Here is a 54,188-nt window from a genome sequence, read left to right as displayed (position 1 = left end):
CCACCTTGCAATGAAAGGCACAGAGGCACCACCCCTGCAGACCAGGATCCCACAAGCCGTGGGCCCCAAGCCCATAAGCCACAACTAGAGAGCAGCTCCCGGGCTGCAGCTAAGACCCAGGGCAGCAATCAACAAACAGATCAATCTCAACAGTAGACCCAAGACAAGTGCTAAGACTATGGAACTCTTAAAAGAAAACATAGGTGTAAGTCTTCACCACCTTGGGTTTGGCAAAGGATTCTTAGATATGACACAAAAAGCAAAGCAATAGAAAAAAATGGATAAATTGGACTTTATCAAATTAAAAACATTTGTGCTTCAAATAATATCACTATGAAAGTGAAAAGACAACACAGATTGGAAAAAAAATGTTTGCAAATTATGTATCTAAAATGGGCCTTTATGTGATCTATAAGAAAAGAAAGCTGAGTGGTGAAGAATTGATGCTTTTGAACTGTGGTGTTGGAGAAGACTCTTGAGAGTCCCTTGGACTGCAAGGAGATCCAACCAGTCCATCCTAACGGAGATCAGTCCTGGGTGTTCATTGGAAGGAGTGATGCTGAAGCTGAAACTCCAGTACTTTGGCCACCTGATGTGAAGAACTGACTCATTGGAAAAGACCCTGTTGTTGAGAAAGATTGAAGGCAGGAAGAGAAGGGGATGGCAGAGGATGAGATGGTTGGATAGCATCACTGACTCAATGAACATGCGTTTGAGTAAACTCTGGGAGTCGGTGATGGACGGGGAGTCCTGGCGTGCTGCAGCCCATGGAGTCGCAAAGAGTCGGACACGACTGAGCAACTGAACCGTATACAAACTTCACTCTGTCTGACGGTGATTGCCAATGATTTCCTCTTAGGAAATTCGAAATAGAAACCTTCCTCAAACTGATAAAGAACACCTACAGAAAACCTACAGGTAATATCATACCTAACGGTAAGAAACTCAAAGCTTTCCCACTAAGATCAGAAACAAGGCAAAAACGCACCCCTCTCACCACTGCTTTCCAGCACCACGCTGGAAGCCCCAGCTAACGCACGAAGACATGAAAAGGAAATAAAAGGCATACAGACTGGGAAGGAAGAAATAAAACTGTCCTTGCTCACAGGTGACATGATCGTATGTGGAGAAAATCCAAAATCATCAGGAACAACAACTCCCAGGGACAGACCTCCCACCCATGTTCCCCGCCTCTTGTTTGCAGAAAAGGTCTAGCCTCCGAGGCCTTCCCTGAGTTCCAAAGGGTAAATCAGAGAAGCAAAAAAAAAGCAGAAGCAAAGGAAAACAGTCAAGCAAGACATAGTAGTAATAGTTTAGCCATAAACTACTTCCTCCTCAGCAGCTGTAGATCATCTCCTGAGCCACATCCTGGGGCTGCTTTGCAGATACTGAAACCCCCACCAGCTGGAAGAAGTTAACTGCAGGCTGCCCACAAGCACAGCTGGAACCAGAAGGGCGATGACTGAGGCTCTTGAAACATCACCCTATTACCTCACCCTACGACCTCTCTGAGAGCTGGGCGCGAGCTAGTCACCCACCCTGTGACCCTCTCCCTCACACTGTCTTTAAAGACCTTCCCCGGGGAAATTCCGGCAGTCCAAGGGTGAGGACTCCATGGTTTCACTGCTGAGGGCGTGGGTTCAATCCCTACTCGGAGAACTAAGATCCTGCAAGCCATGGCCATAAATAAATAAATGTAATTCGGAAAGAAAAAAAAAAGCCCCTTCTCTGAGACCATGGGGGAGTTCAGGTCTTCTGAACTTGAGCTTCGAATTCTCCTTGCTTGATGCCTGCAGCAGACACGGCACTTCTTTCCGGCAGCCTGTGTCAGCACACTGGCTTTGCTGTGTTGGGCAAGCCGGCTCACGTTTGGTTTTGTAACACCTTCTTGGGACAGTAGAAGTACAAAGGCACCTGCAGATAAGTGGGGGTCTGGGCTTTCTTTGGGGCCCCATAGACAGAGTCGCACACACCTATGAATGGCAGATACTGCATTCTAGAAAAGTCCAGGAAAGCTACGAATTCTGGAAAGTTCTTTCCATTAATAAGTGCAAAACAAAATGGCAAGAGACCAAATTTAGAAACATGAGAGAGGAGATGGTGGACAGAGCCAGTGAGAGGCCAGGGACAGGAAGTGTGTGCACAAACACACACACACTCTCACTCGTGTGCCCTGGAGAAGTGGCACAAACAGGAAGTACTAACAGGAAGTCAGTATATGATCTACCTGTCCTGGCAGGTATATAAAGGCTCCTGGCCCAGGAGACCCCACACCTGAGCACCTTCTCTCTCTCCACCTGCTCCTCTGACCTACTCCACCCTCAACCCACCAGAACCATGGGCTGCTCTGGCTGTTCCGGAGGCTGCGGCTCCAGCTGCTGCGTGCCCGTCTGCCGCTGTGTGCCAGCCTGCTCCTGCTCCAGCTGTGGCAAAGGGGGCTGTGGCTCCTGTGGGGGCTCCAAGGGGGGCTGTGGCTCATGTGGGGGCTCCAAGGGGGGCTGTGGCTCCAGCTGCTGTGTGCCCGTCTGCTCCTGCTCCAGCTGCGGCAAAGGGGGCTGCGGCTCGTGTGAGGGCTCCAAGGGGGGCTGTGGCTCGTGTGGGGGCTGCGGCTCCAGCTGCTGTGTGCCCGTCTGCTGCTGTGTGCCAGCCTGCTCCTGCTCCGGCTGTGGCCAAGGGGGCTATGGCTCGTGTGGCTGCTCCCAGTCCAGCTGCTGCAAGCCCTGTTGCTCCCAGTCCAGCTGCTGTGTCCCTGCTTGCTGCTCCCAGTCCAGCTGCTGCAAACCTTGTTGCTCCCAGTCCAGCTGCTGCAAACCTTGTTGCTCCCAGTCCAGCTGCTGCAAACCTTGTTACTCCCAGTCCAGCTGCTGCAGACCCTGCTGCTCCCAGTCCAGCTGCTGTGTCCCCGTTTGCTGTCAGTGCAAGATCTGAAGCTGTAACCTTGAACCCCCGACAAGTGTCCCCAGTCTGAGCTCCCATGGCCCGTGAGACAGCCGGTACCCTCAGAACGCAGAACCTCGTGCATCTTCATCAGGAAAGGCACCACCTGAGACTCTGGGTCCTGATGGCGCTGCAGGGCCACCTCGTGCTCCCTCCCCAGCTTGTCGTCCTCACCTCTGCTCTCTTACCCGGGGCTGAGCCAGAAACACCCCCCACTTTCCTCACTGGCTCCAAGGACCAATTAGTGCTGTTACTGCCAGAGACCAGCCCACCTCCCATCACCTCTCTTCACCACCTGTAATACCTGAGCTGTGTGGGTTCAAGACCCCCAGGAGGTCGCTAACGCTCCCCAGTCCTGGGATTGCCCAGGACCCCCAGTCCATCTCCCCTCCTCCCTGGACCTTGCTCTCCAGCACCTGCTCTCTCTGTCCTCTGTCCACCAAGGTCTGCTCCAGAACCCAAAGAACCCCTAAATAAACACGTTCTCCAACACACACCTGGGGCTCACTGTGGTTCTTTTTTACTTGCTCTGTAGACGAAACACCATAGAAACACCAGTGGGAGTGAAAACTGGTGAAGTCTCATGACATTTACAAATGTTGAACTCAAATTCCCTTTTTGAGAGCTGCGTTTTCTCAGAATGTGTCCTAAGGGACAATTCCTGGTTATTCCCCAGAAACACATGATAAGGCTATGAGTCAGATGATTATTTACAGAATCGAGAACTTGGGCGGTGCCTGCAAATACAGCCAGTGTGACCCAGTGATGTAAGTTTTCCATCCCCAGGTGGGCACCAGGCAGAGGGCACAGACACCTGTGCGTCCTTGCCACCTGAAAGGATGGCTCTGGCATCAGGAAGGACTCGCTGGGACGTGGCCTTCTCTCAGCTTCTGCGCCCTCGGGACCTTAATAACACTTCACTTTCATTGCATGGCTGGTGCTCTGTTCTGCTCTGACACAGTCCGGACCAGCCTCTTATGAGACTCTGAGCTTAGCTCATGAGCCTTTTTAAACTACACATTTATTTTGTTGTTGCTCAGCCACTAAGTCGTGTCCAAGTCTTTGTGACCCCACGAACTGCAGCACACCAGGGTTCCCTGTCCTTCACCATCTCCCGGAGTTTGCTCAGACTAACATCCATTGAGTCAGTGATGCCATCCAACCGTCTCATCCTCTGTCGTCCCCTTCTCCTCCTGCTCTCAATCTTTCCCAGCATCAGGGTCTTTTCCAATGAGTCAGCTCTTCGAATCAGGTGGCCAAAGTATTGGAGCTTCAACTTCAGCATCAGTCCTTCTAATGAATATTCAGGATTGATTTCCTTTAGGATTGACTGGTTTGATCTCCTTGCAGTCCAAGGGACTCTCAGGAGTCTCCTCCAGCACCATATTTTAAAAGAATCAATTCTTCGGTACTCAGCTTTCTTTATGATCCAACCCTCACACCCATACATGACTGCTGGAAAAACCATAGCTTTGACTATATGGGCCTTTGTCAGCAAAGTGATGTCTCTGCTTCTTAATATGCTGTCTAAGTTTGTCATAGTTTTTCTTCCAAGAAGCAAGTGTCTTTTAATTTCACATATTTTTGATTCAAAGATATGGTTTAAAATAACACATAAATGATAAAAGAAATGATCCAGATCTTCTAAGTAATTCCTAAAGGAAGGCATTCTAGACATCGGAACTCATGGCCTCTCAGAAGAGAAACATCTCTGGTTCTCAGAGGCTGCCAGCCCTCACCGGCTCCATGTGCACTTATTCAGCACCTGAGGGTACCAGGCCCTGTTCTGACTCAGGAAATAGCAGCAAACAGTGTAAACGACCTGCTCTCGAGATCTTGACTGTCCAGGCGAGAGGAGCAGACAGGAAGAGCATGATCAGCCCGAAAGTTATGCTGGGCGCTGAGACGGCGCCATGGAAACTGGAGGGAAGGCTGGCAGGGCAAGCATCACCGGGGCCACAGCATCACGGTGCGGAGCTCACAGCCACATGGAGGACCTGCGGGCACTTGGGACACAGACGTGGGTGGCAGCCTCCTCCCCCTCAGACTAGAGCAGTGACACTTCCCAAGGCCGGCAGGAGACAAGAAGGTTCTGGTTTATGACAACACTCTCCCCACCCATAAAAAAAAAAAAAAAAAGGAAAAATCTGTTTTTCACGAAGTTGAAATGGTGCAATGCAGTGACTTCCCTGGAGGTCCACTGGCTAAGACAACACTTTCAATAAAGGGGATGAGGGTTCTGGCAAAAGCTGAAAGCCAGATTAGTGTAAGCGTTCTGTATTTGGGGGCCAGTGGGAAATAACATCCCACCATATCCTCTATCCTCTGTCCTAAAGGTCCACGGCTGAATTTGCTACTTCAGGAATTTGGAACCATGGACAGACAGCCACCAGGACAGGTGGTCTTTATGGACCTATTTTCTTTTCATTAAATATTTTAAATTAATTTAAAATGGCGGAGCATGGGGTGGGGGACATGGATTTAATCCCTGATCAGGAAACTAAGATCCCACAAGCTGAGTGGTCAAAAGGAAGAAGAAAACTCAATGCAAAGAGCTAACCTTGCCACTGAGTTTCAATCTCTGCTCACGATCGAGGCAATACCTGACACTGGTTTCAGCGATGGGTGCTTTTCCACGGCCTCGATGGCAGAAATAAAAGCTGCCAACAATCAGTCGTTCCCTAGGATCGTTTTGTAAAATTCCATAGGCCCATGAAATCCAGAACCCTTAGAGCCACTCTCTTGGTCCTAATAAGACATGAGCCCCTGATGAGAAAGCCCCTCCGATAATGTGATTTGTTGGGGGATCCACTTTGAAATAGGAAAACACCCCGTGGACACTCACAGAAAAGCACACACAAGCTCTCAGATCAAACGTTGCTGATGGCTGCATATTAACGTATGGGCTACCCAGGTGGCTCAGTGGTAATGAACCTGCCCGCCAACGCAAGAGATGCAAGAGACCAGGGGTTCGATCCCTGGATCAGGAAGATCCCCTGGAAGAGGAAATGGCAACCAGTATTCTTGCCTGGAAAATCCCACGAACAGTGGAGCTTGGAGGGTAGAGTCCATGGTGTCACGAAGAGTCGGACACGGCTTAGTGATGAGGCACGCGTACACGCATTTTAACTACCCTCTGCGCAAACCAACTAGAATTACACTATTTACTTTACTTTTTAAGCAACTTGATTTTTTCCAATAACACATATTACCCTGGATACCCCTCCCAGAAAGTGGATGAAGGTCTGACTTTTATTCGGCTCTTTGTCTTTACACCTAGACAAGCACAGTTTCCACACTGGACTCACTTCTCTATTGTCATCTTCTTAGGCAGCCTCCCACCGACCTCCCCCCACCCCAACCCCACCCAACTGCCATGCTACCCCAGCCTCAGGGACAGACCCAAAATACATGCAGGAGACATTCTGTATTGTTTGCAACAAAATAGGATGCTATTCTGCTCATTATCTGCAACTACATTTATCACTGATGCTAAAGCTGAAGCTATGGTACTTTGGCCACCTGATGTGAAGAGCTGACTCATTGGAAAAGACCTTAATGCTGGGAAAGATTGAAGGCAGGAGGAGAAGGGGGCAACAGAGGATGAGATGGTTGGATGGCATCACCAACTCAATGGACATGAGTTTGAACAAACTCCGGGAGACAGTGAAGGACAGGGAAGCCTAACAAACTGCAGTCCGGGAGGTCACAAAGAGTCGGACTCGACTTGCTGACTGAACAACAACGCATTTATCACTAACCGATGCCTCAGGGAAATTTCTCCCATCCAACTGATGTGCCTCTTCTAACCTTCTTAAAGGGCATTATTATTGGTTTCTAATTGGCTGGTATTTTTTGGCCAATGCTAATCTAAATATAAAGTATCTATGTGTGTGTTTATGTTTGCTTTTATTTTTAGCGATTTGAAATCAAATTGTATTGATATCACCTAACTGTTTTAGTTGTTGTTTTCAAGAAAAGGAAACTGTAACAATTTATATTCCCAGAAAAAGTGTATAAGGGCACCCTCTTCTTCAAATTCACCAGAAATAGTTGTTATTATTCTTGTTAATTTTTTCCCAACTAGTAGACATAAAATAACTCATTCTTACTTTGATTTTACTTTTATCTGACTACCAAGGAATTTGATCTACTTTTCGTTGGGGGCGGCAGAGGATAAAGTGTTTAGATAGCATTACCGACTCAATGGACAAGAGTTTGAGCAAACTCGGGTAGATAGTGAAGGACAGGGATGCCTGGCCAGCTCCAGACCATGGGGTCACAAAGAGTTGGACACAACTGAACACAACAATTTGCTCTTCAGATAACTGCCTATTTTCTATTGGATTGTTTGTATTCTACCTGTGAATTTGTAAGAGCTGTTAATGACTATAGATCTTAGAACTGATAAATGACTCCAGCAGGTTTTCAGGCTACAAAGTCAACATGCAAACCTTGATTGTATGTCTATTCACTTATAATGAACAATCAAATTAAGAATGCGATTCCATAGTTCCACAAAGAATAAAATACTTCGGAGTAAATTTAACAAAGGAAGTGTGAAACTGATGTTCTGCAGATGAGAAAACGCTATGGAAAGAAACTAAAGAAGATCCAAGTAAATCAAAAACCGTCACGTGTTTGCTGTGTTTATGTGCCTCTAAAAGTCTGCGTTGAAGCCCTAAGCCCCAGTTTGGCTGTATTTGGGGGTGGGGCCTCTAAGGAGGTCATTAAGGTTAAGTGAGGTCACAAGGGTGGGCCTTCATCCTGTACGAAGTGTCTTTTTATTTTTTTGGTCATATCTCTAGGTTCTCAGCAATGAAAGTGCCAAATCCTAACCACTGGACAGGGAACTCCTAGGAGGAGGGTCTTTATGAGAAGAGAGAGCAGAGAACCCTCTCCTCCTCCCTCCCTCTCTCTCTCTGTCTCTCCATCTCTGTCTCTCCTCTCTTTCTCTCTCTGTCTCTCTCTTTCCCTCCCCCCACGCCTATGCACCCACATCCTAAGGAAAGACCATGTGGAAAACACAGTGAGAAGGCGGCCATTGACAACCCAAAGGGCAAGCCCTCACCAGAAGCTGAGTCGGGCAGCATGTTGATTTGGACTCCAGCCGCCAGAACTGTGAGAAAATAAATTTCTTTTGTTTAAGCCATGAGTCTATGGTACTTTGTTGTGGCAGCTCAGGCTGACAAATATAGCCTTCATGTATCAGAAGATTTAGCAATGCTGAGATGGCGACACTTCCCAAATTGATCTACAGATTCAATGAAACCTCCATCAGAATCCCAGCTGGCCTCTTTGTAGAAACTGAGAAGTTGATCTTAACATGCACATGGGAACTCAAGGGACCCAAAACAGGCAAAACAGCCCTTCCAAAGAGAAACACAGTTTAAAAGCATAATTAAAAAACATAGTTAAAAAGGAGAATCACATTTCCTGATTCCAAAACTTACTACAAAGCTCTTGTAGTCAAGACAGTGTGGTCCCAGCAGGACAGGCACACAGACCAATGGAATAGACTCGAGAGCCTGGAGGCGAACCTCTGTCTGTGACCAGTGACTGTTGACAAGGATGCCCAGATCAACAAGGAAAGGATAGTCCTTCAACAAGTGGTGCTGAGGGGCTTCCCCAGAGGTCCAGTGGTTGGGGCTCCGTGCTTTCACTGCCAAAGACCCAGGTTCAACCCCCGGTTGGGGAACTAAGATCCAACAAGCTGAGCAGCACAGCCAAAAAGGAAAAAAAAAAAAAAAAAAGAATGATGCGGAGAAGACTGGACCTCCACACTTTTAGAAGACATGGGGGTAAATTTTCATGACCTTGAATTTAGCGATGGTTTCTTAAGTATGACACCAAAACACAAGCAACAAAAAAAGGAAGAAAATCACACTTTACTGAAGTTTTGACATTTTGTGCATCAAAGGACACGACCAAAAAAGTGAAAAGATAACCAGCAGAATGGGGAAAATATTTACACATCACATACCTGTTAGGGCCTAGTAACCAGAATATATTAAGAATTCTTACAACTCAAAAATAAAGAGACAGATAACCCAATGAAAAAGTGGACAAATGATCTCAACAGATATTTATCTGAAGAAGGTCTAGAAATGGCCAACAAGCACATGAAAAGGTTTGTATCATCATTAGTTATCAGGGAAATTTAAACCAAAACCACAATGAGATACCAGGAGAAGCCACCACAATGAGAAGCACAGGTACCTCGAGAGAGTATCTGCCGCAACTAAATAAAGCCCACGCCCAGCAGCAAAGACGCTGTGCAGTCAGAAATAAACATACACATGCACTGTTTAAAGAGATAATGGGAGAAAACCTGGTGACCTTGGGTTCAGTGAGGACTTCTTAGACACATCAAAAATGTGATCCATAAAAAACAATAAGCTGCGCTTCATTAAAATTAAAAATATCTGCTCTGCAAAAGCACTGTTAAGAGAATGAAAAGACAAGCCACAGCCTGGGGTAGAAGTTAAAAAATCTTTCCAAAGCACGTCTCAGATACAGGACTGGTATCCAAAATACACAAAGAATTCTTAAACTTGACAAAAGGAAATGAACAACTCAATTTAAAAGTGTGCAAAAGATCTGAAAGGACACATCCCCAAAGAGATGTCAGATGACAAATAAGCACATGAAAACAAGCCCGTGTGGTAGATCATTCAGGAGTGGCAAATTTAAGTGACAATGAGATACCACTACGGACACTCTGGTAGGAATGCAAAATGATGCAGCCACTTCTGCAGTTTCTCAAAAAATTAAACACGCTCTTACCTTACTATTCAACAATCACATTCCTTGGTATTTACCCAAAGGAGTGGAAAAATGGTGTCCACACAAAAGCCTGCAGATGGATGTTCACAGCAGTATTACTAATAATGACCAAAAATTGGAAGTCACCAAGATGCCCTTGAGTAGGTGAGTGGATAAATAAACTGTGGTCCATCCAGACAGTGGAATATTACGCAGTGCTAAAAAAGAAATGATCTATCAAGGCAGGAAAAGACAGAGAGGAACCTTAAAAGCATGCTACTAAGTGAAAGAAACCAATCTGAAAGGTTTACACACCGTATGACCCCAACCACACAACCTTCTGGGAAAGGCGAAGCTGTGCAGACTGTAAGCAGATCAGGGTTTGTTGGGGTGGGTGATGGTAAGGAGATGAGATGAGCAAATGGAGGGCCGAGAATCTTTAGGGCAGTGAAACTATCATTCTGTATAACACAACACTCGTCAAAACCCACAGGATGTATGACACGAAGAGTGAACTCTAACGTAGACTATGGGAACCTCCCTGGTGGTCCAGTGGTAAAGAGTCCAAGCTTCCAATGCAGGGGACATGGGCTCAATATCTGGTTGGAGAACTGAGATTCCACATGCTAAGGGGCAATGAAGCCCGTGTGCCACGACTAGAGAGCCCTTGAACTCACAACTACTGAGCCCACACGCTGCAGCTAAGACCTGATACACCCACAAATGAATAAATAAAATAAAACACGGGCTTTGGTTAAGTAATGACAGATCAGTATTGGCTGATCAACTGCAACCAATGTACCACACTAATGGAAAATGTTAAAATATATATATATGGGAAATCGTATGGGTGGAAATAAAGGGTGTGTAAGGGAATCCTCTGTACTTTTTACTCCATTTTTTCTGTCAACCTAAAACTGTCCCAGAAAAATAAAGTCTATGAAATGTTTGTAAACCTTTGGGTGTGCCTCTGACTCCCCTTAGAGACTCTTCAGTCTTGTTGTCGCTTACTTGTCATGCCTCCACACCAGCAGCTCCATCTTGTTGGGAACTGGTGCCCAGGCCTCCAATTCCATCAACCCAGAAGTGTGATCTCAGACCTCTTGCTGCCCCGTGGCATCCACGCCATCTGCTAGGACATCTGTGCTGGCTGCATTCTCACAGGACGTGGAAGGGTCTCTGGGCTCTGGCCCTGGGGACCATTAGGCAGCACAAAGGAAAGGTCAGACCCCCACCGGGGCATCAGGTGGAATCCACTCTGCTCCCCAGTGTTCCCACTGTTTTCCCGGAAGTAGAGAGGACTCTCCCCCTGTTCTCCCGGAAGTAGAGAGGGCTCTCCCCCTGTTCTCCCGGAAGTAGAGAGGACTCTCCCACTGTTCTCGCGGAAGTAGAGAGGACTCATGCTTCCTTTTTCTTGCCTCCTTGGGGACAGAGAGTGAAGACACTTGACCTGACTCCCACTCTGCTCTGGGGTCCTCTGTGGTCCACATAAAGACAGACACACATACCAATGGAACAGAATTGAGAGCGTAGAAACAAACTCTCATCTATATGACCAGTGACTGTTGACAAGGATCCAAGTCTCCCTCCAGACCCACTGCATCCCAATATTTCCCCAGGCCAGGGTCCTGACTCTTTCCTAGTTCTCTTCAAGTCCAGAGTTTCAAGGAAAGCCTGAAACTTCATCCATAACCCCATTCATGACCTCCCTGCCTGCTGCCCTTGAAAAACACATGGGTTGGAACCAAAGTGGACAACAGAGGAGACATGTTACGTATTTAAGCTGCCATCTTCCTAGAATCCCCTCCAAATTTTATTTCTGAATAGAGATACAAATTTTCTAAATATTAATCAACAGAATCCAACACTGTATCAAACTAAACATACACTATGACCAACGTGGGTTTATTCCAGGCATGCAAGGATGGTTCAATACCAGGAAATCTAGTCAAACCCACAGATGTAGAGCTCACTATCTGACTGTTTACTAAGAAGCCCTGAGATAAGGGTACAACCAAACATTCGTGCTGCAGATTGGTGAGGGAACTTGACTGTGTAATCAAGTAGAAGACAAACTTCACGAGGAGAAAGGTGCATCTTTACCGATAGCATTGTGTAATTTGCAGGGTTCCTTCTCAGGACCAGAATCAGAGGGAGACACTGAAAGAAAAGCAGGAAAAAAGGCAGGGAATTCTCATGAAAAGGGAGGATGCCCAGCCAAGGGCAGCTGGGTTGGGGGCTCAAGGAGGAGCTGGTGCCCAAGTGGATTCGGGAGTACTGACACCTGGGACACAGGCTTAAGTCTTCCTTTTCAGTAGCGTAATCCTCTTATGCCCTCTTCAGGGCTTAAAACCATCCCTTCAAACAGTGTCCTTGAATTAACAATGGCTTGGTAAAACTAGACGGGAACCTCTCTTCCTCACATGGAGCAAGGTTGGGAGGGAGGACCAGAAGCCAAAAGAAGCAGCATCAGGAGGGGAGGGTTTGAATGAAGAGGGGAAGAACAGGACCAAAGACCATTGGGAAGGGCAAAACCACTCAGGGAGGGAAAGGGGCTCCCTTATAACACCAGGAAGGGGGTTGTTGTCCAGTCACTCAGCCGTGTCTGCGACCCCATGGACTGCAGCACACTAGGCTTCCCTGTCTTCTGAGTTCCCCGTCCTCCCAAGTTCCGCATCCTTCCGAGTTCCCTGTCTTCTGAGTTTGCTCAAACTCATATCCATTGAGTCTGTGATGCCATCCACCCACCTGTCCTCTGTCACCCCCTTCTCCTCTTGTCCTCAGTCTTTCCCAGCATCAGTCCACTTACCAATGAGTCAGATGAGGGGATTGGGGCTATAATTCTTCTTATTTGGATATTAAAGAAAAGGGCATCCCCAGAGAACTGACAGAGGCTCTGGTAAAAAGAAGCAAAACTACAGACATACTTGTTCATGCCTAGAAACCAAACAAAAAGCCATCTTCAGGTGACAGGATTACAGGCAATCTGCTTTCTTCTCTAGTTTTTTTTTTTTTTTTTTTTTTTTAACTGTTTCCAGTAAAGACCAAGAATGATCTTTAAACTCTTCTCATGTAAGATTAACACTGTCAGGGAGAAGCCAACACAGCAAAGCTAAGAGCACCTGAGTGGACTCTGTCATCTGTAGGTCATCTGAGGTCAGCAGAGAGGCCAGGTGACTAGTGCCCTGGAGCCCCTGGGGAAGCGCTGAAGCCTGAGGTCCTAAATACAGGGGCCAAGAAAAAGGGGAAGAGAATAAAGAGGAAACAAAGAAAGTGGATGCTTCCTCCCGAGCCAGGAGGAAGTAGGAAGCAGCAGAAGGGAAAACAGGGCTAGAAAAATCATAAAAACAGTCACAAGGAAGTGAGCATGTGCCCAGCATCACACCTGACCCTGCAGATATATAGAGGCTCCTGGCCCAGGAGACTTCACACCTGAGCACCTTCTCTCTCTCCACCTGCTCCTCTGACCTACTCCACCCTCAACCCACCAGAACCATGGGCTGCTCTGGCTGTTCCAGGGGCTGCGGCTCCAGCTGCGGGGGCTGCGGCTCCAGCTGCTGTGTGCCCGTCTGCCACTGTGTGCCCGTCTGCTCCTGTGTGCCAGCCTGCTCCTGCTCCGGCTGTGGCAAAGGGGGCTGCGGCTCGTGTGGGGGCTCCAAGGGGGGCTGTGGCTCCTGTGGGGGGTCTAAGGGGGGCTGTGGCTCCTGTGGGGGGTCTAAGGGGGGCTGTGGCTCATGCGGGGGGTCTAAGGGGGGCTGCGGCTCCAGCTGCTGTGTGCCCGTGTGCCGCTGTGTGCCAACCTGTTCCTGCTCCAGCTGTGGCAAAGGGGGCTGTGGCTCCTGCGGCTGCTCCCAGTCCAGCTGCTGCAAGCCCTGTTGCTCCCAGTCCAGCTGCTGCAAGCCCTGTTGCTCCCAGTCCAGCTGCTGTGTCCCTGTTTGCTGCTCCCAGTCCAGCTGCTGCAGACCCTGCTGCTCCCAGTCCAGCTGCTGTGTCCCTGTTTGCTGCTCCCAGTCCAGCTGCTGCAAACCCAGCTGCTCCCAGTCCAGCTGCTGCAGACCCTGCTGCTCCCAGTCCAGCTGCTGTGTCCCCATTTGCTGTCAGTGCAAGATCTGAGGCTCTGCCCTTGTGTTCCTCATGTTTGGAATCTTATGTTCTTATGGCTTTCCTGCATCAGCTCCCATCCACACATCCTCCCTGATTTACCCACAGCCTCCTCTCTTCCTTGCTCATGTACACATCTCCCTCCAGGCTCAACACTGGGGCCTGTCTTTACCCTCCTCTCCAGGGAGATGTGTACTTTCGGTCACAGGAGACGCATCTCCTTGGCATCAGGTGGCCCTTCTGAGTCATGTGTGGGTCACCTTCTGCTCTTCCTGGGCCAGCTGGGACCCTGCAAGGCCAGGTCCATGTTCTGAGTGATGGCTAAAGACCCTCCTTCCCTGGGCCCTCTGCTCCCTACGAGAGCTTCCTTCCTTCCTTCCTGCTGCCTCCAGCTCCCTCTGTTTATAAAAATAAGAACTGAATTCCCTCTAATAAACATCCCCCATCTCTGACACCAACTGTGACTGTCTTCCTTTCACCCTGTTTCTTGGGTGGTGACGATTAGCGGCTTCTTTGTAAATGTGCTCTGGGATCCCGAGCATCGTGCTGGGAGGTTCAGGCTGGAATGCCCACATGTTCACAAACCATCTACTAGTTTCTGTCTTCCCAGCAGTCCCCAAATAGCCTCACCCTCTCTGCTTCCAGAACAAGAGGGCTCAGCCCTGGGGAAGTGGCAGTGGAGGGGGGGGGGGGGAGTGGTGGCGGAGGCGTCTACCCAGGAGGTCCTTATGGGCAGACAGTTCTGAGCACTGACACCCATCGAGTAGGGATATGGTATGTGTACCCAGTTGGGTAAAAGACGCCCACTCTCCCATCTCCTTCTCCTCCCAGGTCCCAGGACAGGAAATGCTGGTCCTCAGAAAGACCACAGAGCCAGCCACGGTTGGGGAGAGGAGGTGTAAAACACCAGGATCCCCTAACCATCAAGCCACATTCCACCTTTTATAAATTATTGAATGAAAAATCCTTCAAATTCTATACTGCTTTACAATTTTCACAAGTCTGACACACAGATCAATGAGACAGGATAGAAATAAACCCATGCTGCTGCTTCTGAGTCGCCCAGTTGTGTCTGACTCTGCGACCCCATGGACTGTAGCCCACCAGGCTCCTCTCTACATGAAATTCTCCAGGAAAGAGTATTGGAGTGGGTTGCCATGCCCTCCTCCAGCAGATCTTCCAACCCAGGGATCGAACCCAGGTCTCCCGCACTGCAGGCAGACTCTTTACCACTGAGCCACCAGGGAAGCCCCATTAACCCATGTACATATAGTCAGTTAATCTATGACAAAGGGGGCAAGAATATACAGTGGAGAAAAGACAGTCTCTTCAATAAGTGCTGCTGGAAAAACTGGACAGCTACCAGTATAAGAATGAAATTAGAACATTCTTTAACACCATATACAAAAATAAACTCCAAGTGGATTAAAGACCTAAATGTAAGAGCAGATACTATAAAGCCCTTAGAGGAAAGCACAAGCAGAACACTCTGACATTAATCACGGCGATATTTTTTGGCTCCGTCTCTCACAGTAAAGGCAGTAAGAGCAAAAATAAACAAACAGGACCTAATTCAACTTAAAGGCTCTTGCACGTCAAAGGCAACCATCAACAAGATGAAAAGACAACAAAATGAATGCGAGAAAATATTTGCAAATGATATGGCAGATAAGGAGTTAATGTCTAACACACACAATCAGGTCACACAACTCAACATCGAAAAGAAAAATAACCCAATTTTTAAAAAGGGCAGAAGAACTGAATAGATAATTTTGCAAAGAGGAAATGCAAATGGCCAACCAGCACGTGAGAAGATGCTCACCAGCAATAACAATCAGGGAGATAAAAGTCAAAACCACAGCGAGATATCACCACCCACAGGTCAGCATGGCCATCACCAAAGAGGAAACAGGTAACAGAAGCTGGTGAAGGAGTGGAGAATAAGGAACCCTTGCACTCTGTGGGTGGAAAAGCAAATTGGTGCCGCCACTGTGGAGAACAGTACAGAGGTTTCTCAAAATACCAAAGCTAGAACTACCATACGACCCAACACTTCCACTCCTGAGCATATATCTGAAAGAAACCAAAAACACTAATTTGAAAAGATACATGCATCCCAATGTTCATAGCAGCACTATTTACAACAGCCATAAGTTGTATGGAGACAACATACGTGTCCATAAGTGTTCAACACTAAAAAATTAGGGTTTCCAATGCATAGTCTTTTCTGGGCTCCTCTTCTGTCCCTTCATCTATTTATCTGTTTCAGTGCTGGCAGCCAACTTTTAGCATCTGAGAGTTTAAGAACACCTTAATATCTGCCAGAGGGCCCACTCTTGCCCGTTATTCATAACTGCCTCAGTTACTCATCAACTTTACATAGAAGTTTTAAATCTATGCAGATGGCTGATTCATATCAATGTATGACCAAAAAAAATAAATTAAAAAAAAAATCTATGCAGAAATTGCAAAATTAAATCCTTCTGGGACTTCTATTGGAACTGAACTGAATATAGAGCATAATATGGGGGAATTAACATTTTATAATGTTAATTCTTTCCACCCAAAACATAGTATCAGTTCAGTTCAGTTGCTCAGTCGTGTCCGACTCTTTGCCACCCCATGGACTGCAGCACACCAGGCTTCCCTGTCCATCACCAACTCCCAAAACTTGCTCACACTCATGTCCATCGAGTCGAGATGCCATGCAAACACAGTATACTCCACCATTTATTCAGTTCCTCTAAGTTCTTTGAAAAAAAAAAAAATCAAAGAGGGATTGCCCTGGTGGTCCAATGGCTAAGATTCCCAGCAGATTTTTACACTTTGCCCTTAGGGGTCTCAGGCATTCTTTACAGATCAATCCTTTGATATGTAAGATTTTGTTGGTATTTTAAACAATGGCTTACTCTCCTTTGGATTCTCTAATTATTTATGGTGAAAAGGAATGCTCTGTTCTTGTTGGTTGATCTGGAAACCTTAAAAACATGAACTTGGCTTTGCTACTTGCTGGTTCTTCGAGGCTGTGATTTATTTATTTTTTTTTTCATTTATTTTTATTAGTTGGAGGCTAATTACTTCACTACATTGCAGTGGGTTTTGTCATACATTGACATGAATCAGCCATGGAGTTTCATGTATTCCCCATCCCGATCCCCCCTCCCACCTCTCTCTCCACCCGATTCCTCTGGGTCTTCCCAGTGCATGAGGCCCGAGCACTTGTCTCATGCATCCCACCTGGGCTGGTGATCTGTTTCACTATAGATAATATACATGCTGTTCTCTCGAAACATCCCACCCTTGCCTTCTCCCATAGAGTCCAAAAGTCTGTTCTGTACATCTGTGTCTCTTTTTCTGTTTTGCATATAGGGTTATCATTACCATCTTTCTAAATTCCATATATATGTGTTAGTATGCTGTAACGTTCTTTATCTTTCTGGCTTACTTCACTCTGTATAATGGGCTCCAGCTTCATCCATCTCATTAGGACTGGTTCAAATGAATTCTTTTTAATGGCTGAGTAATATTCCATGGTGTATATGTACCACAGCTTCCTTATCCATTCATCTGCTGATGGGCATCTAGGTTGCTTCCATGTCCTGGCTATTATAAACAGTGCTGCGATGAACATTGGGGTGCACGTGTCTCTTTCAGATCTGGTTTCCTCAGTGTGTATGCCCAGAAGTGGGATTGCTGGGTCATATGGCAGTTCTATTTCCAGTTTTTTAAGAAATCTCCACACTGTTTCTCCATAGTGGCTGTACTAGTTTGCATTCCCACCAACAGTGTAAGAGGGTTCCCTTTTCTCCACACCCTCTCCAGCATTTATTGCTTGTAGACTTTTGGATAGCAGCCATTCTGACTGGTGTGTACCTCACTGTGGTTTTGATTTGCATTTCTCTGATAATGAGTGATGTTGAGCATCTTTTCATGTGTTTGTTAGCCATCTGTATGTCTTCTTTGGAGAAATGTCTGTTTAGTTCTTTGGCCCATTTTTTGATTGGGTCATTTATTTTTCTGGAATTGAGCTGCAGGAGTTGCTTGTATATTTTTGAGATTAATCCTTTGTCTGTTGCTTCATTTGCTATTATTTTCTCCCAATCTGAGGGCTGTCTTTTCACCTTGCTTATAGTTTCCTTTGTTGTGCAAAAGCTTTTAAGTTTCATTAGGTCCCATTTGTTTATGTTTTGTTTTATTTCCAATATTCTGGGAGGTGGGTCATAGAGGATCCTGCTGTGATTTATGTCGGAGAGTGTTTTGCCTATGCTCTCCTCTAGGAGTTTTATAGTTTCTGGTCTTACATTTAGATCTTTAATCCATTTTGAGTTTATTTTTGTGTATGGTGTTAGAAAGTGTTCTAGTTTCATTCTTTTACAAGTGGTTGACCAGTTTTCCCAGCACCACTTGTTAAAGAGGTTGTCTTTTTTCCATTGTATATTCTTTCCTCCTTTGTCAAAGATAAGGTGTCCATAGGTTCGTGGATTTATCTCTGGGCTTTCTATTCTGTTCCATTGATCTATATTTCTGTCTTTGTGGTTTTTTGAAAAAATAAACAAAATTGACAAACCAATTAGCAAGACTCATTAAGAAAACAAAGAGAGAAGAACCAAATTAAAATTAGAAATGAAAATGGAGAGATCACAACAGACAACACTGAAATACAAAGGATCATAAGAGACTACTACCAGCAGCTCTATGCCAATAAAATGGACAACTTGGATGAAATGGACAAATTCTTAGAAAAGTGTAACTTTCCAAAACTGAACCAGGAAGAAATAGAAGATCTTAACAGAGCCATCACAAGCACGGAAATCGAAACTGTAATCAGAAATCTTCCAGCAAACAAAAGCCCAGGACCAGATGGCTTCACAGCTGAATTCTACCAAAAATTTAGAGAAGAGCTAACACCTACCTTACTCAAACTCTTCCAGAAAATTGCAGAAGAAGGTAAACTTCCAAACTCATTCTATGAGGCCACCATCACCCTAATTCCAAATCCAGACAAAGATGCCACAAAAAAAGAAAACTACAAGCCAATATCACTGATGAACATAGATGCAAAAATCCTTAACAAAATTCTAGCAAACAGAATCCAACAACATATTAAAAAAATCATACACCATGACCAAGTGGGCTTTATCCCAGGAATGCAAGGATTCTTTAATATCCACAAATCAATCAATGTAATACACCACATTAACAAATTGAAAGATAAAAACCATATGATTATCTCAATAGATGCAAAGAAAGCCTTTCACAAAATTCAACACTCATTTATGATTAAAACTCTCCAGAAAGCAGGAATAGAAGGAACATACCTCAACATAATAAAAGCTATATATGACAAACCCACAGCAAGCATCACCCTCAATGGTGAAAAATTGAAAGCATTTCCCCTGAAATCAGGAACAAGACAAGAGTGCCCACTCTCACCACTACTATTCAACATAGTTTTGGAAGTTTTGGCCACAGCAATCAGAGCAGAAAAAGAAGTAAAAGGAATCCAGATAGGAAAAGAAGAAGTGAAACTCTCGTTGTTTGCAGATAACATGACCCTCTACATAGAAAACCCTAAAGACTCTACCAGAAAATTACTAGAGCTAATCAATGAATATAGTAAAGTTGCAGAATATAAAATTAACACACAGAAATCCCTTGCATTCCTATACACTAACAGTGAGAAAACAGAAAGAGAAATTAAGGAAACAATACCATTCACCATTGCAACAAAAAGAATAAAATACTTAGGAGTATATCTACCTAAAGAAACAAAAGACCTATACATAGAAAACTATAAAACACTGATGAAAGAAATCAAAGAGGACACAAACAGATGGAGAAACACACCGTGTTCATGGATTGGAAGAATCAATATTGTCAAAATGGCTATACTACCCAAAGCAATCTATAGATTCAATGCAATCCCTATCAAGCTACCAACGGTATTTTTTGAGGCTGTGATTTAAATCATCACGTTCTTTACAAGAGGGTAAGGACGTCCCTCCTCCCATCCTCTGCTGAGAGCAGGGCTGGGCTCGCTGCCAGGCTTCCGCAGAGGGTCTGCAGTTTCCCCCAAGGGTTTCAGGGTTACGTTGACTGCGTGGGTGGGAATGCAGCCATTCCATGCATTCGCCTCTGATCTTTCCAGCCCCCACAGGGACCAGAACCGCCTTAAGGACCCAGACTCTGGTCAGCAAGCCTTGGTCCAGGCCCTGCAGATATATCCTCATCTCTGAAGACCGCCCCCAACCCCCCGCCCGCTGGACCCCTGCTTCCAACAGCTTGACTTGTGCAGCTCCTCTGAGCAACAGCACCTTAAAGATCTCCTCTGGCCACCACGCAACCAGCCTCCTGTTGGGGCCGGAGGGTCCCCCGGCCACTGCAGGGGACCGACTTGGACACCCCGAATCTCCCGCTCCGACTCAGCCCTCCACGGGCCCTGGGGAGTCCCCTGCCCCCCACAATGGGGGGCGGGGAGCGGGGCAGGGCAAGGAAGAAAGGCCCAGAGGACGGGCGCCCCCACTGGGCGCGTCCTGCTCCTCCCGGCCGCTAGAGGGAGCAGTCTGAGGAGGAGACATCCTCCAAGGTCAGCGTCTAAGGCGGAAGTGAAGGCAGACAGGTGAGGGGCGGCTTCTACTGAGAGAAGGAGGGTAGGGCGCCTTGTCCAAACGGACACTCGCCCCCGACGGGGCTGGGCGAGGCTGGGGCCTGCCCCCCGCACAGACCCCCGACCTTTCCTCAGGGTGTTAAAAACAAGGCAACAGGCTTAAATCGAGGTGCTTCTGCTCCCCTCTGTCGCCAAACTGAGACAAGGCTGATTACGGTTTCAGCTTCTCCCAGGAATGGAATGTTGAACCCGTCCGTCAGGAACGGCCTGGTCAGCTCTGGTGATGTCGCCGGCCTGCTCGACCCCTGCTGCCCCAAAAGAGACCGACCTGGACACAGCCAGCCCATTCTTGGCCACCGCGACTGCCTCCCGCCTGGAGAAGCCTTCCCTGTGCAGAGCTCCTTGGAGTTCCTTCTGTCTGCTGGAGCGGGTGCTGCGAGTCACAGCGTGCTGAATAAAGGAAACAAGATCTTCAAATTGCAGTTGAGTTCTGTTTTTAACACAGGGGAAAAGTAGGCCAGAAAAAACCCAAACACCAGCAAGGCAGCTGACGAACCCCAGCTCTGGCTTCACTGGACGATTCCCACAGGTTAAGCATAGATGAACTGTGAGCTCACAGCCCAACATTAAACACTGCAGGAAACACCAAACCATGCAGGATGGATGTTTTCTCAGCCCAAACAACAAGCAGCCAATTTAGAACCCTGGAACCTCAAAGACAGGGATGGATGAATAGAATACACTTCAAATATTTAAGCGTTAAAAATTAGAAAGGTATCAAACAGGTGCAAACAGGGCAGGCAGGGGTTTCCCTGGTGGTCCAGTGGTTAAGAGTCTGTGCTTCCAGCGCCGGGGGTGTGGGTTTAAACCCTGGTCAGGTAACTAAGACCTACATGTCACGTGGAAAAAAAAAAAAAAAAAAAGAGCAAAGGCATCTTTGGAAAAAGACAAAGTATAACTTCTGACAATTAACATTCAAAGTATCTTCCAATCAGCTATGGCTGAAGAGAAAGCTGAATCCAGAGAAAATACCCAGAATGCCACCCAGAAGATGAAACAGAACCTGAGAAAGTCGCCTCCAATACACGGGGACAGGTCAGCAGGCCCTCAAAGACCCAACCACACAACCAACTGTTCTCCCAGGCATCCACTCAAGAGACATGAAAACACACACCAGCACAAAAGCTTGAATGCAAATGTGTAGTGGCATTACCCAAGAGAGCCAAAAACTGGAAACAATCCAAATATCCATCAACAGGTAGATGGGTAAATACCAGGTGGACTATCCACACGATGGAATAACACTTGCTGATAAGGAGTGAAGAAATGAAGTAGTGACGACGTATTGATGCATTGACAATATGTGAAAAAAAATGAAAGTGAGAGTGTTGGTCGCTCAGTTGTGTCCAACTCTTTGCAACCCCATGGACTGTAGCCCACCAGGCTCCTCTGTCCATGGGATTTCCCAGGCAAGAATGCTGGAGTGGTTTGCAGGTCCCTTCTCCAGGAGATTTTCCCATCCAGGGATCGAACAGGCAGACTCTTTTGACAACATGGATGAGCCCTAAATTCAACATGCCAAGGGAAGGAAGCCGGTCACAAAGATCTCACATAGTATCATTTATGTGAAATGTCCAGAACATACAAATCTAGAGACAGAAAGTAACCTAGGATGGGGGAGGGGCAGGGGTGTAGGGTTGGGGAGGAAAGGGGAGTGACAATAATGGGTGTGGGGTCTCTTTGGAGGTGATGAAATGTTCTAAATTTGATCACAGTGATGCCTGTACAGCATCATCATGGAATTGTGCTGTGTGATTTTTTTTTTCTTTTGGCCATGCAGCTTGTGGGATCTTAGTGTCCTGCTCAGGGAGGGACCCTGCGCCCTCTGCCGTGAAAGCACCCAGTCCTAACCACTGGACCGCCAAGGCGCTCCCTGAATTGTGTGCCTTAAATGGATGAATGGTGTGATAGGTGAATTTTATGTCAGTAGAGCTGTTTTTTTTTAAAAAAAAAAAAAAAAAAAACATGGGCAGAGCAGCATGACATTTGTCCATTTGGAGAATAGAGGACAGGCTGTTTCCAAAGAGAATCTCCCAAAACAGTGAGAAAAAAGCACTGACTTCCCCAATGGCTCAGTGGTAAAGAATCCATCTGGAAAGCAGGAGACACTGGTTTGATCCCTGGGTCGGGAAGTTCCCCTGGAGGAGGAAATGGCAACCCACTCCAGCATTCTTGCCTGGAGAATCACCATGGGCAGAGGAGCCGGTGGGCCACAGTCCAGGGGGTCACACAGAGTCCCACACGATTGAGCACACGACACATTAAGCACCCTCGGGGCCCTGAAGCACCCTGCACATAAGGCAGGTTAAACAGTCAAACCCTCAGCAGACTCTAAAAGTGGACACAGAAGACGCATGCTCAGAGAGGAGGTGCAGACAGACAGACCCCAGCAAAGACAGCAGGTGGGCGCACAGAAAGCCCTGGGGAAGACAACCGCCAATCTGGAATTCTGTCCCCAGTGAAAATAGTGTCCACAAGTGCCGGGGGAAAGCCAACCGCCGTCATGGAAAACAGTCTGCTAAGACATGCTCTGTGAGGGGGCTGCAGAGGACGGTCCTGAGAAGCAGGAAAGTGAGAGGAGGAAGGACTCAGGTGTGAGAAGAGGGTAAACAGAGCTGTCAGCAGACATGGGGGTGAGTTTAAGCAAACACTGGCTGTAAAAGTAAACAAGAACACACCACGAGGCAACAGAAAAACACACCCACACAGGATGGAGCTCGGGTCGAACTTTCCTGAGCTCCTCTCACTGTGCTCCGGAGGCAGGTAGAGGGCCGATCACATTTAGACAATGTTTTATTTAAAATATGTATGAAATAGGGGCTTCAGTGGTAAAGAACCTGCCTGCCAATGCGGGATACCTAGGTTCGATGCCTGGGTTGGGAAGATCCCCTGGAAAAGGAAATGGCTACCCACTCCAGGATTCTTGCCTGGAGAATTCAATGGGCAGAGGAGCCCAGGGGGCTACAGTCCATGGGATCACAAAGAGTCAGATACCACTGAGTGACTAACACTTTCTTTTCCTGGCACTCTCAATGCAGGGGGTGCAGGTTCAATCCTTGGTCAGAGAACAAGATCCCACACGCTGCAACTAAAAATCCCACATGCTGCAGCTAAGACTCAGAGCGGCCAAATTAATAAATAAAAATAAATATCTAAAAAATAAATGAATAAAAATATGTCTGAAATGGAGAGGGTTGTCAGTAACACAGGGAATACAGTAAATAACTCCTAAGTCAATCAAGGTAAAAAAAAAAAAAAAAAAACTCTTAAAAACCCCATATTTGCTAAGAGGAATAGAAAGAAAGCATTAAAATAGGGCAATTAAATGCAAAGAAAGGAAGGAACAAAAGTAAATATATCAGAAATCACACTGAGTCACATGGATTCCGCTCATGGGTTGATGGACAGAACCCCCAAATACGGGAGTTTTTCAGGACGTTCTACACTAGTCACAAGAGAGAACCCCAAAACATAAGTGCACAGGAGGCTGAAAGACCCTGGCCTGGAAAAGGCACGCCAGCCAGTGTCAGGACAATGCCTAATCGAGTAAGAGGTTTTCTTTTTTTTTATTAATTCTTTTTATTTCTTTGGCTGCACCAGGTCTTAGTTGTGGCATGTGAGATCTTAGTTCCCCGACCAGGAATCGAATCCAGGCCCCCTGCGTGGGGAGCACGGAGTCTCAGCCACTGGACCACCGGGAGAGTCCCAAGTAGGAGGTTCTGAACACGCTCCTTTAGTCAGTGATAAACAAGCAGGCAAAGAGTTTGTAAGGCCGCAGAGTATCTACAACACCGTAGGTTGTCGTAAAGGGTTCACTGAGCCTGGGGAACACAGAGGGCTCTTAAACACGTCGGGGCCACTTAGGAACTGTCCCCACGTGCCAGCCAGGGGCGTCCCCACAAATGCCAGACGCCAGGACCCTATGCTCAGGCCTCCTCAAACCACAGGCAGAAATCAGGCTGTGCCATCGGCCACAAAAACCTGGTCACTAGGAACACTTCCACCGTTTCTAGACAACGCAGGGGCCAAAGAGAAAATCAAAAGGGCAATTATAAAAATAGTTACAACTGACTAGTAATGAAAATAGCACGTGTCAAAACTTGGGTTATGGAACTAAAACTTTATTTTAAAATAATGTTTAACCCAAAATGCTTGTTTTGGAAAAAAAAAAAAAAAAGACTAGAGACTAATAAGCAAAGTATCTATAACAGAAAGTAGAAAGAGAAACAGTAGAGAAAGATAATAGAGTAGAAGGAAATCAATGTGAGAACAAAAACAGTTAATATTTTTTCAAACTTACAAATGCTTAATTATTATAAAGCAATATAAAATAGCATTAGGTTTTTTAAGAAAAGAAAAAAGCAATTATGTTAATTTTTAAACATCTCCCTGTGTCTATGCCTGAGTATGTCTGTGTATTGGCATCACAGATACATATAGTTTAGAATCTTGCTTTAGTCACTTAGCTGTACTCTTCTCATCTTATCCTAGGACTTTCAGCATTACACATACTTTCAGGATCTAGTTTTTCTTTATTAGTGAAGCATGGTTGATTTACAGTGTTGTGATACCTTCAGGTATAGAGCAAACTGATTCAGTTATACGTGTCCATAATCTATGCTTCTTCAGATTCTTTTCCTTTATAGGTCATTACAAAATATTGAATATAGTTCCCTGTGCTATACAGTACATCCTTGTTGATTATCTATTTTAATAAAAAAATATTTTTAAATACACAATAAAGATCAACACCACCAGAAACTGGTCTTTGCAAAGACTAAGAAAGTCACCAACTCCTGGCAAAACTGACCAGGGAAACAAAAGGGAAGAAGCAGGAATATATACTAAGTGTAGCAGTATATGACCCTGGGGAAGGAAATGGCAACCCACTCCAGTATTCTTGCCTGTGAAATCCCATGGACAGAGGAGGCTGGCGGGCTACAGTTCATGGGGTCGCAAAGCAGTGTATATAAAGTAGGAGCCAAACCAGCACATCGACAGACCCAGCAGTTATCAAACAGGAGACCTCGGTGGAAAAGTGCCTGTCAATAAATGAGAAAAACTTGAATTTGTGACAATCTTGTTTTAAGAGACAGGAACAGGCCAAGGATATCTCAGCCACATGAATCAGTGAGTGAAACTTCACCCTCCGGACAGTGAATGAGACTCACATTGCGTCACAAACAGGTTCTACCAAATGACCGAGCGATGAATAACTCCTCACGCAACAGACCTCTCCAGCCAGTAGAAGATGTGGGACACACCCATCACCCCCACCCCCAGGCCGGTGTGAGCCCAACCTCAGAAGTGGGGCAGGGGAGTCTGGGAAAATGAAAACCACTCGACGGGCTTGTTTACGAACTAGGCATAAAAACTCCGTGAGCAGAATCAATCCAGTAATAACAGAATGTGAAAGCTGTAACCATGCTCAGGAACACAAGGGCTATTTACATTTTAAATCAATCCTAAAATTCACCATACTAATCAAAGGAGAAAACTTCTAGCCACTTCAACAGCTGCAGAAATACTCAATAAACTTCAACATCCACCGAAGATAAAGGGAAAATCGCTGGACTAAAAGGAACATCCCTTTATCTGACAAAAGTCTGCACCAAAAGTTCACAACCAGTGTTTCATATAATAGTGAAATGTTAGAAGCATTACCTTGAGTGGATGTGAACAAGGTGACATTGCAACCTATGGGGAAGACCTTGATATTGGAAAAAATAAGAAAATGAAACCCTGACTTCAAAAAACGTCCAAAATTTCATTCCAGGTAGATTCCTAAAACTCCAATCTTGGGTTTCCCTGGTGGTTCAGATGGTAAAGAAGTCACCTGCAATGCAGGAGATCTGTGTTCAATCCCTAGGTGGGGAATATCCTCTGGAGAGGGAATGGCAACCCATTCCAGTATTCTTGCTTGGAAAGTTTCATGGACAGAGGAGCCTGGTGGGCTACAGTACATAGGTCCTCCAAGAGTCAGACCTGACTGAGCGACTAACACTTTCACTTTCAATTTTTCTAATCCAACATGCACTGAGCTTTGGACAAGAAAAGTGCAGTATTGTTTGAAATAGCGACAAAAAAGAGACAAAATGTCCAACAACCGGTAAAAGGGGATAAGTCAGTGGAGGAGCCTGGTGGGCCACAGTCCATGAGGTTGCAAAGAGTCGGACACAACTGAGCGAATAACACTTCCACTTCCTTGTAACTTTAGCAGTGGATAAACAGAGCGATGTGCCTCACCTGTGTTGTTATTTATACCCTTTGTAGAGCTAAAAGACATCATTTTTAATCAAGGAGTCTCAGACATGGGATGGACCCTTGGGGGTCTCCCTCAAATCTGGACACAGATTCAACAAGGGGAACTTGATTCAATGAGTGGCCAGTAACAGCTAATGACACGTGGACCTTACTTCAGGGGCTGATATCCAGAGGAAAACAAGAAGAAAGTCCCAAACTGGGAACAAACAGGAACCAGGAAGGGAGCACGTGCCCAGGTCACACCTGCCCCGGCAGGTATATAAAGGCTCCTGGCCCCGGAGGCCCCACACTGAGCACCTTCTCTCTCTCCACCTGCTCCTCTGACCTGCTTCACCCTCCACCCACCAGAACCATGGGCTGCTCTGGCTGTTCCGGGGGCTGCGGCTCCAGCTGCTGTGTCCCCGTCTGCTCCTGTGTCCCCGTCTGCTCCTGTGTGCCTGTCTGCTCCTGTGTGCCAGCCTGCTCCTGCTCCGGCTGCGGCAAAGGGGGCTGTGGCTCCTGTGGGGGGTCCAAGGGGGGCTGTGGCTCCTGTGGGGGGCCTAAGGGGGGCTGTGGCTCCTGTGGCTGCTCCCAGTCCAGCTGCTGCAAGCCCTGCTGCTCCCAGTCCAGCTGCTGCAAGCCCTGCTGCTCTCAGTCCAGCTGCTGCAAGCCCTGTTGCTCCCAGTCCAGCTGCTGTGTCCCTGTTTGCTGCTCCCAGTCCAGCTGCTGCAAACCCAGCTGCTCCCAGTCCAGCTGCTGCGTCCCCATTTGCTGCCAGTGCAAGATCTAATTTTCGGTTTTACAGGGATTCTTACTAGACCCAGCACCATCCCTGGTCCGGAGTCCTGGGCTCCAGTGCAGCCACCCCATCCTCCTCCCTTTCCAAGCGTGAGCATTTTATTGACCTCCTATCAAATGCGATGGGGGTGTATGTCCAATGATGACTTCCAAAGCCTCATTCCCAGCATCTGGAGACCCTCCCCAGCCACCTGCAGCAGTGAGTGGCCAGTCCCAAGCCCTGCCCAGCTGCACCTGCTCCCGCGAGGACATCTGAGCAAACGACACAGGCTTTTCTCAGCTCTGCCCATTCTGTGTCACGGCCACTCAGATCTCTCTGTCCCTTAACCTAATAAAGTCACTCATCCCAGAACCCATTGCTGTTTGCTCTATTTGTCTGTCTACAGCCCTCTGCTGGGGTGGGCAGGGTGTGTGTCAGAATTACACCTGTGGCCACGCTCATTCCTGGACCTGCTAACAGCCCACCTGCCCGAGCTGCCCGTAGCATCCTCAGCTAATGTGGATCTCCGTCTCCCAAATGCTGTGTGTGTGTTTTCTACAGCCAGCTAGCTGAGCAGCCTTGAGCAAGTCACCTTTCCTCCCCGGACGTCAGTGTCCACACCTGTAAGACGGACTGCTGACAGCACCTTCCTTGCAGGAAGTGCTCCGTGAACAGTAAAGCAGCTGCATGAGGCGGGACTACGCTGAGCCAGCCAGCGCTGGGTTCTGCACACACCCCGGGCTTAGTGCTGAGCTGAGTAGTGCGTTGACCAAAGCAGCCAGACCAGAGCATAGCCCCTCCTGTGTGGGCCTGGCGCTGTGCGCCTCCTGAAAGCCCACAGCAGCCCCAGTGCACCGGTGTGAAATGGCCCGATCCCTGATCACGGTGAAAACCAAAGCCACACCCTCCCTCCACCCAAGCCATCCCAGACCCGCTCACCCAGAGTCTCACGATGTGAGTCATAAACCCTGTCCTGCCCTCTCGGTGTCATCAATGCTGATATCCGAGCCAGTGTGGGGGCAGACGGTTCATCCCACCTCCTGCAGGGCAGCCACAAACCAGTGACACTTCCCTGTGTCCCCACTTACAGAGCTGGGCAGCCAGGACTGAAAACCTCAAAGGCTGATGCTGAGCCCACACTCCTACCCTCTGGAATGTGACGGTTTGTGATGGTGTGCAAAAATCAAGAGAGCAAAGCTTCTACTTCCAGAGGGGATATAACATTTATGGAAGGCCCACAATCCCATTTTGGCAACTGGAAAAGGCCAAATTAATTGCAAAACCCATAAGTAAAAACACATCAGTAAATTTTACACAACCATCATGGAGAGCAGAATGGTAGTTCCTTCAAAAACTACAAATAGAGCTACCACATGACCCAGCAATCCCACTACTGAGCGTATGTTTTCAGAAAACCACAATTCAAAGAGATACACGCACCAGTGTTCATAGAAGCAATATTCACAATAGCCACGACATGGAAGCAACCTAAATGTCCATCAACAGAGGAACGGATAAAGAAGATGTGGTACATATATGCTAAGTCGCTTCAGTCATGCCCATCTCTGTGGGACGCTATGGACTGTAGCCCGCTGGGCTCCTCTGTCCATGGGATTCTCCAGGCAAGAATACTGGAGTGAACTGCCAGGCTCTTCTCAGGGGATCCTCCCGACCCAGGAATCAAACCCACATCTCTTATGTCCCCTTTATTGGCAGGCGGGTTCTTTACCACTAGCACCATCTGGGAAGCCCATGGTATATATATGTATATATATACAATATTCCACTGCAGTACATATTTACAGTGGAATATTATTCAGCCATAAAAGAAGAATGGAATCATGCCATTCATAGCAACATGGATGGGCCTAGAGATTATCATACTAAGTGAAGTAAGTTAGACAGAGAAAGACAAATACATGGCATCACTTACCTGTAGGAGCTCCCAAAAATGATACAAATGAACTTATTTACACAACAGAAACAGACTCACAGACTTTGAAAGCCAGTTTATGGTTACCAAAGGGAGAAGACTGGGGAAGGGGTAAGTCAGGAATCGGGATTGACATATACACACGACCATATACAAGATGGATAATTAACAAGGACTCACCGAAAAGCACACGGGACTCTACTCAACGCTCTGTAATGATCTCTACGGGAAAAGAGTCGAAAAAAGCGTGGATACATGTATATGTATGACTGAATCACTTTGCTGTACACCTAAAATTAGCACAACACTGTAAATCAGCTGTGGAGGAGGAAATGGCAACCCACTCCAGTGTTCTTGCCTGGAGAATTCCACGGACAGAGGAGCCTGGTGGGCTCCAGCCCAAGGGGTCGCAAAGAGTTGGACACAACTGAGCAACCAATACAAACACAAATCAACTATACTCTAATATAAAACAAAAATTAAATTTAAAATACTTAAAAAGACATTAGTAAATCTTATGTGTTTCACCACAATTTATTCATTTATATTTTTAAGTGGGATGTATATGTTAATATATATATGACATCAGAGAATTGTGGAAGCAATGAGGTCCAGATGAAATAAATTCCAGAGAGGGAAAGCTCTTCTCAGATAAACAGAGCATCGATCACTGTGTTCTCTTCCTTCAGGTGATTACCCAGCTGTGCGTGAGGGCCGGTCATCAGGGTAACCCAGAAGGAGGAACTATACAAGGAAAGAAAAACGAGCAGGGCTGGTGGCAGCTGAGACCTGGTACAGCTAAATAAATAAAAATAAATATTAAAAAAAAAACAGAGAAAATAGTAAAAGCAACAGGAGAAGGCCACAATATCTTTGAAGGAACAATCATAAAAATGGTAGTTGACTTTTAAACAGAAATGATGGGATCCAGAAGATAATGGGACAACATTTTACAGAGCTGAGAGGAAAAAAACCTCCCAGCTTGGAGTTTTATACATAATGAAAATATGCTCCAAAATGTAAGTGGAGTAGAGTTGTTTTTGGCTGAAAGATGATATCGCTGAAAGACCTACAACACAAGAAATACTAAAGTTCTTCAGACTGAAGAAAAATAACTCCATATGGGAGTATGGAGGGTCAGGAATTGAGCAAAGGATAGTGGCAAGTGTAAAAATATTGGTAAGCACAAAAAAACTGTTTTAAACAATACACTAACATCCTGTAAGATTTTTAACATTTGCAGAAATAAAATGTAGAAGTATAAATGGAATTAAAGAGTTGTGAAGTTCTTTCCGATTCAGGAAGTCATGAGACTTCAAGAATGTAAAATTTAATCTCCAGAATAATCATTAAAGAATAATATATGAACATATAACTCAAAAGCTAATGGAAGAGATAAACGGAATTTTTAAATTTCAGTGAATCCAAAAGAAGGCAAGAAAAAGGAATAAAGAAACAAAGAAGAGATGAAAGTAATAGAAAATAAAAACAGCAATTAAACCCAACAATATCAGCAATTACAGTCAATGCAAATAATCTATAAATAGTCAAATGTCAGATTGGAAAATTAAAAGAATTTTCAACCTCATATTATTTACAAAAGACACACTTTCAATAATGGGACCCAGAAAGGCAGAAAGAGAAAAATGGGAAAAGGATATATCATGCAAACACTAATTTTATAGAAAATTAGTGTAGCTATGTTAATATCAGACAAGGTAGTCTTTAAGACAAAACTCTTACCAGAGAGAACAAAGAGCATTTCATGATGCTAAAAGAGTCAACGAGACCAGAAAAGTAAACAATCCTAAATTTCTATTAACCAAATAACAGAGTTTCAAAATATATAAAGCAAATGTTGACAAAACTAAAAGAAGGAAAATATAAATCCACAAATAGAATTGAGAATTTTCACTTTTATTGCAATATACCTCAGTAACTGATAGAACAAGGAGATAAATCAGTAGGGAGTTAAGAGGTCTGAATGTGGTTAGCCAACCTGACCTCACTGACATATACTGAAATAATACAGAGTGTGTGCTTTGACAGAGAGACAGAGTCGGTGCTCTGACACATACTCAGCAAGAGAAAGATATATGTTTTCAAAACCCCAAATGTTTGAAAATTAAGGCATAGATTTCAAAATAACCCATAAGCCTAAGAAACCACAGTGGAAATTAGAAGATATTTTTGACTGCCTTATAATGTAAATATGACATCAAAACCTGCTGGATACAGCTAAAGCAGTGCTTAAAGGAAATCAACCCTGAATATTCACTGGAAGGACTGATGCTGAAGCTCCAATACTTTGGCCACCTGATGTGAACAGCCAACTCATTGGAAAAGACCTTGATGCTGGGAAAGACTGAGGACAGGAGAAGAAGGCATGTCATCCTCATGACAGAGGATGAGATGGTTGAATGGCATCACCAACTCAATGGACATGGCTTTGACCAACTCTGGGAGATGGTGATGGACAGGGGAGCCTGGCATGCTGTAGTCCATGGGGTCACAAAGAGTTGGACATGACTTAGCAGCTGAACAACAAAGAAAAATCTATATAGGTCAAAACACATGTATTAGAAAAGGAGAGTGAGTGAAAATCAACTATCTAAACTTTCAAGAAACTGGAAAAAGGAAAGTAGATTGAATCTGAAATAAAGTAGAAGAAAGAAAATAATAAAAGTAATAAAATAAAAATAAATATTAAAAGGGAGCACAAATCAATGAAATTGAAATCAGACGTAAAACAGAGAAAATTAACATAGTCAAGTGTTTGCTCTTCATAAAGATTAACAAAATTTATAAACCGCCAGCAATACTGGTCCAAAAACAGAGGAAAAGATACATTACAAATAACAGAAATGAAAAGGTGACATCGCTGCACACCCTGGACACAATAAAAATATAACCAGGTACAAGAATGAATTACATGAGCAATTTCAAATTTTATATGAAATAAGCAAAGTCCTGAAAAACACAACTATATCACAACTGAGATAAGAAGAAATAAAGTGTGAATGGTCCTATATCTGTTAAGGAAATTGAATCTGTAACTGAAAACCTTTCCAGGAAGAAAGCAGAAGGCCAGTGTCTTCAAGAGTGAATAGCTTCAGGGATTTCCCTGGTGGTCCAGTGGCTAAGACTCTGACTTCCAATGCAGGGGGCCTGGGTTTGATCCCTGGTCAGGGAACTAGATCCCACATGCCAGAACTACAATCCAACACAGCCGAATAAATAAAACATTTTTTTTTAAAGAGCGAATACCTCCAGATACTTAAGGAAGATATCATGCACCTGTGGTAGACAGAATAATGGACACCCAGACATGTTCACATTCTAATCCTCAGAACCTACATAGCAAAAGAGTCTGTGTTTCTAACAGACTTGCCAGCGATGCTGACACAGCTTGTCTGGATGACCACCTTACCTGGCGCTAGGAGATACCTACTAAAACATTCCTGGAAGCACTGCTACACATAGGAAAACAAGCAGCAGAGGAAATGTGTTGTCAGTGGAGACCTGCACAACAGCTACGATGGATGGACCAGGCTCGCCTGCATCAGCAAAGATGAAAAGATGGCAATGGGAGAAGAAAGGAAACTGCAGGAGGGCAGTTACAATGGTTCTATACATAAATATTTTACAGCAAACAAGATAATACTGTGTGATGTTCATGGGGCTTAAACATGCAGCAAAGTGACAAAAACAGAACCAGGAAGACACTGGCCATCTGGAGTTATGGATGCCTCTGGACAGAGGTGGGAGAGGTTCAGAGAGCCCGCTGGCGTCTGCACTGTGGTGTTACAATCCGAAGCAAAACAGGAGAAAAGGTTGACATGTTTGGGTCCCCGAGCTAGGAGTTTGTTATACCATTTTCTGTATTGATTTGTACATTACAAAAATGTTATAGCATACTAGGAAAGAAGATAGCCTGAAATGTGAATAATCTGAGATTAAAAGCATATAAAAGGGACTTCTCTGGTGGTCCAGGGGTTAGGAATCCCCTGCCAATGCAGGGGACACAGGTTCAATCCCTGGTCCGGGAAGATTTCACAGGCCCAGGAGCAACTGAGCCCCCCGCGGGCACCACAACTACTGATGCCGGAGCGCCTAGAGTCCGTGCTCTGCAACAAGAGAAACCACCGCAGTAAGAAGCCCGCACACTGCAACTGGGGATCTGCCCTGGCCGGCTGCAACTAGAGAAAGACCCAAATGCAGCCATCGAAGAACCAGCACAGCGGAACAGAAACAGCGCACAGGCTGAGGCCACTTGACTGCACGGCCTTTAACAGCCAAGATAAGGAAAGAATCCGGAGCATAAAAACGGAGAGTTGGTTGAAGCCTCCGCGCACACCCACAACATACAGCTGCACACAGTTACAACCAGGCGGCGGGAAGCGGGGATGCGACGAGCCTCAAAAGTGCTTTGTTGCGTGGAAAAAAAAAAAAAAAAGACACACAAGCATGCACACCGCTTGCTCCCGCGTGTACGAAATTCTAGGGCAGCAGCACTAAGTGGGGATGGGTCAGAAAGTGAGGGGAGCCTGGGAAGGGGATCGCCAGGGGATTTTTAGGACTAGCTCCGGGGGGTCAGCGCAGCTGGCAAAAGCCGCTGTTGGAACACCCGAGGTGGGCGTCGTACTAACCACACCGTGACTTAGAAAGGCTGTGGGACACGTGACGCCACGGGCACAGGCTTACTGTGAGTCTTCAGGAACTAGTGAGCTCCGTTTCCTTTGGCGCCGAAGGCGGCTTTCAGGGCGACCGGCAGGGGGAGCGCACGGGCCGCACCGACCTCGCTCGCACCTGCCCGCGGCGGGCGCGGGTCTCTCGAGGGCTGCGGGCTGCGAGAGCGCCGGGCCAAACAGACTCGACCCGCCCCCTAGGAGCCACGGCGCCTCCAGGGGCCCTCGCAGAACTCTGCTCCACCCTGGGGACCCGGAGGCGGCACCTGCATGTGCGGGCTGGCACGGCAGCGATCACCTGCCCGACTTGGACATTGGCCGCCTGGCACTGCCGCCCCATCCCGAGGGCCAGCTGGGGAGCTGTAACCCACGCGAGGCGTCCCTTCAGCCCGCAGCCAGCTTCCCAAGCCGCCCCTGCCCCTCCAAAGCCGCGCGCCCGCCGAGATGCTGGCCGCCCCTCCCTGAGCCTGCGGGATCTGGGGGCGTGAGCGGCAAGGGCCACCCACCAGGCAGCGCACCTAGACCGATGGCCCTCCGCGGCTGGTGCTTCGGAGGAAGGTGGTCTCGCCCCCGTTGCAGAGAACCCAAGAATGCTGCTAGGCATCCTGGTGACCTTGGAAGTCGCTGTCCTCCCCAGAGAGGGTGCCGCCCTACCCAAATGCCCCATTCTTGCAGAACCCCAGCTTTTACACCAGAAATTACTCCTAGGATGATAAAATAATCCTGAACTGGAAATTCCCCCGCGGTCCAGCGATTAAGGCTATTGTCCTCACTGCCCAGGCCGCGGGTTCAATCCCTCCTGGCGGCAACGAAGATCCCGCAAGCTGCAAGGTGCGGCCAAAAAATAAAATAACCCTGGCCCAAACACACTCCCCCAGCCAGCCAGACACACCCAGGGAAGCTGCACACCACCACCTCGCTCCCAGAGGGGGCACGAGGACACCACCCCTCCCCTCAGTTTACTGCCGCCTGCTCAAGCACAGAGCCAGGAGCTGCCCTTGGCCACATGCAGGTGCTGACCACGCCTGGGCTGGGCAGAAGAGGAACCACTTGGACGGTCCTCCCTCGCCCTCTCCACTGGGCTAAACCTGGGTCTGGCCCAGGGAGCAAGCGGAGCAGGGAGTCCTCCCAGCCCAGCTGACAGCTCCCCTGTCCCCCACTCCTGAGGGTCCCAGGCCCTTTGGGGTCTGTCCATGCTTCCCCAAGGACCTCAGATATGGACTCAGGCCACCCAGCCAGCTGGGGGGCTCAGCCTGAATCTTCCTACCCTCTCCCAGGAGCAAGCCTCCCCCACTTTTCAGACATGGAATGAGCCCAAATGCAACAAGCTCCCCACCACACCCTACTCTCCATCTGGACCTGACCTGGCCACGCAACTGGGCTGGGCATCTCGCTGAGTTCAGGGTCCACCTCCAGCCAGGACTTCTCTCCTCAGCAACACCTTCCTCCTTTGGGTCCACCTCGGCAGGGAAAGAGGAAGGACTTGAACCCAGCCCCAGCCCCAAATAGCCCTGGAGTTAGCCCTGCTTCCTTCCGGGACAGCCCCACCCCACCCGCACCACACGATGTTTGGTATCCTCAGTGCTGGCTTCGAGCCAAGAACACACTATCTCCCACACACACGCACACCCCCCCCCGCCCCCCGCCTTGCTGGAGGGGCCCCAAGCACTTACTAAGCACCTACTGTGGACAAAGCTCTGAGGCCAGAGGTCAGGAGAATTGAGAGTAGGGAAGAGAGGGTCCAGCGGAGGCCTGGCCATCACGACCGTCCCCAGCTGCACTCACAGCTCTGGGATCCCGAGTGCCCACCTGTCCCAGGAGAGTATAGAAAGCAGTCTCCTGCAAGAATTTTTGTGACCCTTCATTCAAACAGCCGAGGCTGGGGGCGCCTCTCAGATCCCTCCCTCCAGGTGAAGGGGCTGCGCTCTCCGCTGTCCGGGGGGCGAAGCCTCTCAGAGGCCTGAGATGCCCCCGCGGGCTAGAGGAGGCCCCGCCCTCACTCTCCACTGGGCAGCCGTGGGGACGGGGGTTAAGGAATGTTTGGCTCGTCTGGTCACAATCCCCCCCACCCCACCTCAAAATTATCACCTTCAACAGCTCCCAGGGCTCCTTGGCCCCCTAGGCAGAAGTCTTCCTCTCCTTCCTCAGAGCGAGGCCCCCAGGGCCTGGTACAGGTACTCATTTCACACCTGGCGCAACACAGATGCCCGAAACATGCCCCCCCCCCCCCGCCCACCAGCCGCCTCGGCTGCCCCGCGCCGGGGAAGGACCAGGTCTTCGCAGCCTGCGGGAGGTCTCTGCAGCGCCTCCGTGGCCTCCAGTCGCTGTCCATCCTGGGGTGGCCTCCCGGACGCTCCCCTCCCCGCTGCGGGGTGTTTCCGCCAGAGACCGGCCGAGGTGTAATTACTTATGTTTGCTCCCGCTCTGGACAACCAGCGTCCAAGCGGCCGAGGGCTTGTGTTCCAACAGCGGTCGGCTGGGGCGAACCCTCAACTGCCTTTACCGGGCTGGGGGCACCCTGCGAGGGCGGGTCCCGAGAGCGCCGCTTAGGGTGGATTTCTAACTGGAAGCGACAAAGGCTGGAGGTCATCGGTGGAGCAGAGGTTACAGAGCTGTCCAGGGGGCCGCCACCTCCCGCCAGAATTCAGATGCGTGACCAGAGGCACACCTTCTCGCCTCTGAGCTTCCCACTCTACCCCCCGCCCCGTAAAACGCAGACCCAGGCTCCCACCGCCAGGGCTCGTGGAGAGGGGACGCGCGGATGCCTACGGTAAAGCGCCGCCTGGGCCGGGTTCGCGGGGTGCGCTCGTGCCGCTGCCCGCGGCAAACCCCGCACGAACAAAGACTGCCAGGGGTGGGGTGGGGTGGGGTGGGGTTGGGGGTAGCTCCTGACAGGCCGGCGGAGAGAGGACGCTTGCCCTCGGGACCCGGACGACTGGACCCTCCGCGGGTGTAAGATGAGACTGGGGGGTCTCCGGGTGGGGCGGACCGCTGGGGCCCGGAGGGCTTCCTGGAGGTGGGGTTCCAGGCGCGGGATCCGAGGCCGCGCGGCCCCTTTAAGAGCCGGGGCCGCGGAGAGAGGGGAGGGCAGAGGGCGCCAGGCGACGGCGCGGAGCCCGGCCCCCGCCCCCCACGGCCGCCGCCTCTAATCTGCACCCGGAGCCGGGGCGCTGGCTGACGTCACCTGCCCCCGAGCCGCGTGCGCTGATTGGCTGCAGGTGACGTCAGGGGCTTTTTTCGCTCGGCCTGACCTCATCCCCGCCGGCGGCCCCGCCCTCCGCCCCGGGCCTGTCACTCGCGGCCGAGCGCGGCGGCCAAGCCGGCTCCGCGGCCCCCGCCCCCCGCCCCGCCGGACGCCGGACCCCGAGCCCGAGCCCGAGCCGGAGCAGCCCCGGCCGCGCCCGCCGAGCCGCGGAGTGGGATGCGCGCGTGCCCGCCCGCAGTGCGCGCGCTCGGGCCCGTGCGAGCGCTCCCCGCGGCGGCGGCGACGGCGGCGACCCGCGCGCTCCCCCGGCCCCGGCTGCGCGGGCCCCCGCCGGGCCCATGGGCTGCGCGGCGGAGCGGGCGCGCTGAGCGCAGCGCGGGTCCCGGGTGCCGCCCTGAGGCGAGCGAGAGCGAGGTGAGCGGGGCACCGGTGGGGCTGGGGGACGCGCGGGGCGCCGGCGGGGCGGGCGGGGGGCGCGCGGGGGGCTGGGGGGGACGCGCGAGGCGCCGGCGGGGCCGGGGGGGTGCGCGGGGTGCCGGGGGCCTGGGAGCTACGCGCGAGGCGCCGGGGGGCTGGGGGTACGCGCGGGGCGCCGGGGGGCTCGGTGCTGACCGGCGCGCGGCCCGAGCGCCCGGCTTGGCCGTGTGGGCGCTGCATCGAGAGCGCTCGAGGGGCTGCGCGGGGCGGGCACGGGGAAGAGGAGATGGCCTGGAGGTGAGCAGCCCCCACCGGCCCTCAGGAGCGCCTCGGACCCGACCAAGAAGTCCTTCCCCAGCTTCCCGCGGCGCCCGGCGGACCCCGGCCCGGCACACACCGGCCGCCGCTTCGCAGCCTTTCTACGCGCAATTCTTTCTTATTTTGGCTGGGGGAGGGGCATGAATTAAGGACGAGGACGACCATTAAAATCGAGCGTGGATCTATCCGAGCTCCATGTGTCCCCCGAAAAGCCCCCCCACAGGGACCAGGATTGGAGAGGTTCGTCCTTTCCAGCACCGGGCGCGGAGATGCGGCGCCCTGGGCCGTAGGAGCTGAGGGCGTTTGGCGGGTGGCAGCCTCAGGAGAGGCTCGCTCCGTGTCTGGCCTTCTCCCCTGTCTTGCCAGGCTGCGATGGGCACCCCCACCTCGGGGAGCTCAGCTGGCCTCTGCGGAATAAAGGCCAGCCGCCAGCCTGCTGCAGACGCGGCGGGTGCTGGGGGAGGGGCTGGCACTGCCAGGCTGAGTGCAACCAGCCTCCTTCAGCCTGTGTGCCCACCTTGGGGTGAGGGGTATGTAATAGTCTGGCCTGGAGGAGAAGGGGCAGAAATGGGCCCAGCCCGCACGAGGTCATCCCTTCTGGGAGAATTTACCCTCTGATTTCCTACTGCAAAAAATGTACTGACTTTACAAGGGGGAGTGTTTGGGGCCTGGGCACCGCGGTGATGGGGTGGGGGGTGGGCGGCCTCCGTAGGATGGAGGAGAAAGGTGGCGGATGGAGTGTGCAGTCTGCAGTTTTCTTGTGCAGCTTGGTGTAGGGGAGGAAGGTTCTTCCTCTTTTGTGCCCTCTGCTCCTGGGGGTCTGTGGAGGTCTGAGAGACTGTCCGTTCCCAGCATCTCCCGAGTCTTCCTTGCTCCCATGGCAGCCCAGGGAATGCAGGTAGCATCCAGCACCCCTGTCCTGCCCCAGGAGGGCAGGTGTCCCTGGCATTTGCTCCTCAGATGGTTGATAAGCATCTGCCAAAGATAGCCAGGTCATGTGACCAGGGACCAGGAGTTCGTCCTGAAGTCTAACTGAAATACCTCCTGCTGTAGTCAGCCTAGGGCCCTGGGAGAGTTGCTAGGCAGGTTCTAATCCCCTGCTGCCCTTGGGAAGCTTCCTGGGTCCCAGAGGTTGCCTCTGGAAAGGGCGGGTTCCAGGCACAGAGATGCAGAAAGATGTTTGAAGCCCCTTTCTGCACCAGGACCCTCTAGGCTGAAGCTGACCTTGAGGCCCAGAACCTGCAACCAGACAGAGAGCTCGGGGGGTCGTGGGCCGGGGGTGGAAGAAGCGGAGGTTATCTGCCTGTCTCCTAGATGTCCAGCTCCCACGGAGAGGAGAGGAAGGGGCGAGCCCACAGCAAGAGTGATAAGGCTCGGGCTCTGACTGTCGGAACACACAGGCAGAGGCACCCTCTGCCTGAACCCTCAGACAGTGACCAGTAGGTGCTGGCCCAGGGAGGTAGCATGGTGGAGGGGTGCCTAGTGAAGTCCTGCAGATCAGCGGAGCTAAAACCAGCCAGGCAGGAGCAGAGGAAGCCGTGACTGGTGCATCCTGAGCCTGCCTCCCCGAGGACCCTTGTGCCAAGCCCTCCGTCCCAGTTCAGCCCCAACCCCTGGGCACTGAGGGTAGATCCCCACCCCACTGTCTCCCAAGTCCATACCCTCCCCAGGTCAGGCTGGCTCTGCCTGGCCTTGCCAAGAACAGCCAGGACAGGGTGGATGCAGCTTGGGTCCTATGCCAATCATCTCAGAGAGCTGGGGGGGTGGGGCGTGCAGAGAGCAAACCAGGTGAGCACGTGGGCCCCCTGCCTGTGAGAGGTCACCCCCTGCCAGCCTCTCTCCTGGCTTCCTGAGGGTAGCAGTTTCTGCCTGCAAGCCTGCCCCAGGGTCAGAGGGAGCCAGACACCCAGCACCCGGGGTCCATCTGCCGTCAGCTCTGCCTGAGGCCTGCCTTTGTGGCCAGGCTCTGCCAGGCTGGAGCCATGCTGAGTGGTGGCCACGGTCTCTGCCCGCCTGTCTCTGGGGGTCCCGCATTCCCCCGATGCTGAGCACAAAATGCCCGGGTGAGGATGCCCCTAGTTTGGAGTTTTCTGGTCGTACACCTGCTGAGGGACAAGGATGTCCCTCTTGGAGGCCATGGGAGCCGGTGAGGAGAGGCTGTGGTTGCCTCTGGGGCTGGGGCGTGCTGGGATCTCAGGGCACTCGCGTGCAGAAGGTGAGGACGCATGCGTGCAGCGACCACATGAACGCGCACACACATTGTCATGTGAATCATGGCACGCAGGGCTGGGATGAGTTGTGGGAACGGGGTATGTACCGAGCCCTGAGCATGGCCAGTATGCAAAGGGCTGTGTCCAGCCTGTATTTCACATGAGGGCCAGGCGGCGCCGTGTACCCAGCCTCCCCCAGGAAAGCGGGGAGGCGGTGCCGGTGGCCTCCCAGGGGCAGGCGGGGAGGGTAGGGGCTCCTCCTGCTTCTGGCCTAGGACCCACTGTCTCCTCGGCTGCCACCCTCTGGTGGGGCTGACTCAGGCTCCCAGCTGACCTGGGCTCTGGGTGCTCCCTCCCCAGGGGAGGGGTCGCAACTGAGCCTGCAGGGGGTCCTTAAAAGCGGGGAGGCCCAAGCCCTTGCCACGTCTGTTTCCTCTGCGCCCCCCGGCCTATTGCAGCATCTCCCCCCTCCCTGCTCTGCCCAGCTCTGTGCCCTGGTCTGACTGTCGCCGCTGGGGAGGTGAGGGGTCTGCCCAAGGAGGGCCTGGGGGCCAGGTGCCCGCCCGGGGGGCCGGCACGGCGCAGGCGGTCTCGCCCAGGAAAGGAGAGTGAGCCTGTGCCTGTGGGAGGTGACAGGAGGGCCAGGCCCGGGGGGGGGCGGGGGCGGGCGAGGCCGGGCTGGCCGGGCTGGGGAGGACACCTGAGGGCGGTCGCAGGGGGGGGGGTGAGGAGAGGGCCTGGCTCTGCAGCTCCGCCCGCTGCCGCAGGAGCAGCGGTCGCCTGGCACCCCTGCTGTTGCCATGGCAACAACGGAGGTGCCAACTCGCTAATGAGTCCCCCTCAGCTGCGAATAACAATACTACAGTGGTTAATAGGGCCAAGCCGGAGGCTCCTCAGGAGCCCGGGGTGGGGACCAGGTACCAGGTGGACCACGCGATCCAGCCCTCCAGCCCTCCAGCCCCTCCCCCCGCCCATGGGTCTCGGGCCTCGCCTCCTGGCCCCTCCTCCAGGCTCCTTTCCCCAGTGGGCACCCCTCCACACTTGTCCGGCCGTGTAAGGACCGGAGGGCAGGGGCCAGCATGCCGGACACAGAGCAGCAAAGGCCTCCTCCGCCGCCCAGCCTCCCCCCGTGGGAGGACGCTCTGCCCATGGTGTCCCCAGCCCACGGCCTCCTGGTCGGGGTCCTGAGCCTCTGAACTGGACGCGGGTCCCACACCCCACAGTGGGAGGCTCTGCCCAGGTAGGTCGGGGAGGGGGAGCCTGGAGGCGGGGCCTGTCCCATCCTTGATGGGAGTCAGGCGAGAACTCAGGAAAAGCCTCTCAAAACCGCTCGCACAGGAGTCGAGTTGGGGACCCCTGGACATGCGGACAGAGGCCTCAGAGCAGGCAGGGCCCCTCAGCAGGCAGAACCACCGTCTTGGCGTGGCCCTCAGGAGGGCAGGGCCCCGTCTGCAGCCCAGGCCCTGCCCCCACCATCCAGGCACCCAAGCGCTGGAGGAGCAGCGCCTGTGAGCAGGACCCCGAGGCCCCTGCGCTGTCCAGGGCCTCCCTTGGCACCAGCTCCAGTGGCCCAGCCCTGGGCTGCCCATGCCAGGCGGGCCGGTCCCCACCTGCCTTGCACCTACTCCTCTGTGACCTCTGCCACCCCCTCGCCAGCCTGGGAGCTCACCCCAAGGGCTGGCACAGAGACGGTGGCCACTGTGCCCAGGGCCGTCAGTGCTGCCTGAAAGGTGAGGCGCGTCCCCAAGTGCCCCACCCCAGCACCTTCTGTGGCTGCCGCCTGGGGGCTTACCTAGGGAGTTCACTTGCTGGGCCTGCAGCGGAGTCCGTCTCCCAGCCTCCCCGCCCCCAAGCTGGCAGAGGAAAGACCCCGGGTGAACAGGGCAGCTGTGGGCCTGGTTCTGTCCAGTGTCCTTGATGTGACCTTGGGTTGATCCCACCCCTCCCCCAAGTCTCAGTTTCCCCAGCTTTCGAGCAACATCCTGAAGATGCATGCCTCCCTGGGCGCTGTGAGGCCTGGGAGGTGGGGGGTGCTGAGAAAGGCCAGTCCTGGCAGGTGGGCCAGTGGTGGCAGAGGCTTGGCAGCAAATCAGAGGGGTTTCCGCCCAGACTCTGGCGCCTCACATCCCACCCACCTCCCACTCCCTCCAGGCACCCCTGAGCCCAAGGGTCCTACGCACAGTCACCCACACTCACCGCTGACCCCTCCCTGGGTGCCCCCCACCGCATCGCAATCCTTGGACCCACCAGGCCCCCAAAGGGGCCTCCTCGACCCCAGGGCACTGCTGTGTCTGGGGTGCCCCGCTGTGCTCTCTCCCCCATTCCATAAGTGTGTGACCCAACCCTGCAGGAGAAGGAGGCTGGCCCCCTGTGCGCCTGAACCCTGACCTGCAGAACTGGGACGCTGAGCTCCAGGCCAGTCGGCGCCCCGCCCTCTACCCCGTCCGGATGATCGGCTTATGGAGCCAGTGGGCAGGAGGGGGCGGGCGGCGGGGAGAGACCTGCGTCCCCAAGATGGGACAAGCAGTAGGGGGTGCTCTGGGAGGGGTGAGTGTCCGGGGGTCCTGGGCCCGGGGGAGGGACCCTTGGGCCTCGTCCTGCCTGAGTCCCGTGGCCCTGCCTTCTGTGGTCCCCACTCACCTTGCCACGTCCTGCTGAGAGGCTGGTGCTGTGACCTGGGGGGCGCAGGACTGGAGAGGCCACTCCCGAGCACCCTTCCCGGGGTCACAGACTCCACGGGAGAGCAGCTCCCGTTAGGTTAGGTTAGGGAGCTCCTCCACGAAGGAGCCCCAGGGGCGAGAGCCCTCCCCGCGGGCACGTGTCAGCCCCAGATGCGCCAGCCCCTCTGAGGCCCCGGGAGCCCACGGCACCTCTGACCGTCCGCCTCTCCCTGCAGGTCTGGCGCCATGCCCGGGCACTCCAAACCCTAGGCCAGACTCAGGCCATTGGAGCTGCCCCTGCCCATTCCCGGGGTCGCCCCTCCCCACTGCCCACTGCCACGCCATGGCCGGGGACCGGCTCCCACGGAAGGTGATGGACGCCAAGAGGCTGGCCAGCCTGCTGCGGGGCGGGCCCGGGGGCCCGCTGGTCATCGACAGCCGCTCCTTCGTGGAGTACAATAGCTGGCACGTGCTCAGCTCCGTCAACATCTGCTGCTCCAAGCTGGTGAAGCGGCGGCTGCAGCAGGATAAGGTGACCATCGCTGAGCTGATCCAGCCTGCCGCCCGCAGCCAGGTACTCGGCCTGCCCGCCGCTCCGGGCCCTCCGGGAGCCAGGGCTGGGCAGCCTTCCCTTTTTCTGCCCTTGAAGCTGCCCTGTGCTCCTCGAGGTCAGATTCCGAGCCATTGGCGGGCAGCGCCCCTCTCCACCTGAGGACTACAAAAGCGCTCCTCCCCAGGGCGACCCTCTGCTGACAGACTCAACACCCTCCTACCGGCTTCCCGCCCTCCCCGCAGAGCCACTGACCCTGCCCGGGTCCCCACTCAGCCCCACACCGAGGCCTCCATGCAGGGCCCAGCCGTGTGATGTGGCCGCGCACGGGACGCGGATAGGGGTGAGGGACATGGGAGACGGACAGGCAGCGAGGGGCAGGCGGCCAGGCCCACTCTGACCACCCTGAGGACTCGGGAGGACTGGATGGGCGGCTGGGGGGCTCACACAGACACAGGGGCATCCAGTGTCTTTCCCGGTCTTTCCCCCCTGGAGTCTTGAGGACCAGGAATCCTCTCTGAGACCCGCAAGACCGTCTCTGGTCACCTGCAGTCAACAGTTGTCTCTGTTCCCCAGGGGCATCGAGCCCACGTTGGACTGTGACCCCGGAAGGCCGTGTGGGGGAGGTGTGGGTCGCCAGGCGGCCCAGAGGCTCAGGGAGGGGTCTTGGTCACCAGCCCTGCCCTGAGCAGGAGCCAGACGGGAGTCCCCTGCGGCCTCCAGGGAGGGGAATCCAGTGATGAATAACCCCCAGCAAGCGTTCGGCCAGAATGCTCTCCCATTGGCTGTCAGTGACATCATCAGCCCAGGGCCGGCAGCTCAGCAGGCTTAAGGGCTGAGTGTGCTGCGGGCGGGCCACCAGCTGCCCCGAGCCCAGCGGCTGCACATCTGGGCCCCCCCGCCCCGGCCAGCAGCGGAGAGGGGAGGGCCGGTGGGCTTCAGCTTTCCACTGCTGCTGCCTGGATGGCTGGGGGCGAGGAGGGCCTGCTGCAGCCCCCGGTAGCCCCATCACTGGCCAGGGATGGTGGGAGAACCAGACCCAGAGGTCCCTCCACCCAGCCTTCGGAATCCCCGAAGTGAGCCTCCTGGGGCCCTTGGCCTCCCCGGGAGCCAGCCCGGCCTCCCTGTGCCCCGGAGGTCAGGGCGCCCGTGTGCACCTTCCGGGAACTCACGCCTGTCCCGCGTCTCCTCCGCAGGGGCCAAGCCCTCAGGGGGTGTGTCCCCCGCCCCTCCCTGCTCCGGGGGGGGGGGGGCTGCCCTGTGGCTGCAGGTTCACATCTGTCCAAGTGTACACGCAGCTGGGCGCCTGCCCTCCCTGCCCTCGAGGCACCGCAGGGACAGGGCCCCCCTCTCCAGCGCCTGACCAGCAGCAGTGGAGGCGGCAGGGAATACGGCGCCTGGCGGGTGCCTGGCCCCCTGACCTCTGCCCTCTGCGCAGGTGGAGGCCGCAGAGCCCCAGGACGTGGTGGTCTACGACCAGAGCACCCGGGACGCCAGCGTGCTGGCCGCAGACAGCTTCCTGTCCCTCCTGCTCAGCAAGCTTGACGGCTGCTTCGACAGCGTGGCCATCCTCACAGGTGCCCTCCTGAGAGCCTCTCTCCCCGGCTGGCAGTAGGGCGTTGGGCGGGGGGTGCCGCTGTCCAAAGGGTCACGTCTGGGATTGGCCTCTGCTCTCCTAAGCCCAGAGCCCAGAGTCTGCGGGGGCAGTAGGGGCGGAGCTCTGGAGCTCTGAGTTCTCAGGGACTCTGCCGACCCCCTCCCCGGGCCCCCACACTTCAGATCCCCCCTCCAGTGTGGGCCCAGGCCCACCACTAGCAGGTGAGACATGGACAGTGGGAAACCCTGACATAGGACTGAGGCAGGGAGGTGGGGAGGGATCTAGGCAAAGACCTGGTGTGCCTTGGAAGCTGCCCCCCTTGCACACACATGTGCGCACATACACACATACACACACACTGTCTGAGGGAGGAGGCATAGGCCCCACCCTGGGGAAACCCCAGTCTGAGCTGGAATTGGTCCCCCACTGAGAGGGGTCCTCTGAATGCTCCAGCTGGCACAGGGAGCCTAGCCATCGCCTACTTGATCACCACCGCTATCTGCCCAGCCGGTGGAGGTCCCCTCCGGGCTTCCATTCCCCCAGATCAGGCTGGCCAGCCCCCTCCCCAGGTGGCCCAGGGCCTGTCCTCCCGGATGTACGACCTCCCTGCCTGGGAGCCCTGGGCTACAGCAGAAGGGGGTGGGGGGAGGGCCCACACCAGCATCACCCCCACTATCACATGGCTGCTAGGGTGCCTCTCTTCATTCTGACACCCGCCGGGAGCACCTGCTGAGCACGACGGGCGTGGGGGGCACCAGGCCGGCCCTCCTGTGAGGAGAGGGGCTGCAGCTGCGGGAGCCGGGGCTCCAGGCAGACCCCTCAGAGGAGGGGTCCCGTGAGCGTGTGCTGTGCCCTCCATGTGTGGATGGGGTGTGTGTGTGTGTGTGTGTGCGCGCGCGCTCTGGGAACCAGAAGGCTCAGAGCTGCAGAGCGGACACCGCTGATGTGCCCTGGGGCTGTGTGGGCCGAGCGGTGGGGGCTGACACAGGTGTCACGGTCTGCCCGCAGCCCCCCGGGGAGCCCCGTGTGTGTGCATGCACATGCGTGTGTGCCCTTGTTACAAGTGACACCAGAGGCCCTCCGGGACGTTTGAGAAGAGGGTCCCGGAGCGGCGCCCCCCCTTACTCCTGGGCTGGGCAGAGCCCCTACTGGTCTGTCCCTGGTGGGGGAGGGGAAGTCCCCAGGGGGGAGTCCCCTGCGACCTGGCCGGTGCCCCGCCCCAGGGTTAGAGGGTTTCCCCCGTTTCTCTGAGGACCAAACCAGGGAGCAGCCATGACCCTGTGAGGAGGACCCAGGCTTGGGGCAGGGCCGAGGGGTCAGAGGCAGGCCGTCCGCCCAGTGAGCTAGGCACACGGCGCGGGCTGGGCAGACGCCTGCAGGAAGGACAGACCCCCTCCGTGGGTGGGCAGAGGGGCGCCAGGGAGAAGGGAACTCCAGGGCGGGGCGCTTTGCGGGAGCGGGCGGTGGACGCGGGCCGCGCCGGGATCCGGAGCCGGTGCCCAGACCACGCCGCGCCCCTCCCGCTCGGCTGCTGGCCGTGACGCCTGGCGGGGACGGGAAAGCGCGCCTGGCGCTTTAAGCGCGTGGCCCTGCGGAATGCGGGCCGCCCAGCCCCTGCGCGCCGCCCTCGGACCCGCCGGCCTGAGACTACGGCCCGCGGAGGGCAGGTGCAGCCCCGACCCGGGACTGCGGCGGGCAGCGGGGGCTCCCGGGCGCGCCCCCCTCAACCTGGGCCGAGCCCCATCCGCACCGGAGTGCGCAGTGAGAGAGGGGGCCGGGAGTCCCTCCTGGGACACGCGTTTTCCCCTGACCTGCAAGGCATGGTGGTGAGGGCGGGGGGCCGGGGCGGGGGCACCCTAGGGAAGAAGGCTTCCCTGGAGAGCCTTGGGAGATCTGGGCGCCTCCCCAGGTCCTGAGAGGGCTGTGCCCGGGGAGTGGCGGACAGAGGGTCCAGGCTGCTGGCACGGATGCTGCCCCTCCCGTATCACCCATTCCCAGGCCCAGGGGTGTCCTGAAATCATGGGAGGACTGGAGTCTATCGGGAGCACTCCAAGCTGCCTGATTCTGCCTGGAGGGAGTTCTTGGGGGTTCCAGAAATTGCAGCAAAGGCTGGCAGATCTCTGCCCCTCCTTAGGAAGAGGGGGTTCCTGGTGGAATTCTCCACCCCACACACTTGCCTGTCTTTGCTGCTGAGAGAGCAGAGGAAAGGAACTGGCAGAGAAGGGTCTTCAGAGAGATGGTGCAGCCCCCCCCTGCCCCTCCCCCAAGGGCACTGTCCCCCAGTCCCAGCAGCCGGGGATCCCTGGCTCTGGACAGTGAGCTGGGGCCCGGCCCAGTCTCCCCTGGGGGGACCTGAGCGGCAGTGCTGATGCCACTGCCACCTGCTTCTCCCTGTCCAGCCAGCAGGCTCCCCTCCAAGGCTGATACCTCCATGCCCCTAGCCTGGAGGTCGTGGTCCCCCAAAGTCCAGCCTTTGTTAGGGGCACCGGGAGTGCACGAGACAGGCACTCTGGTTTCGCTGAGCTGGGTCAGGGTGAAGAGCAAGGTCACCAGTCATCTCTGGCCTCAGGAATCAGCCAGGTCTGGCCCCAGCTGCGTCTGCCGGCCCCTGCCTCGCCCCTCTACCTCCTGCGGACATGGTCGGCCGTGGCCTGGTTGTTTGCTTATCCATTCCATGGACCTCAGCACAGTGTCTGGGGCAGGCAGGACCAGGACACCCAAGCCCAAGGTCACTCGCTGAGTCAGACGTGTGCCCGTGGGTCCCCCTCAGCCCCTTCCTGACCAGCGGAGGGGCTCCTTCTGCCCATGTGTGGTCCAGCACACACGCACGGGCAAGGAGGCAGGACACACAGTGGCCACATGTAGAGCGTGTGGCCCGCGTGCTCCGGTCCCCAGCGCTCCCCTCTCAGCCCAGCCTCTGCTCCTCTGTTGTCCCCTGCTGGGTGGAATGGAGGCGTAACCCAAGCGCACATGCCCCTGTGGGCTATGCCAGCTCCAGAGAGTGATGTCATGCCCGGGGCAGCGGGGGGGGGGGGGGGGAGGGGCCCTCAGAAGCCCTTGCCTCTCTGTCCTGGCATCCGAGCCTGGCCCGGGGCTCCCGGCCAACTGGAGGGATTGCATCAGCCCTGGGGGAGAGGCGGGCAGGCCCAGTGTGAAGACCCCTGTGGCCTCTGAACCTGCCCATGCCTGGTCCCCGCGCGTGCTGCCTGGTCATTTTTTGCGGCCTCCACTTTTATGGGCATCACAGCGGCGTCCTGAGGGAGGCCAGCCCCTGATTGGCGTGAGGAGGAATGTGGATCCAGGGGCAGGTCACGGGAGCGTGCCAGCCTGGCGCCCTCCAGGACCAGCACCGAGATCAGGTGCTCCAGCCGGGGGCTTGCTGGGGGTCTGGGCAGGGGGAGGCAGGGCAGGCCGCTCTCCTTCCCCAGCCAGCCCAGCCCCTGACACGAGTCTCATCCGTCTGCCCACAGGGGGCTTTGCCACCTTCTCCTCCTGCTTCCCCGGCCTCTGCGAGGGCAAGCCTGCTACCCTGCTTCCCATGAGCCTCTCCCAGCCCTGCCTCCCTGTCCCCAGCGTGGGCCTGACCCGCATCCTGCCTCACCTCTACCTGGGCTCCCAGAAGGATGTCCTGAACAAGGTGCGTGTGCAGCCAGAGCCCAGAGCCGCTCCTGGGCTGGGCTGGCGGAGGTGGGTTGGGAGCTGACCATTGATGTGGGGGTAGATATGCCTGGGTGTGAACCTGCCTATGGCTTCACAGGCTGGGGGCGCAGGAGGACCCCAGAGGTCCTGGCAGGACCAGGGTGTCAGGGGGGAGGCAGGGCCTGGCAGGGCTGGACAGAGAGGCGGCTCCCTGCCCCTTTGGCTCTGCAGCCTACATGCCAGACTGCTGATGTCACTGGGCCCCTGGCCAGCCCTGAAAGAACCCCGTGTTTTAAAAATGGTGACGCGGAAAGAGGGTAAAGCCACCGCCCAGGCAGCACAGCCTTAAAATTCCTGGGAGCTAGCTGGACACAGGCTGTGGGCCTCACAGGGGCGGGCCCCCCACCCCTCTCCACCTAGCCGGGGGGTGGGGGGGACGACACGGCTCCAGGAACCAGATTCCAAGGCCCCAGGAGCCGGCCCCGCCTCCAGGGCATACGTTTTCAGCCTCCTGCCCAGCTGCACCAGCTTCCACCCTGTTCCCTACCCTCCCAGGATCTGATGACCCAAAATGGAATAAGCTACGTCCTCAACGCCAGCAACTCCTGCCCCAAGCCCGACTTTATCTGCGAGAGCCGTTTCCTGCGCATTCCCATCAATGACAACTACTGTGAAAAGCTGCTGCCCTGGCTGGACAAGTCCATCGAGTTCATCGGTGAGGTGGCCGGCACCCTCTCGCCCAGGCCTGGGGAGGGCTTGAAGGCCGGAGGCGGGGGAGGGCGGGAGAAACCTGGGGGAAGGGAAGGGCTCTGCGGGCCCCAGCCCTCACGTGGACCCCTGCCCCCAGACAAAGCCAAGTTGTCCAGCTGCCAAGTCATCGTCCACTGTCTGGCCGGCATCTCCCGCTCTGCCACCATCGCCATCGCCTACATCATGAAGACCATGGGGATGTCCTCGGACGACGCCTACAGGTAGCCCCGCCCCCTCCACCCCCGCCCCGCCCCCTCCACCTGCTCTGCTGCGGAGCCACGGTTCTCGGCCGGGGAGCGGGCCTGAGCCCAGCCCCGGCCCACTGGGGTCTGCCCAGCGGCTAGGTGCCCCCGAGTGGGCACTGCAGGCGGGGGCGAGCCTGGGGAGCTGCGCCTGGCCCAGCCGGAGCCCTGCCCCCATCCCGCGGCTCTCCCCCAGGTTCGTGAAGGACCGGCGCCCGTCCATCTCGCCCAACTTCAATTTTCTGGGCCAGCTGCTGGAGTACGAGCGCAGCCTGAAGCTGCTGGCCGCCCTGCAAGGTGACGGGACGTCCCACCCCGGGACCCCGGAGCCCCTGCCGGGCCCTGCCGCCCCACTGCCGCCGCCGCCGCCACCACCTACCTCAGAGAGTGCCGCCACCGGGAGCGCCGCGGCCGCCGCCTCCAGGGAGGCTGCACAGACGGGGGGTGCGGAGACCCCCGGCCCCGCCCCGGCCACCAGCGCGCTGCAGCAGGGCCTGCGCGGCCTGCACCTCTCCTCCGACCGCCTCCAGGACACCAACCGCCTCAAGCGCTCCTTCTCGCTGGACATCAAGTCGGCCTACACCCCGAGCCGGCGGCCCGATGACCCCGGGCCCTTGGACCCAGGAGAGGCCCCCAAGCTCTGCAAACTGGACAGCCCGTCCGGGGGCACGTTGGGCCTTCCCTCCCCCAGCCCCGACAGCCCGGACGCGGCGCCCGAGCCGCGCCCCCGGCCCCGCCGGCGGCCCCGGCCCCCAGCCGGCTCCCCGGCGCGCTCCCCGGCTCACGGCCTCGGCCTGAACTTCGGCGACGCCACCCGGCAGACTCCGCGGCACGGCCTCTCGGCCCTGTCGGCGCCCGGGCTGCCCGGCCCTGGCCAGCCGGCCGGCCCTGGGGGCTGGGCGCCGCCGCTCGACTCCCCGGGCACGCCCTCCCCCGACGGGCCTTGGTGCTGCAGCCCCGAGGGCGCGCAGGGCGCGGGCGGCGCGCGGTTCGCACCCTTCGGCCGGGCCGGGGGGCCAGGCGCGGGCAGCGGCGACCTGCGGCGGCGGGAGGCGGCGAGGCCCGAGGCCCGGGACTCGAGGACCGGCTGGCCCGACGAGCCGGCCCCCGAGACGCAGTTTAAGCGCCGGAGCTGCCAAATGGAGTTTGAGGAGGGCATGGTGGAGGGGCGCGCGCGCGGCGAGGAGCTGGCCGCGCTGGGCAAGCAGGCCAGCTTCTCGGGCAGCGTGGAGGTCATCGAGGTATCCTGACCGCGGCCGGAGCAGCCTCTCCGCGGGGACGCGGCGCCCCGAGCCCTCGGCTGACCTCGGCTGGGCCCGCTATAAATATATATTATATATAATGCAAAGAAAGGTAAATGGTTTTACTGCGATTTTTATCGAGAAGTAAATATTTCAATTTTTTATTTATTTAAGCTGTTCATTCTGGCAATGATTTGGCAACAGTGCGGGCGGTCCTCGGAGCTCTATTTTTACTGTCTGGTATTTAAACTGAAACCCACGTTTCTAAGCAATATGAGGCCACCTTCAGTTGCAAGCTGGGGTGCCAGGCCTGGGGTTTCCCCGCCCCCTCCCCCAGGAAACACTGCTGACCCTTGCAAAGAGGCTGCTGAGCTTTCGTGCACTTTTTACATAAGAAAAGGGGAAAAAAGGATAAAAAACCTTTGCCGCAGACTGAGCCGCAGAGCCTCCCTGCCCTCCTGCTGCGTCCTCTCCTGCCCCTCCCTTCTCTGCTCCTCTCCTGGCTCCTCACCAAAGCCATAGGTGGGAGGGGGTGTCCTGGGAGCCGGGGGGCCCCCCCGAGGAGGCGCTCGCTGCCCCCTGCCCCCTCCAGGCACCAAGCTTCAGTGCCACCGAGGGCGCCTCTGCCACCCACCCCCCCCAGCCTGTTGCCTGCCAGGTGCTGGGGGGTCAGGGTGGGGTCCGGAAGAGGGTGGCAGTGCAGAGAAGGGGGCTCTGAGTGTGAGGGGACATGGGACCCCAGGGCAGGGGTGGAGGTGGAACACCTCCACTCCCGTCTGAGCCTGGGTCCAGCTTCACGTGTTCCGAGGAGGCTGCTACCCTCTCCTCCACTTTGTGGGCCCCCCCCCCAGTGCCAGCTGCCAGGTGGGGAGCCGACAAAGGGGGAGCTTGGCCCCTGGGGGGCAGTGGGAATAGCTGGGCCAGCCAGTACTGGCTCCACTGGTCAGAGGGCCGATAGATTCAGGGTCTTGTTCTGCGGGTCGAGGGGCCTCTCAGAGGAGGCACCTCATGCCTCTGGTGGGGGGGTTGGTGTGGGTGTGGACGCCTCCCTTCGCTTGGGAGAGCCCCCTCCAGCTAAAGACCCCTCATGTGAGCAGATGCTGGAGGTGTCCCCCATGTCTGCCAGCCCCCATAGGGCTGTCGGAGGAGAAAAACCCTGTACACCCCACTCCCCTCCCAAGTCTCCCTGGTATATTCGAGGTTGCCAGTCCCCAACCCCCATTAGCTTTTTGGCCCAGGTGGGCCAGCCTGGGGGTGAGGGCAGGAGAAAAGCCCCAGCTATCCTCACCTCCCACCATCTGGGGTAAAGGGGACCCAAGGCTTTTGGCGGCAGGAGTGGGTGTCCCCCGACCTTCAGATGTCCTGCAGCATCCAGGAGTGGATGCTGGTCACCTTGGGAAGAGGCCAAGGCTTGGCCAGAGGGGTGGCCTGGGCAGGACTGAGTCCTTGGGCAGGTGGGCGGAGGCTGCCTGCCCCCAGCTGCCCTCCAGCTGTTTATTCTGTTTGTTCTTTTGACCCCAGCTCCTGTCCCGTCAAACCTCCTTTGAGCAGAAGTCCTGTTCCTGTTCCTCTGTCCCCACCCCGTTCCCCCAAGAAAATAAGCTATCATTGTTGTATTTGCAATCTATGGATTAGAGGTTTAAGTATTTATTATTATTGGTTAATTATTATTATTATTATTGATTATGTAAATCTGCCTCCTGTCTGTCTATCGCGTTGGGTTTCTGAGGTGACCCTGGGTGTGGAGGATGCACTGGTTCCCCCTCCGCGCTCCACGCCTGTGCTGTCCAGGAGACAGTGGTGGGGGCCACTGGTTGAGCCCCACAACCCTGGGGGCAGGTCCCACGGCCCGTTCCCCTCTCTCTGTCCTTCTCCAGGCTGCTGGTGCCCTGTGGCTTCTGGCCTGGGGCACATGGGTGGGGGCTTTTGCTCTTGAGACACTGGCTGAAGTGAGTCGTTGTGAAGGGAGAAGTCCCTGTCTCAGCCCCCCAGCCCAGCCTCTCTCCGTGTGGGGGGGGGGGGCACCAGGCACCCGTCAAGAGCCCCTCCCTGGTCAGTCCCACCCACTCCCTGGGTGGGGGGGTGTGGAGTGGGGCCCCAGGTCCCTCCCCCCTCCTGCTGGCCCAGTGCCCTGGCATGGGGTCCCCAGAATGGACCTGGCCCCCTCCTATTATTTGCTGGAAAGTCCAGCGGAGGAGAGGTGGCAGGTCCCCCCGCACGGCTCCCGGTCCCTCTGGACTGGGCTGCCCACCCACCTGCCCACCCCTCCTCGCTGCCCCCTCCCCCAGCGCGGCCGCTCTCTGCTCCCTGTCCTGTCCCCTTCTTTTGTATTTGGAAACAACGTGTTGTAATAAATCCTGAGATGGGTGTTTTCTCCATGCGTCTGGCTGCCTCTTTCTTCAGGCTGGTGGGAGGTGGTGTGGAGGGGCTTCCTGGGGCCAGGAGGTGGGGGTATGGGGCTTGGAAAGCCAGACTGCCTCCGACTCATGGCTCTGAACCCAGAACCCTAAACCCAGGGGGCAGGGACGGGAGCGGGGAGGGGCGGATGTAGGATGTAGAACAGCCCTTTTTTTGCTGTTTCAAGCTACTGAGAATTTAAATAACGTAGAACTATATAAAAGGGAATCTCAGTTTTCGGCCTTCAGCTCCCCCCACCCCCCTCTCCAGAAAACTGCTGGGAGCAGTTCCACGTCTCCCTGCAGACCTCCATGTGAGTGCACGCATGTACCTACCACACAACAGCTCTTCCTTTTCAACAGAAATGGGGGTCCAGCTCTACAGAGCGTCTGCATCTAGCTTTTAGGGCGTTGTTTAAATTCCTTACTGAACGTGCAAGGCCCAGAGGATACCTGGTGGGAAGCACCCTGTGCGTCTCCAGCCCCGGGGCTCCTCTCCCTGGAGCCAGCGCCCCCTGCAGGCCTTCCTCCCTCCCTGCCGGGGAGGCCGGGCTGCAGTGTCAGTGTCCCCCCAGCCGCGAGCGTCCTCCGCCCACGTTGCAGCGCTGAGCATCCCCGCGGTGTCTCCTGGGACACATTCTGGACCTGACTCCCCTGGCTCCCTCCAAAGTTTGCCCAGCCGTTACTATAACAACGGCTTGTGATGTGCCAGGCACCACTCCCTGAATTTCCTGGGAACCTCATCTCGGGAGTCTCCGGGCAGTGTCCCCGGCAGATCTGTGCCCTCTGCCCTGCCGTCCTCTGGCTAATGTGGCGCAAGGTCTCCACTGGGGGGTCTGACCCTTCCTGGC

General features: G+C 53.7%; 3 protein-coding genes and 1 long non-coding RNA gene across 7 annotated transcripts; 3 read left to right on the top strand and 1 right to left on the bottom strand.

Moving 5' to 3' along the window:
- The first annotated feature begins 2,282 nt into the window (after window positions 1-2,282).
- LOC122430843 (keratin-associated protein 5-3-like) lies at window positions 2,283-3,427 on the top strand. Its single transcript, XM_043451735.1, has one exon. It carries the CDS (start codon window positions 2,338-2,340, stop codon window positions 2,926-2,928), a length of 591 nt encoding a protein of 196 aa, XP_043307670.1. The 5' UTR covers window positions 2,283-2,337; the 3' UTR covers window positions 2,929-3,427.
- A 9,702-nt stretch (window positions 3,428-13,129) lies between these two features.
- LOC122430840 (keratin-associated protein 5-5-like) lies at window positions 13,130-14,255 on the top strand. Its single transcript, XM_043451731.1, has one exon. The coding sequence runs from the start codon at window positions 13,198-13,200 to the stop codon at window positions 13,813-13,815; it is 618 nt and encodes a 205-aa protein (XP_043307666.1). The 5' UTR covers window positions 13,130-13,197; the 3' UTR covers window positions 13,816-14,255.
- Window positions 14,256-29,919: 15,664 nt separating this feature from the next.
- On the bottom strand, window positions 29,920-36,659 carry LOC122430845. Its single transcript, XR_006266391.1, has 4 exons — window positions 36,520-36,659; window positions 35,786-35,951; window positions 35,477-35,572; window positions 29,920-30,168 (listed from the first exon to the last, which is right to left on the bottom strand). It is a non-coding gene; the product is annotated as an uncharacterized LOC122430845 (long non-coding RNA).
- An 89-nt stretch (window positions 36,660-36,748) lies between these two features.
- Window positions 36,749-53,317, top strand: DUSP8 (dual specificity phosphatase 8). Of its 4 annotated transcripts, none has more exons than XM_043451728.1 (7): window positions 36,749-36,882; window positions 43,159-43,454; window positions 44,911-45,049; window positions 48,540-48,706; window positions 49,264-49,423; window positions 49,556-49,679; window positions 49,897-53,317. In XM_043451728.1, exons 2-7 carry the CDS (start codon window positions 43,266-43,268, stop codon window positions 50,948-50,950), a joined length of 1,833 nt encoding a protein of 610 aa, XP_043307663.1. In that variant the 5' UTR covers window positions 36,749-36,882; window positions 43,159-43,265; the 3' UTR covers window positions 50,951-53,317. The 4 variants fall into 4 exon arrangements, with proteins under 4 accessions (XP_043307663.1, XP_043307660.1, XP_043307661.1 ...); XM_043451725.1 differs by having other exon boundaries at window positions 43,159-43,496; XM_043451726.1 differs by lacking the exon at window positions 36,749-36,882 and adding an exon at window positions 37,595-37,731 and having other exon boundaries at window positions 43,159-43,496.
- Window positions 53,318-54,188: the final 871 nt, after the last annotated feature.

This window comes from Cervus canadensis, chromosome 29 (assembly GCF_019320065.1).
Source record: "Cervus canadensis isolate Bull #8, Minnesota chromosome 29, ASM1932006v1, whole genome shotgun sequence".
Classification (NCBI taxonomy): domain Eukaryota; kingdom Metazoa; phylum Chordata; class Mammalia; order Artiodactyla; family Cervidae; genus Cervus; species Cervus canadensis.
Note: the sequence above shows the minus strand (reverse complement) of the source record. Positions and strands in the feature narration are given on the sequence as shown.

Excerpts from the sequence above, each read along its gene's own strand:
- LOC122430843 (XM_043451735.1), top strand. The coding sequence starts at position 2,338 with ATGGGCTGCTCTGGCTGTTCCGGAGGCTGCGGCTCCAGCTGCTGCGTG.
- LOC122430840 (XM_043451731.1), top strand. The coding sequence starts at position 13,198 with ATGGGCTGCTCTGGCTGTTCCAGGGGCTGCGGCTCCAGCTGCGGGGGC.
- DUSP8 (XM_043451725.1), top strand. The coding sequence starts at position 43,266 with ATGGCCGGGGACCGGCTCCCACGGAAGGTGATGGACGCCAAGAGGCTG. Across the intron at positions 43,497-44,910 it reads AGCCTGCCGCCCGCAGCCAG|GTGGAGGCCGCAGAGCCCCA; the intron begins GTACTCGGCCTG and ends CCCTCTGCGCAG. Across the intron at positions 49,680-49,896 it reads TCCTCGGACGACGCCTACAG|GTTCGTGAAGGACCGGCGCC; the intron begins GTAGCCCCGCCC and ends GCTCTCCCCCAG.